Source organism: Dendrobates tinctorius, unplaced genomic scaffold (genome assembly GCF_039654945.1).
Source record: "Dendrobates tinctorius isolate UK_male_01 unplaced genomic scaffold, ASM3965494v1 ptg000022l, whole genome shotgun sequence".
NCBI classification, from domain to species: Eukaryota; Metazoa; Chordata; class Amphibia; order Anura; family Dendrobatidae; genus Dendrobates; species Dendrobates tinctorius.
The window spans coordinates 93,274,533-93,339,717 of record NW_027361690.1 but is presented as its reverse complement, the minus strand read 5'-3'; the positions used below and the strand labels follow the sequence as shown (position 1 = coordinate 93,339,717).

Below are 65,185 nucleotides of genomic sequence, written 5' to 3'. Positions count from 1 at the left end.
CTGCCTTATATCCAGTCAGCAATTCCAGTCACCCAGTCATCATCATCCTGCACAGGTGCTTGGTAATCAGCCTCACTTCCTTCCTTCACCAGAAGAGGGTGTTCATCAGACCTCAATGGTGAAGGGGAAAATGAACTCACAACAGACGCTATGCTGTTGATATGAATTTTATGTTGCTGTTCCTGGTTTATGATGCCTAATAAACCGCATAGATGGTTATTGTTTTATGGAGAAACCTGTGCCAGATGTGATTTATTGGCTGCCAAGCGAGTGTCCCCAACCTTGAATGACAGCACTACCTTACAATTGGTGGAGAATGCAGGCAATGTTGTAGCCTTGTTGCTAAGAGCAACGGAAAAGGACTGCAAAATTCGGTTGCTAAGGGCAACGGTTTCCAAAGCACATGATGCAGTGTTGGCAACGCTGAGCCAGGAGGGCTGACAGTTGTGAAATCCGTGTGATATACTGACAGCAGGTCAGTGGAAGAGACTTATAGGACACCTCTGCGGTAGAGGGGTCCGAGAACCTGCGCAGCCAGCAGGTGATTGTCGTGAAAGCCGTGTTGTACTGACCGGGGTCAGAGAAAGAGACTGTTGATTGCTAGGGTGCCTCTGCGGATAAGAGCTTGGGCAGTCTCAGGAGGAGATGGATGTCCTGAAGAGCACCCGCTGAGCCCCTGGACCTGGTGAGGCCGGTGTGTTGGGAGACCCTGGGAGGGGGGTCGGCTCCCTGCATAGCACCCGGTGCACCGTGTGTTGGAAAGTCTCAGGCGGAGACAGAACGTCCTGTATAGCACACAGACAGGACACGTGAGTTTTGTGTGGTGTGATTTTTTTTCTTTTCTCAACTCAGCCTGCGGTGGCTCCGTGGGAGTCAAGAAGGTGACAAGCGGCTTACTGTAACTCGGCGGGGTTACGAAGGGGACAAGTGGCTTCCTGTAACTCGGAAGGGATTTCGAAGGTGACACCAACAGCTGTGTGTGAACGGCAGCCGGTGGTGTCAGAGATCGGTGACAGCAGGAGCTGTGGTGGTGCCAGCAAGGACTTGTGTGGTATTGTAAGAGACATAAACTGTGCCGTATGAACTGTGGTCTGAGACCTGTAGAACGGACATGGGGAGATCCCGAAAGGGGGTGGTGACCCAAATCGGGGTGGTAGCCCAAAAGGGGGTGGAGTCCCATAAGGGGGCGATGACCCAAATCGGGGTGGTAGCCCAAAAAGGGGCCGAGTTTTCAAAAGGGGCAGCACTGGTTACCTCAGTGGACATGTCTGGAGTACCGCAGTGTGTGTGTGTATGTCTTTTCCAGAATGTGCGATATCCTTTCCGGGTAGTATCGATGGGCCACAGGTGTGTACCGTGATGTTGCGCTGAAAGAGAGTCTCTGGTCGGCTGGACTCAAAAAGTCAGGTGACTCTGTCAGGAACTTCGCTCTTTCTGGCTGACCGAGAAAATGGCCCAGGTTCGCTGTAAACATGGGGTCACGGTGAACGATGCGGTAAACAGAGTAATGTTTGACCCGTCCCACAGCGTTGAGTGCCAAGGTGGCGGTATACCACCAGACTTAGTGTATGCTGTTGTGAGTTCATTTTCCCCTCCACCGTCGATGTCTGATGAACTCCCTCTTCTGGTGAAGGAAGGTAGTGAGGCTGATTACCAAACACCAGATATGGTAGATGATGACTGGGTAACAGGAAATTCTGACTGGATATAAAGCAGCCGACGCCCTTCTGAGTCACTGGTGATTTCTCTGCTGGATTCTTGGAGACCAGTCTGATTCCTGCTTCCCAAAGATAAGTTTTTGCTCTGCTATTGAACTTATTAGTTTTGTTTACCTTGTTTTTTGGAGTTCAGCCAACCCCGGTCGGGGGTGTGCTGAGTTCCATTTTTGTCTCTGATCAGTTTGTCGCTTTGCTCTGTCTTCAGAATTTACCTGAGTGCTGATATAGTCTTTTTGAAGTCCTAGCGACTTCACGGCCTGTTTTTCCTATCAGACGGTTGGGACATTTTTTGGTAGGGTTTTTTACGGATTGCAGACAGCAGCTTTTCTATCCTGTCCTTTTTAGTTAGCTTGGGCCCCATCGTTTGCTCAACTTATCTTTCTATCTGTGTTAGTGTTTTCATCTTGCTTCACCGTCATTATATGTTGGGGGCTGCCTATTGCTTTTGTGTCTGCTCTGGGGCAGTTTAGATTTCCCCTTTCTTTCTTTAGGCCTATTTAGTTCTCCGGCTGTAATCGAGGGGTCTAGGGCATCGTAGGAACCCCCCAGGGCTACTGTTAGTTGTTGTGGATAGGATCAGGGGTCTGCAATCCGATAGCTACCAACCTCTCCGGTTTCCTGGACTTAGCTTGTATTTTTGTTTTTTCCTCCTTCGGTGACATTCATAACAGAATCACCAGCCATACCGCAGATTCTAGGGTACTCAATAGCAGGAAAGAATTGTAAAAAAAAAAGTGTCAGAATTTTTTTTTTTTTGTATATTTTTTCCTCTATTTCTCTGGGGCCGGCCGTAGGAGGAGTTTTTTCTCAACAGAGATTAAGCAATTGTCTGATCATGTGGAGCAGCTCACTGCTGAAGTGCGGGGAATTTCCGCCTATCTTGCTCATTCACATGCTGCTGAACCAAAGATCCCTACTCCTGATGTGTTTTTTGGGGATTGGTTTAAATTTTTGAATTTTAAGAATAATTGTAAATTATTTTTTGCCTTGAAGCCTAACTCATCGGGGAGCTCCGCGCAGCAGGTTAAAATTGTCATCTCTTTGCAGCACGGCGATCCCCAGGATTGGGCGTTTTCTTTGAAACCTGATGATCCTATTCTGACTGATGTGAATGCATTTTTTCAGGCCTTGGGGTTGTTGTATGATGAACCTAATGCTATTGATCAGGCTGAAAAGACCCTGTTGGCATTGAGCCAGGGTCGGGATTCTGCAGAGTTGTACTGTCAAAAATTCCGAAAGTGGGCGGTCCTTACTACCTGGAATGATGGTGCCTTGGCAGCTCTCTTTCGGAAGGGTTTCTCAGAAACCGTAAAAGATACTATGGTGGGATTTCCTGTTCCCTCTGGTCTTGACGATTCTATGTCATTAGCCATTCAGGTTGATCGGCGTTTGCGTGAACGCAAAACCGCACGAGAGGTGTTGTCACCTGTTGAACAAATGTCTGAACCTATGCAATGTGATAGAGTTTTGTCTAGGGCGCAACGTCAGGAGTTCAGAAGGCGTAATAAGCTGTGTTTCTTCTGTGGTGATGCCTCGCATATTATTTCTGTCTGCCCTAAACGAGAGAAATGTTTTGCACACACATTTGCTGTGGGTGGTGTTCAACCTAAGTTTCTTCTTGCAATTACTCTGATCTGCTCCCTGTCCACATTTTCCGCTAAGGCTTTTGTGGATTCGGGAGCAGCTCTGGACCTGATGGACTTGGATTTTGCTAAACGTTGTGGGTTTCCTATGACACCTCTGCGGACGCCTATCCCTTTGAGGGGTATTGATGCTACTCCTTTGGCGAAGAATAAACCTCAGTTTTGGACCCAAGTAGTAATGCGGGTCGCCCCAGACCATCAAGAAAATTGCAGATTTTTGGTGTTGCATAATTTGCATGATACCATCGTTCTGGGGTTTCCCTGGTTGCAAATCCATAATCCAGTTTTGGATTGGAAATCTGTGTCTGTGGTGAGTTGGGGTTGTCGGTGTGCCCTTAGTGATGCTCCTGTTTTCTCCACCTCTCCCCAGTCGCATGATGTTCCTGACTATTTGGCTGATTATTATGATGTATTTAGTGAGAATGAGTCTGCGTCTTTGCCTCCTCATAGGAGTTATGACTGTGCAATTGAGCTGAGCCCTGGGTGTAAATTTCCCAAGGGTCGACTTTTCAATTTATCTGTACCCGAACACGAGGCTATGCGATCATATATTAAGGAGTCGTTGGAGAAGGGTCATATTAGACCATTCTGTTCACCCTTAGGTGCTGGGTTTTTTTTCGTGGCTAAGAAAGATGGGTCATTAAGGCCTTGTATTGACTATCGTTCCCTCAACAAAATTACTGTTAAATATCAGTATCCGTTACCCCTGATTTTTGATCTATTCTCCAGAGTTAAAGGTGCTTGCTGGTTTACAAAGCTTGACCTCAGGGGGGCGTATAATCTTATTCGCATTAAGCATGGGGATGAATGGAAGACGGCGTTTAATACTCCGGAGGGACATTTTGAGTACCTGGTGATGCCTTTTGGGCTCACTAATGCCCCTTCTGTCTTCCAGTGCTTCATGAATGATATTTTCTGAGACTTGGTGGCTAAATTTTTGATCATCTATCTGGATGATATTTTAATCTTTTCCAAGGATTGGGACTCTCATGTGGAACATGTTCGGACTGTGTTCTGGATTTTGAGGGAGAATTCCCTGTATGTCAAGGGATCGAAATGCCTTTTTGGTGTACAGAGGATTTCATTTTTGGGATTTATTTTGTCTCCGTCAACTATTGAAATGGACTCGGCCAAGGTACAGGCCATTTATGATTGGGTTCAGCCCACTTTTTTTGAAGGCCCTCCAGAAATTTTTGGGTTTTGCTAATTTTTATCGTAAATTTATAGCTAATTTTTCTGGTATTGCCAAACCATTGACTGATTTGACTAAGAAGGGTGCTGATGTGCTGAATTGGTCTCCGGAGGCTGTTTCTTCCTTTCAGGAGCTGAAGCGAAGGTTCACTTCTGCTCCGGTTTTGCGGCAACCTGATGTCTCACTCCCGTTTCAGGTAGAGGTGGACGCTTCTGAGATTGGTGCAGGAGCTGTTTTGTCCCAAAAGGATCCTGTAACATCTAAAATGAATCCCTGTGCTTTCTTTTCCCGAAAGTTCTCCCCATCCGAACGTAACTATGATGTGGGGAATCGGGAACTGTTAGACATGAAATGGGCATTTGAGGAGTGGAGACATTGGTTGGAGGGAGCTAAACATCAAGTCGTGGTCCTTACTGACCACAAGAATTTGATTTACCTGGAGTCGGCCAAACGCTTGAATCCTAGACAGGCTAGGTGGGCCTTGTTTTTCACACGTTTTGATTTTGTGGTCTCTTTTCTTCCGGGCACTAAGAATGTCAAGGCATACGCCCTCTCTAGGAGTTTCTTTGCTGATTCTCCTGTTGTGACCAAGCCTGCTACCATCTTAGGTGAGGGGGTAGTTCTTTCTGCCATCTCGCCCGATTTGAGACGTGCTCTGGAAGAGTTTCAGGAGGACAAACCTGAGCGTTGTCCCATTGGAAAATTGTATGTTCCTGACTAGTGGAGGAAGAGAGTGATGTCTGAAGTTCATTGCTCTGCATTGGCTGGTCATCCAGGTATTTTTGGTACTAGAGATTTGGTGAGTCGGTCTTTTTGGTGGCCCGCCTTGTCTCGTGATGTCAGGAATTTTGTGCAGTCCTGTGGGACTTGCTCTCGGTCTAAACCTTGTTCTCGCTCTAGTGGGATGTTGATGCCTTTGCCGGTGCCCAGGAGGCCATGGACCCATATTTCAATGGATTTTATCTCTGATACGCCTGTCTCTCAGAGAATGACTGTTATTTGGGTGATTTGTGATAGATTCTCTAAGATGGTTCATCTTGTACCACTCCCTAAGTTGCCATCTTCCTCAGAGTTGGTGCCCTTGTTTTTGCCACAGGTGGTTCGCTTGCACGGGATTCCTGAGAACATTGTATCTGACAGAGGAGTTCAGTTTGTGTCTAGATTTTGGAGAACTTTCTGTTCCAAGCTGGGAATTCAGTTGTCCTTCTCCTCTGCGTTTCACCCTCAGACCAATGGGCAGACGGAGAGAACAAGCCAGACTTTGGAGTCGTATTTGAGATGTTTTATTTCAGCTGATCTGGATGATTGGGTTTCATTTTTGCCCTTGGCTGAATTTGCTTTAAATAATAGAGCTAGTTCTGCCACTTTGATGTCACCTTTTTTTTGTAACTTTGGGTTTCATCCTCGATTCTCTTCAGGGCAGGTGGAGCCTTCTGTCTGCCCAGGTGTTGACACTGTGGTGGAGAGAATGCACCAGATCTGGGACCAAGTGGTGGATAAGTTGTCTCTCTCCCAGGAAAAGGCCCAGCGGTTTTCCAACCAGCATAGGACCATTGGTCCCCAGTTTAAGGTGGGTGATATGGTTTGGTTGTCATCAAAGAATATCGCTATGAAGGTGGCTTCTCCAAAGTTTAAACCTAGATTTATTGGACCTTACAAGATTTTGGAGATTCTTAATCCAGTCTCTTTTCGATTGGCTCTTCCTGTTACATTTAAGATCCATAACGTGTTTCATAAGTCTCTGTTGAAGAGGTTTGTTGAGCCAGTAGTTCCTGTGGTGGCACCTCCTGACCCGGTATTGGTTGAAGGTAATGTGGAATATGAGGTTGAGAAGATACTGGATTCTCGCCTGGCTAGACGGAGACTCCAGTATTTGGTTAAATGGAAGGGTTATGGCCTGGAGGATAATTCTTGGGTCCCTGCATCCGATATTCATGCCGAAAGATTGGTTCGTGCCTTTCATCGGGCCCATCCTGATCGCCCTGGTGGCATGGATGAGGGTTCGGTGACCCCTCCTCAAGGGGGAGGTACTGTTGTGAGTTCATTTTCCCCTCCACCGTCGATGTCTGATGAACTCCCTCTTCTGGTAAAGGAAGGTAGTGAGGCTGATTACCAAACACCTGATCTGGTAGATGATGACTGGGTGACAGGAAATTCTGACTGGATATAAGGCAGCCGACGCCCTTCTGAGTCGCTGATTTCTCTGCTGGATTCTTGGAGACCGGTCTGATTCCTGCTTCCCAAAGATAAGTTTTTGCTCTGCTATTGAACTTATTAGTTTTGTTTACCTTGTTTTTTGGAGTTCAGCCATCCCCGGTCGGGGGGAGTGCTGAGTTCCATTTTTGTCTCTGATCAGTTTGTCTCTTTGCTCTGTCTTCAGAATTTACCTGAGTGCTGATATAGTCTTTTTGAAGTCCTAGCGACTTCACGGCCTGTTTTTCCTATCAGACGGTTGGGACATTTTTTGGTAGGGTTTTTTACGGATTGCAGACAGCAGCTTTTCTATCCTGTCCTTTTTAGTTAGCTTGGGCCCCATCGTTTGCTCAACCTATCTTTCTATCTGTGTTAGTGTTTTCATCTTGCTTCACCGTCATTATATGTTGGGGGCTGCCTATTGCTTTGGGGTCTGCTCTGGGGCAGTTTAGATTTCCCCTTTCTTTCTTTAGGCCTATTTAGTTCTCCGGCTGTGATCGAGGGGTCTAGGGCATCGTAGGAACCCCCCACGGCTACTGTTAGTTGTTGTGGATAGGATCAGGGGTCTGCAATCCAATAGCTACCAACCTCTCCGGTTTTCTGGACTTAGCTTGTATTTTTGTTTTTTCCTCCTTCAGTGACTCATTCATAACAGTATGCCTTCGAGATACGCCGGGACTTGATGGTGTTTGATGATGTATGGCAGGGGGATGGAGACGTTTCTACGGTTGACCTAGCAGACATTGAGTCGGTGACGCCTACTAAAGTCGACAGGTCAGATGTAGAAGGAACCGGAAGAGGGGGTGCGTCGACCCAACTTACGGACCTGACGTCTCATGACATGACTGATAGTGAGCTGGTAGATGAGATGACGAGTAGACACATGGTCAGACGATGACTGGAGGGTTCACTCGACTAATAGGGCTGGCCCAGTGGTACCCGTTGAAGATATAATTATAGAAGTGGTGGTGCGACACGTGATGGCCAAAAAAGAACAAGACCATGAGATACAGTTGATAAAAGAGACAGTGGAAGAACATCTCGAACGAGAAAGGGTCCTGAGACAAATGGCTGAGCACAGGATGGAGGGGCTCGAGAAAGAAGTCTTGGAGCTCAGAGGTCACCTGTCAACGTGGCAGAACGTGAACAAGACCCTTAGGGAAGAGATAAAAATCTCATGAAGTTGGTGAGCTATGAACTGAAGAAGACAATCACCCGGTCGAGACAACTGTAGTGAGGGAAGTGTCCGTGGTAAAGCCAGAGCCTCCTGGCCAGGAAGAGAGCAAGGCCACGACCTTCAAGTCTGTGATTGACGTGCCCGAGGACATGCAAGAAGCCTGTGCTGAGGAAGGTGTGCATGAGGCTTTTAAAGAGGCGGTCAAGGCGTGTAATGTGCACTGGACACCTGAGACTCGGCAGTTGGTGATAGTATCAGCCAGGGAAGACACAGCAAAACGGGTAGCTGTCCTGAAAAACATGCATCTGCAATGTCTTCACGCCAAACAGTTGGTCAGGCTGAGTAATATGAAAGCTGCTCGATGCCTAGAGTTAGCAAGGGAGGCTATGGATCGGCTGGGTTCGCGGAAAGATGTAGTTCCGTACCCAAAGGTCTGATTGGGAGAATCATTGGAAGATTTGTGAAGGTAATGCAAGACCTTGTGAATATCTCCGGTGTGGTGAGGGTAAGGATCCCTCCTGATGATGAAGACCAGGTATCCAGCAGGGTGGATTTGATTTAAATCTAACTGATTTAAATCACGATTTAAATCACGATTTAAATCACTAGTCAGTAAGGCTTGATTTAAATCAGTGATTTAAATCAAAGTTTCTACCTAAACTAGTTCTTGCTACTTTAACATGCAAGTAGATGAAGATTTTTAGAATCACTTTTTATATTACTTTTTTCTCCCCAGTTTAATGGGTTAATCATTCATATTTGGACACCACTGTTCTGTTGTACTTAGGAAGAAGAAAAATAATCCTGACCTTAATAACAATTTAAATAGATTTATTCAACTGAAACAATAACAACATTACAGCATGTTATTTGCTTAAACAAACATCCATGTTTGTTAACTAATTTGGCTAAACAAAATATATATATATTTTAAGAAACTTAGACTGTCAGCCCAGCCGACACATGAAAAACTTAAATACTACTGTCCCTGCTGTCCTCTGTAGCTCACTTGTCATCATCTTCATCTTCTTCTTTGTTCCTATTCATAATCTGGAAAAGAAAAACAAGCTTTCCTGCTTTATTGGATCCCAACCGATTTCTCAATTTAGAATGAATGAGTCCAAAGGAAGAGAATATTCTTTCAACGCCTGCAGAAGAAGCTACTGCTGTTAAAAGTGAAATCATTACTTGAACAGTCTCTAAATCCAAGCGCTTAAGTGACTTCCACCAGTTTACTGGTGTGACCTTCCTTAAAATATCTTCAGCAAACATATATTTCTTGAATGGTTCCCCATTAGCTCTGAAGTTTATTATAGTTGGCATTAAAGATGGATGATTGCTGGATACCCATGTCATAGCTAACTCCTCTTCCTCAGCACTTAGGTTTTGACCCTGATATTGGATATTGACAATATTTGCCAAAAAATGAGCTGGTGTCAGTGCTTGTCCCATTCGTTTGTTTACTGCTTGTAATTTAATTCTGTCCATGTGTAGTTCTGTTTTTAAGTGTTCACTCAGTTCCTTCCAAATTTCAACAGCATCCGCAATAAAACAGCTATTTTTCTGTATTTTGTTTAAAGCTTGAGAGATGGGTTTCAGGAAGCTCAGCATATGTTCAACATTTCTCTTAAGCCCAATGTTGAGGATTTTGGCCGTGACAGTGCCATCTATTTTATCTCGATTTTCTTCACAAAGTGTCATCAGAATAGGCCAGATTTTTATATACTGCTCAAAACAGTCCACCACAGAGTTCCATCTAACATCTTGTGGGAGCGTTAGCTTGGTTCCACCCATCCTTTTCAGAGCTGCTGCAGCAAAATGATTATTACGGAAGTATTTAGCAATTTCAACATTAGCCTTTATTTCTGGAACACTTAAGTCTTTGGCTAAGAGGTGCAGCAAATGAGCACTGCAACCATATGTTATTAGCAGCTTTGTATTCCCTCCCTGCTCTTCTAAATCTCTTCTCATCTTGGATACGTTTGCAGCATTGTCAGTGACCAAACTGCGTACTAGACATTTGAATTTTTGTTCACATGTCGTTATAGCTTTTACTGCCACTTCTTGTAAGTATTCTGCTGTGTGTGCATTTCCTGACGTATCAGTTGTTTGTGCAAGGAAGACTTTACCTTCTTCTGTTGTTATACAAGCACATACAATAGGATCATTGTGGACATTACTCCACCCATCAATACTTAGGTTAACAATTTTACCCTCCAGAGCTGTTGCACATTGCTCCATTTCTCTGTCATACACTTGATCCAGCAGTTTCCCTGCAACATCAGCTCTGCTGGGTGGACTGTATCCTGGTCTCAGTGACTGAACCATATTAATGAAATGTGGGTTCTCAGTCAGACGGAAAGAAGAGTTTGTTGCATAAATAAACTGGGCAATTTTTTCATCAATCAACTCTTTTTCTAATCTGCTAGTTCTTATCACAAACCTATCTATGGTGGTTCCAGGAGGTAAAGGTTTTTTCTTCCTTTTGGGTGATGGTGATATGTGGCTGTGGGTGTCTGATGATGATGCTGCTGCTGCTGCTGCTAATGAAGCACTATCCTGGATGGATAACTCTGAAACTGTAGAACAGGATGATGGTGATCTTGGAGGTGGATAGTTTCCAGAATCCATGAATTCCCCTAAACAAAAAAAGTCAATGCTGTTATTTTATTGTTTATACAATTTCTGCTTATTGTACACAACACATCACTGCCCCTGCCCCAAAAGGAATATTTGTTTTTCTTCATAACTGTACCAAATGACAGTAACATGCAGTAATAATAAGAAATATAATTTTTCTCACACATGACAGTTCAGTCTTTAGAAATAGGATTCAATAAAAATGTTTACCAACCTGAAGATCCTGCCTGTTCAGAAGTGTTTCTTTGGTCATCTTCATCACCGCACTTCTCATGATGTTGCCTCATTCGCACCACCAGGCCTTGCATCTCTTTGTTGCATCGTTTGCATTTTGCACGCATGCCTGCCTTACCGATAGGCGAAGGAGCTTCATTAAAATATTCCCAAACTGGGTCTCTTTTACGGCCTGCTGCCATTATAAGGAAAGAATGTAATAAACCTCAGATCGTACACAAAAACAGATCCAGACTTGTCTGTCTGTGGCTATGCTGCAGTATTGTGCTCAAAGTTTCACTTTCATTTTCTTGTCTGCTTGCCCTTCCTCCTCACACTTAGATTCACATTCTTCTTGTGTTGTGCAGATCTATTCCACTCCAAACAAACAGAAACATATTGTCTAACTTCTTGGACTTGGCACTGAAGGGGTTGATTCTGTATTCATAGGTTTGTAGAACAATAGGATTAAGGTCTTTTTCTCAACTCTGTTCATGTTGTAACATTTTTGCCGTGAAGAAGAGGCTGGGACTCTGCGGAGTCAAATTCAGTTTTGAGAACTGCGTAAGTAAAGCGAGCGTCTGTGATAATATAGGCGAGAAACTGCCCACTAATCCTACATATACAGCCTTTATTCTACTGAGTTAAACAACTCCGCTTTATCTCATGATGGAAGAACCTTTGGATGGTAAAATATTTTCCTCAAAAAGCAGTTTATTGAAAAAAATCCGATTGAAATCAAAAAAATCCGATTTTTTTTTATTTTTTTTAAAAAAACATTGATTTTTATCCACCCTGGTATCCAGTGAAGAGGGTAGGATTCCAATCATGGTGGTTGGCTCCATGGGAAGCCTGAGAAACTTTCGTATGCTCTTGGAGTATCGAGTGGGGTACCTGCAAGAGATTGAGCAGTTGAGGCTGGACCGTCGGCGGATCAATAAAGAGGTACAGAACACCAAGTGGCGGCCACCTTCAACCCAAGATGTAAGGACCCGAAAGGTTCCTCCAAGTAGTGACATGGTAGGTGGCCGAAGAATGTCAGCAAGTGGCAGTTCGACGGGCCGTACGAGGCTGTGAGGCCTTAGTTCCTGTGAGACGCTGAATGGGTCAGACTCAGGCCAGACAGTAGGCTCGATTAAGACTTATGACCGCACCGTGAGAGCCGGTCAGTGAGAGAAAGGAGTGTGGTGACTAAACAGTGTCTGATGATGCAGACTGTGACTGGAGGGCCAAAGATCAGGGCCGATATTCTGACCGCTGGGGGTGGGGGACGCCTAACGTAGGGATGAGGCCGTATGACAGATGGAGACTGTTCTCTCGAGCTGTGGGGCAAGGTGTAGTGAATGCCCGGTCTTGAGATCATGGTGTAATGTGTGTTCAACCCCACAAGTTTGAACAGAGGGGGGAGGTATGTGGTGTAGTGACTACTGTGTCCGCTAGGGGACGCTGTGTGGGTGTTCCAGGACGAACGGATAGCCTTGTCCAGAGTGGTAACAGGAGCAGGGTGCTAAAGGATCGTTATGTATCTCAAGGTGGGTGGCCTTGGGATGGAGGCTTGCTTATGTGCTGACCAGCAGAGCTGATCTTTCGACCAGTTACCTACAAACCCACCCAGGGGGTGTGTTTAAGAATGCCATTGTAAAGTGTATGAGTGGTTGAAGGACCTGTGATGAGGTCATAGCCATGTGACCCGGTGAGCGTGGCTACGGACCATATAAGGTGGCCAGGGTAGGTCACATGGAGTGAATGCCTGGACCTGGTTGGTCCGTTGTCGAAGGTCCCGCTGGGAGATGGGGCTTCCTGCCTAACAGCACGTGGAGTGGCTGTGGTTAATGGCTGCAAGTTTCTGATAGTTCCCTGGAGGGAAATGAACCTCTGCAGTGAGCTGAAGCAGCCATGAGGTAAACCCAGAGAGGGGATATAACTGTGAGGCTAAGAGAGCCTTTGTGCTGGACATGGCACAACCTGTGTGACCACAGGGATTACAGAGCGAAGCTCTGTCATGGACGCTATGCTGTTGATATGAACTTTATGTTGCTGTTCCTGGTTTACGATGCCTAATAAACCGCATGGATGGTTATTGTTTTATGGAGAAACCTGTGCCAGATGTGAGTTATTTGCTGCCAAGCGAGTGTCCCCAACCTTGTATGCCAGCGCTACCTTACAACGCTTTGTAAGACGCACCCCCATTTTCCCAACTTTGGGGGAAAAAAGTGCGCCTTACAAAGCGAAAAATACGGAACTCCACTAATGTCACACCGAGCTTTATCATTCTAGAAATGAAAATTCAACTCATATCTGTCAAACTATTTTATTACAAGTCAAATATTTAGAACTAAAATATATAAATATATGCATACATATGAATGATGAGTTTTAGAAATCAAAACAATTAATTAAGGCACATTAGAGATTAATGACAAAAAAAAAAAACATTTTGTACCAAAGTCCCCTGTGCCTTAGCTGCAAAAATTGTATTGCAGTACTTAGCACAAAATTCCTCTCTCATTGAACACTATAGGACACGAGCGTGGGTAAAGGGAAGGAGACCTAGGTGGGCCCTGTGCCATAGATAGCACATCCTAGGATGACCCCCCCCCCCCAAAAAAAAACAAAAAAAACCATAAAACAAAGCCCCCAAAAAAGACAAAGAAGCATAACAGTACAAAGAGTATGTAAAGCAAATACGGTAAAGGTGAGAAATAAATGTTGGACAAAGGAAATGAAAAGGTGGTAGACCCCCACAGGACCAACCCTAGCAAGCCGTGGGAAGAGGGGAGGGGAATTTCAGAGATCTTAGACTCATCTATTGGACATCAGAGGTGCGCTGGGTCACACCTATTTTGGCAGAACACCGATGGTGGAGGTACCAGCACTTGACTTGGTGGAGAGATGACAAATGATGAATTGGTATCCAAAGAGGTCACTACTGTGGAGGGAACGGTGAAAAAAGATGGAGGAAATCCACAACACCTAGAATAAAACAAAAGATATTTTTTAAAGAAAATTCCTGCTTTAGTTGTACAAAAAGACATGGCCGCACCTCCCAATATTCATACCTTGATCTAATGCTCATCAGCAAAAATGTACAAACTGAACATTAGGTTATTACTTTACATTCTGATCAGACTATATGAAGCCCACTACCACGTCACTGTGACCAAAACAGTGGGTCCCTAGCCTTAAAGGTGCGGCGCCGTGGGCAAACCTTGGTTACAGCGGCAGCGCACCCGGCAGGGAGAGCGGCAGCGCGCTTCCTTCCCTAGGCAGACCCCGAGCACGCAGTCCCATGCAAGCAACATCACCCTCTTCTCCACAGGCAGACTCCCCTCCAGCATGAACATGCAGCCCCATGCAAGCAACATCACCCCCTTCCCCACAGGCAGACCCCCCCTCTAGCATGCACATGCAGCCCCATGCAAGCAACATCACCCCCTTCTCCCCAGGCAGACCACCCTCTCCAGCATGCACATGCAGCCCTATCACCCCCTTTTCCCCAGGCAGACTCTTCCTCCAGCATGCACATGCAGCCCCATGCAAACAACATCACCCCCTTCTCCCCAGGCAGATCCCCCCCTCCAGCATGCACATGCAGCCCCATCACCCCAGGCAGACTCCCCCTCCAGCATGCACATGCAGCCCCATGCAAGCAACATCACCCCCTTCTCCACAGGAAGACCCCCCTCCAGCATGCACATGCAGCCCCATGCAAGCAACATCACCCCCTTCTCCCCAGGCAGACCCCCCCTCCAACATGCACATGCAGCCCCATGCAAGCAACATCACCCCCTTCTCCCCAGGCAGACCCCCCCTCCAGCATGCACATGCAGCCCCATGCAACATCACCCACTTCTCCCCAGGCAGACCCCCCCTCCAGCATGCACATGCAGCCCCATGCAAGCAACATCACCCCCTTCTCCCCAGGCAGATCCCCCCCTCCAGCATGCACATGCAGCCCCATCACCCCAGGCAGACTCCCCCTCCAGCATGCACATGCAGCCCCATGCAAGCAACATCACCCCCTTCTCCACAGGAAGACCCCCCTCCAGCATGCACATGCAGGCCCATGCAAGCAACATCACCCCCTTCTCCCCAGGCAGACCCCCCTCCAGCATGCACATGCAGCCCCATGCAACATCACCCACTTCTCCCCAGGCAGACCCCCCCCTCCAGCATGCACATGCAGCCCCATGCAAGCAACATCACCCCCTTCTCCCCAGGCAGATCCCCCCCTCCAGCATGCACATGCAGCCCCATCACCCCAGGCAGACTCCCCCTCCAGCATGCACATGCAGCCCCATACAAGCAACATCACCCCCTTCTCCACAGGAAGACCCCCCTCCAACATGCACATGCAGCCCCATGCAAGCAACATCACCCCCTTCTCCCCAGGCAGACCCCCCCTCCAGCATGCACATGCAGCCCCATGCAAGCAACATCACCCCCTTCTCCCCAGGCAGATCCCCCCCTCCAGCATGCACATGCAGCCCCATCACCCCAGGCAGACTCCCCCTCCAGCATGCACATGCAGCCCCATGCAAGCAACATCACCCCCTTCTCCACAGGAAGACCCCCCTCCAGCATGCACATGCAGCCCCATGCAAGCAACATCACCCCCTTCTCCCCAGGCAGACCCCCCCTCCAACATGCACATGCAGCCCCATGCAAGCAACATCACCCCCTTCTCCCCAGGCAGACCCCCCCTCCAGCATGCACATGCAGCCCCATGCAACATCACCCACTTCTCCCCAGGCAGACCCCCCCCTCCAGCATGCACATGCAGCCCCATGCAAGCAACATCACCCCCTTCTCCCCAGGCAGACCCCCCCTCCAGCATGCACATGCAGCCCCATGCAACATCACCCCCTTCTCCCCAGGCAGACCCCCCCTCCAGCATGCACATGCAGCCCCATGCAACATCACCCCCTTCTCCCCAGGCAGACTCCCAGCTCGTGCATGAACATCCACTTACCTGATCTGTGACCACAAAATACTACAAATCCCGCCATGACATCCACAGCTTCCTTGTGCCTGCTCAGTGCTCTGCTCTATGGGGGAAGAGGCGCCGCCCCTTCTGGTCACATGGACATGACGTCACAGAGGTCCTTTAGCCGACTTGGATTTAGCTTCTACCCTGATCACACGGAGACCCGCGCAGCACCGGGATGCAGAGCGCAGTGCGCCGGCGACAGCAGCCGCCTCCGGGATCCCCGGCCAGGTACCGCTGTAGTGACTGCCCTGTGCCAGTGGTGGTGAGGGCTGGAGGCTGCGCACGGTCCTCCCGCACACTCCTGGCCGTGCCCTCGGTGTACAGCGCTGGTGGGCATGCAGAATGCTCGGCCTATACAGCCACTATTACCGTATGGCAGGTGACACCTATGGCACAGGCCGCCATCCTGCTGCCTCTAGGGAGAAGTTTTCTACATTTTAGGAATTTATTTTCTATGGAACAGAAGATTTGCACAACTTTTGCACATGCTTAGTGCCCATCTCTGCCGTCTCCCCCCCCCCCCCCATCTCTGCCATCTTGGGGTCTGCCGTCCCGGGCTCTGCCGTTCCCCCCCCCCCCCCCATCTCTGCCATCTTGGGGTCTGCCGTCCCCCCCCCCCATCTCTGCCATCTTGGGGTCTGCCGTCCCGGGCTCTGCCATTCCCCCCCCCATCTCTGCCGTCTCCCCCCCCATCTCTGCCATCTTGGGGTCTGCCGTCCCGGGCTCTGCCATTCCCCCCTCCATCTCTGCCATCCCGGACTCTGCCGTCCCCGTCATCCCCATCTCTGCCATCTCCATTTTTGTCACTCCCGCTCTGCTACCTCATATGTATTGGTGATGAAGAAGTCCACCCATCAGTGCCAGGCTGATCTGCCCAATGCCCCCTGCAAAGCTGTGTTCAATCACACCAGCTCCTACCAGATGAAAGCCATCAGAATGGGTGTAATAGAAGGTGGTGCCCTGCGTGTGCCACCTGGGTGCTAGGTAGTGCCGTCTGCGAGCCTTGTGTGCGTTCACTCGATTGTAGCTATGACTGAGTGTAGTGTGACGCTGCCAGTGCGGTGCTGTCCGGCCAGGGAGTCCCTGCAGTGACTTGTGGCAGATGTGTTGCTCAGTATGGCCAGCGGATGTCTTGTGTGATGAGGCCGCGGTGTTCTAGGTGATTTCTGTTTCCTTCTGCCCATAGGCTTGTGATAGTTACACCTAATACAATCAGTGACTCCTGCGACACATTTACTGCTGCTCCCCTTGACTTTTCCTGGCAGCAGCGCACATGAGAACCGCAGCCAATCGCTGGGCTGTTCTGTTTATGTAGACGGCACGAGCCGTTGAGTCCATTCTTTCACAGCAGTCACAGGTGCTGTGGTTGTGATGTCATCACTGCAGCTTGTAAATAATCATAGGAGCAGCAGCAGAAAGGCAGCACCGGAGCAAGGGAAGGGGCACTGATTTTTTTTTTTAGAGTTTGCAAGCTTATAGCCAGAAGAAATGTAAAAATGTGAAATCTCCTTTAAGGGTTGTCATACATTTTATGAAATTGGCTTATGCTGTAGTATTGTTTTTTCTTATTGGCAGTGTTTACATAGAAGTGAATGACTGTTCAAACCAAGCACAGGCGTTTAGTGCTTCATGGTGGGGACAAAGCATAGTCACCTTTCCAACGTGCTTGGGTTCCCTCAATCTCCATCTCCCCCTCTTTAATTGACAGCTCTGGCTCCAAAGAGCCAGAGAATGGAGGATATACAGTAGATGGAAACCAAGCAGATGGGAAGGTGTATTTAAATGATTGCTATGCCACGAGGAACCAAGCATCTGTGCTTGGTTTGAACAGTCATTTTGTACTGACAGAATGCCTTTAGGTAGAGCAAATTAGGAACATCGTACGATTATAACCGTGCAGCCGACTGCACCTTTTTTCTTAGTATGTAGTTAACATAAATACATGCTCTGGTGGTCCATCTGCTATGTATGTAAAAGCTGTAATAAGAGCATGACAGCAGAAAGATAAAGCAAGTCAATTGCAAACTTGCTTATTTTCATGCTAAGTAACTGTACCAACTTTGAGACTACCTCTTTAAGCAATAAAGGGGAAGTCAAGTAGTGAACAACCCTTTTAAAGCTTTGTCCTAGACATATAACAGTGTGTTAGTTTTAACTAAACTGCTAATAAAAGACCCTTTTCCCTCTTTTTACATCATACAAAATGTTTGGGTCATGATGCAGGTTATTCTGAATGACTGCATTCTGCATCCCTGACATTTGTTTTTTCTGTGCTGACAGTCGCTTTAAAAGAGATCTGTCTGTAGAAAATGACTGTTCAAACCAAGCACATGCGCTTGGTGTAACTGAACAGTTAAGTGCACCACCTAGCCTACTTGTTTTCCATCAATCCAGTCTTCTCTGGGATTTGTCAAAACAAGGCTGTCAATCAAGTTTCAGGATGGCAGGAGTAGATGGGGAAACAAGTGGGAAGGTGCGCTGAACCGCTGTGCCATGCCAGGGGGGGGCACAGATCGCCACTGGTTGGTTGGAGCAGTCATTTTGTACTGGAGGTGTGCGGAGTAGTGTTTACTTATTGAGTAGCTATATCCCATATTCATGTAATAAACCGTATTTTCGATGGTTTCTCAGGTTTGGTGCGGTTCACTCCAATGAGGATTCAAGAAATAACCGCTTTCACCTGGACCTGTGGTTCTATTTCACCTTGCAGAATTGGCTTCTGGACTTTGGACGTCCCATTGTTATGGTGAGTGCATTTCCTATGGCTAAAGGCCCCTTTACATTTAGCGATGCACCAGCGATCCCGACAACGATACGACCCGGTCAGGATCGCTGGTGCATCGCTAAATGATCGCTAGTGAGCTGCCAAACAGGCAGATCTCACAGCGATGTAGCGACGCAGCAGCAGTCGTTACTTACCTTTCAGACGTCACGTGGCGATCCTGATGTCCTCCCACCCGCGTCCACGTGTCGCTCATCGGCGCCAGCTGGAAGCGCCCGACGAGAAATGGAGCTGCACGATCTCACGCGATCAGCAACAGACAGCGGGGGGAGCCGGTCGGAGGTAAGTATCACACATAGCGATATCGCTATGTGTAAAGGCCCCTTAAGTCTCCTATGCTGAGTGTAGAGACAGATCTGTGGTGCTGAAAATACAGTGGGAATATCATACGGCCATGATATAACTGAAAGAGCTACAGTAGGCGAGCGCCCCTAGATGTTCCCAGCACAGTCATTCGCTGTTTGTCACTGCCGCGGCGTTATGATGATTAATGTTGGTCATGCTCCATCAATGCAGACAAGTTCGAATGTACGGAATTCATGCAAGCTAGAAACAGAATCCTGACGGAGACCATATCCGAAAATTTCGCTGTCTTGGCTGTTATCAGGAGAACTGTTTAGTCCTTGCACTGCTTCATATTGAAGAAACACTGAGCCTTCCGACCTCCTTCTCTGCTTTAGGCCTCCTTCACACAACTGTATAAAAAAAACGGGAAACATCTGTACCAATATCATCAGTGTGTCATCCGTGTGTCCATTTTTTACCATCAGTGTGTCATCTCTGTGTCCGTTTTTACTAGAGATGGACGAACCCAAACAGTTAAGTTCGGCATTTGTACTGAACACCTACTGGTTACCGCCGGTCAGAGCAGCGGTTGCCATGCGGTCATTAACAGCGTGAGCCCACAGCTGTGATTGGAAGTAAAAGTTTTACCTCCAGTCACTTGCATCTGCTGATGGGACTACTGCTTCCATCAACCTACTCCTGCTGCAGATAATAACGAGAACAGGCGGCGTCTGATGGGAGTATTCGTCAGTCGGCACCTGCTTTCTAAATAATTAAATTAAAAAAAAAAAAAAAGGTGGGTTCACCTGTATTTTTAATAACCAGCCAGACAAAACTGACAGCTGGGGACTGCAACCAAAATAAACCCACACTTTTTGTTTAAAAATGACAAACACAGTTATACTCTCCTGTTACCATTCCGCTGAAGCCCCTGTCTCCTGTAATAGATCAAAAATAAGAAAACAACCATATCCATCACCTGTCTGATGCCCTGTCCCATGCCGTAATCCATGTCTGGGGATAAACAGTTTTCAACCTATACGGTGCCAAGATGCGACCGTCCAGGCTTAGAACCATTGGTGAATGAGCTGCTGCGAGTGCAGCATCAGTGACTAGCTGTGACGCCATCTAGGTTACCGCCAGTCATTGAGGCTGCGTGGGTTGGAGTGATGGCTGGTGGGATGGATGGACGGAGGGATAGATGGCTGGATGAGGCAGGGAGGGATGGATGGAATGGATAAGGGATGGATGGAAGGATGGCTGTACCACTCCGATATCCATCTGTGCGACGTGCTCTTCAGCATTATTGGTGGCTGCATGCAACCTTTGATGCTGAGAAGCAAGGAAGAATGAACTGCAGCGAGTGGGCCCCTAAACTACGGTGATCGCCGCTAGCACAATGAGGAAAAAGTCTCATGGTGCAGCGGTGAGTTCACCACAGTTCACAGTTAGAAATTTCTCCCGGTGAACTCACCGCTGCATTGTTAGACTTTTTCTCATGGTGTGAGCGGTGATCTCACCGGGGTCACCTCAGTTCATTGGCCCAGCTGGGAACGCAGCCTCAGTGATCTGCGGTAACTCACTGCAGCTCATTCATCATTGGTTTCCAGCCTGGATGGTCGCATCTTGGCATCGTCCAGGTTGAAAACTGTTCATTCCCAGACATGGATTACAGTGTGGACAAGTTTGAAATATGGCTGTTTTTTTATTTTTGTTTTATTACAGGAGACAAGGGCTTCAATTGAATGGGCATTAGCTGAGTATAACTGTGTTTTAAGTAAAAGTGTGTTTTGTTTTATGTCAAATAAAAGACTTTATTCTGGCTGAGTCTTTATTTACCATATAACTATAGGATTAGTAATGGATAGATGTCTTAGAGTCTTATAGACACCTCTCCATTATTAAACCATGGGAACTGCGGCTGTCTGACTGGCGATAGTTATTTTACCACTGTTCAGAAGCAGTGTTCGCATGCACATGCCAGCGTGGAAAACACTGGATGTTCTGGCTCCCCCCCCATTCAAGTGAATGGGGTTCAGGTACTGTTCTGGTACCCAAACCCAATCGTTTTTTTTAAATTGTTTGGCCAAACCCACCGGACCCGAACATGCAGGGGTCCGCCCATCTCTAGTTTTTACCATCAGTAATGATCCATGTGTCCATTTTTTACCATCAGTTTGTCATCCGTGTGTACATTTTTACCACCAGTGTGTCATCAGTCTTTTTCCAATATGGATAAAGAAAAGAATAAACACGTGCAGCACATTTTTAACCGATCCATTGACTTGCATTGACACTTGTCTGTTTTTTTTTTTTTGTTTTTTTTCTCCAAGCCTCACAGATGACATGTAAACCACACTATACGTTATAATGGGTATGTGTGAAAAAAATGGATAACACACGTATTGGAAACACAGACGTGTGAAGGAGTCTGTGAGAGCAAAAGGGACAATGGTTTTCCATTTGAAGCATCATCTTTGCCATTTTTGTAATCACTGTACCTTTTGTATATTAAATCTAAACTTTTGTAAGTTTGTTCCTTGTTGCTCTAGCCTAAATGTACCCACAACTTCAAAGTGGGAATGTATAGCCAAGCTATATGCTAGAGTGCCACAAGTGTACCTACTCAGTAGTGTAAAGCTGGGTGTGCATGTGTACTAGCTGTTACCCAGGATTCACGTCTTGTCTTACAAAATGTCGAAAGGTAGCAGCGAGGAGTAAGGTGTGGATGTATGACCTAGCTTATCTCATTGTTAATCTGTTGCAATAGTTGAGTGGGCAAGTACAAGTGGGTTTTTTCTGTTTTTGCAGCTTAAGGATGGCAGTTTCACCTGCATGGAGAGCTCCTTTGACCGCATGTTTCCTTCACAGCAAAACCTTCCAAATGCAAGCACCACACCTCAAATCAACTCCAGGCCTTTTATCTGCTTAATTGAGAATGACATAACGAAGGGATTGCCCACACTTGTCCATGAAATAGCCTTGGAGTCAATTGTCCAATTACTTTTGGTCCCTTTAACCCCTTAATGTCTATAGATGTGCACAGTCCGTCATGGCAGGATGTGACTTCCCGCACCAGGACGGACGCTGCTCCTCCTGCCTTTGAACTGTCACTGCTTGTAAACAGCTTCAGTTCAGTGCCGACAGCTGAGAGGCACAGCAAGAGGGGCAGGGACCTAGTTAACCCCTTCAGTGAACACCATAAAAAAAACACTAAAAAGTAGCAAATTATACTTTTTCCAAGTGGTATCAGCATACCGCTTGGAAAAAGTGCAATAACACGCGATCAAAAAGACGAATATAAATAAACATGGTACCGCTGAAAACGTCATCTTGTCCAGGAAAAACGAGCCACCATACAGCGTTATCAGACGAAAAATAAAAATGTTATAGCTCGCAGAATAAAGCGATGCAAAAATAATTTTTTTCTATAAAAGTTTTTGTGTAAAAAAAAAAAAAAAAAAGCACCAAAGCATAAAAAAAATATAAATGAGGTATCGCTGTAATCGTAGTGACCCGAAGAATAAAGCTGCCATACTAATTTTACCACACGTGGAACGGAGGAAAAAAAAGAAACAAAAAACAATTCCTTAATTGCTTGTTTTTGTTCATTCTGTCTCCACAAAAATCAGAATAGAAAGCGATCAAAAAACATTACGTGCCCGAAAATAGTACCAATAAAAACGTCAGCTCTTCCCGCAAAAAACAAGATCTCACATGACTCTGTCGGCCGGAATATGAAAAAATTATAGCTCTCAAAATACGGAGATACAAAAATTTCTTACAAAAAATTCTTTAAAAAAAAGCATCTTTTAGTGTGTGACAGAAGCTAAACCCGAAAAAAGTATATAAATCGCTGTAATCGCACCGACGCGAGGAATAAAGTCGCCTAATTACTAATACCGCACGAGGAATGGCGTAAAAATAAAACCAATTCTTCACCTTTTGTGGACTTGTGCATTTTGCCTCCCAAGGATCACAGTAAGGCGATCACAGTGGTTTACCCCCACATATCGGGTATCCGCGTACTCAGGACAAATTGCACAACAACTTTTGGGGTCCAATTTCTCCTGTTACCCTTGTGAAAATAAAAATTTGGGGGCAAAAATCATTTTTGTGGAAAAAAATGATTTTTTTTATTTTCACGGCTCTATGTTATAAACTTCTGTGAAGCACTTGGGGGTTCAAAGTGCTCACCACACATCTAGATAAGCTCCTTGGGGGGGTCTAGTTTCCAAAATGGGGTCACTTGTGGGGGGGTTTCCACAGTTTAGGTACATTAGGGGCTCTGCAAATGCAACATGACGCCTGCAGACCATTCCATCAAAGTCTGCATTTCAAAACGGCACTCATTCCCTTCCGAGCTCTGCCATGTGCCCAAACAGTAGTTCCACCCCACATATGGGGTATCAGCGTACTCAGGACAAATTGCACAACAACTTTTGTGGTCCTGTTACCCTTGGGAAAATAAAAATTGGGGATGAAAAGATCATTTTTGTGGAAGAAATATGATTTTTTAACTTTACGGATCTACGTTAAAACCTTCTGTGAAGCCCTTGGGGGTTCAAAGTGCTCACCACACATTTAGATAAGTTCCTTGAGGGGTTTAGTTTCCAAAATGGGGTCACTTATGGGGGTTTTCCACTGTTTAGGTACATCAGGGCCTCGCCAAACGCGACATGGTGTCTTCTCTCGATTCAAGCCAATTTGACATTCAAAATCAAAATCTCAAATGATCCATTCTGACCACTGCCGTGCGCCTAAAGATTGGTCTTCCTCCACACATGGGGTATCGGTGTACTCAGGATAAATTGCACAACAAATATTGTGATTCATTTTCTCCTGAAACCCTTGACAAAATAAAAAAAAATTGTGTCCAAAGAAAAATTTTGGGGAAAAAAAGTTAAATGTTGTTTTTTTTTTTCCTTCCACATTGCTTCAATTCTTGTGAAGTACCTAAAGGGTTAATAAACTTCTTGAATGTGGTTTTGAACACCTTGAGGGGTGCAGGTTTTAGAATGGTGTCACTTTTGAGTATTTTCTGTTATATTGACCCCCAAACTCACTTCAAATGTGAGGTGGTCCCTAAATTTTGTTGGAAAAATGAGAAATTGCTGGTCAACTTCTAACCCTTATAACTTCCTAAGAAAAAAAAATTTGGTTCCAAAATTGTGCTGATGTAAAGTAGACATGTGGGAAATGTTATTTATTAACTATTTTTTGTGACATATCTCTCTGATTTAAGGGCATAAAAATTAAAAGTTTGAAAATTGCAAAATTTTAAAATTTTATGCCATATTTCCATTTTTTTCATAAATAAGCGCAAGTCATATCGAAGAAATTTTACCACTAACATGAAGTACAATATGTCAGGAAAAAACAATGTCAGAATCAGCGGGATCCGTTGAAGCGTTCCAGAGTTATAACCACATAAAGTGACAGTGGTCCGATTTCAAAATTAAGGCATGGTCTTTAACCTATAAAATGGCTTGGTCGTTAAGGGGTTAAAAACAGGGTGGCACATGTTAAGGAGCTGAAACTCCTAAACCCTTCATCCAATTTTAATGTGGATACCCTCAAATGAAAGCTGAAAGTCTGAACTTCAACTGCATCTGAATAGTTTTGTTTAAAATTCAAAGTGGTAATGTCTAGAACCAAAATCAGAAAAATGTTGTCTCTGTCCAAATATATATGGACCTAACTGTAAGTAAGAAAAGTGGAGTATCCATTTACAGTAACGTTGAAGTCACATGGGCAGTGAGTGGGCGGTGTTGGTGACATCAATCAACAAAGGTCACTCCAAGAGCAAAGCATATAATAGGCTGCAAGGTCACAAAGGGACTCAGGGTTAACCTCTAAGCAACTAAAGGCCTCTCACATTAGCTATTTTTTTTTGTATTCAGAAGTGCACCATTAGCAGGACACTGAACAACAATGATATGGAGGATGGTAGTATTGCAAGGAAAAAGTCACCCATCTTCAAAAATAATTTTTCTACCAGTCTGCAGTTTTCTAAAGGTAATCTGAAGAAGTCAGAAGGCTATTGGAAAAATGTTTTGTGAATGATTGATACCAAAATAGAGCTTTTTGGTTCAAATATGAAGCATTGTCTTTGGCGGAAGAAAAACACTGCAGTACTGGATAAAAACCTCATGCCATCTGAGAAACACCGTGGTGGTAGTTTCATAGTTTGGCCTGTTTTCCTGCATCTGGGCCATTACAGCTTGTCATCACTGATAGCAAAATAATTTCTAAATTGTACCAGTAAAATCTAAAGCAAAATGTCAGTACATCTGTCCATAAGCTGAATTTCAGGAAAACGTTGGTCATGCAGCAAGACAACAACCCGAAGCACACAATCTCTGACCTTAATCCTATAGAAATTTTGGTGGAAGGACCTGAATAAAGATGTTCATGGGCCAAAATCCACCAACGTTAAGAGTTCAAGCTGTTTTGTAGGGAGGAATGGGATAAAATTCCTCCAAGCTGATGTGCAGGATTTATCAGTTACGGAAAACCTTTAGATTCAGTTATTGCTGCAGAAGGAGGTCACACCAGATACTGATATTGGGTAATATTCCTCAATATAAACATTTCTACGTGGTCAAATATTTTGACTAATTTGCTTGATTTGGTTCTTTACTGTACTTTTAGGACTTGTGTGAAAATTAGATGCAATTTTAGGTCAAATTTATGCAGAAGTGTCGAGGTTACGCCATCACTATCTGCAGAAAGGCCTGTGAGGAACACACTTCCTGCCCCGTGACATGGTTTTATGGGGGAAACCACCAGGCAACAGGCTGCTGTGAGGGTACTAGGAAATACTTTCCCTTGTCACATTTGTAGAGAAACACCACTCACCCTGATTCTGTCCAACAGAACATTGAAACTTCTATGTATATATTCATTGCATATTTCTTTAATGCTCATCCATTAAAGGATAATTTTTAGAGTTTCCTTCCCCAATGGCATACATTAAGGGTCTATTTGTGCAGTAGATCGGGGACCAGTGATGAACTGGTGTAAGGTATGGGAGTAGATGGTGGAAGAACTAGGAAGCTCGAGCTGTGAAAGGTTTGCTGCTATGTCACATTATCCTGTACGGTAACATGAGGCTCTCGGGATGGGGTGACCTGGTGCATGTTACATCAATGGTGCTAATTAATTTAAAGCACACCTGCCATCAGCCATATGCTCCTTACAACATATTTTTTTCTAACATCCCTGAAGGAGAAGAAACAAGTGAATCAATATGGAGGGAAAGTGTCATCAGAACATGACCTATTGTTTAGATCGGGGTTTTGTTTAAAAAGTATTTATATTAAAATTTTTGATAATGTCTTTTTTTTTTTTTTCGCATCTCACCATCTAAAATAAAAAGTGAAAAAAGTCTTTTTTTTTCTTTTTTAAACAGACCGCAAGGTCTAATATTAGACTCCTACTTCTATTTCTTCACATGAACATTTGCATCAATAGACCGACTCATTCCTTATTTGTTTGTATAGAAATGTTATCTGATCATGCTCTAATCTGCACAAACGCCACTGAGAAGGAAGAGGCGAGGTGTGGTAGAACTGCAAGAGCTCTGATTTGTTTTTAACTTATATATTTACATACATACATGCATAATATATACATGGAATAATACAAATTTTGAAGCCTGATTTTTAAATTTATGTAATTTTTTTTGGTGACCCATCCCTTTTAAACATTCCTTCAAGCCTCAGATCAGTGCTGCAGTGTGCTTCCATCGCTGTATGGCAGCGAGCGAGCTACCGGTCTTTTTAAAAAAAAAAAATTTTTTATGCTCTTGCATTGTTAAAGAAGTGTTTTTTTTTTGTTTTTTTTTATTAAATGTGTATGTAATGTAGTGTGAGTGTACTCACCTACCGTCACCTTCTCTGGGACCCAGCGCTGTTCTGCTCCTCTTCTCAGTGACGTCACTGCTCTTCACACTCTCCAGCTCACTGAGAAGAGGAGCAGAACAGTGCTGGACACCGGAGATAGCGGCGGTAGGTGAGCATATACATTACATACACCTTTAATGAATAAAAACTTAATGGGAGTGCTTCTTTAATACTATAGGGCTGATTATGAGGAGGTAGAAGCCGGACATGTATCTCCACTCTGTACCTTCTATTTCCAAAGATTTGGGTCTCTTTGATCTCCACTGTTGACTATTGGAATCATTGTGGCCAGTGCTGACCTTCACTACACCATAGTATAGGACCTTTTGATATCTGTTCACCATGATCAGGTGTCCCTGGGCCAGACATCGACTGATCATGTATTTTTGGACTTTTTCTGCTAGATTGGACTTGTATTTAGGAATGTCCCGTTCAGGCGTTGTACAGTATCTGTAATTGTTTGGCTTACTGTCTGAAGATCACTTCTCCATCCTCTCTTGTTATTTCCCGGTATACTACTGATATATTTCTCATTATCCAGTGTAACGTTGTAGGTCATGTTTTGCTCTTTTCTTTACTTCTTGGTAATATATCGCTTTTCCTTTGTGCTTTCTGCATTTTCTGCTTGGTGTTCACAAATTATAGGAAATTATTGAAATTCCACGTATCGTATGGGGCTGACTGCACCGCCCCTCGCTGAGCTCCAGATGCAATCAGAGCTCAAGTGATTTATTAGTGAAGTCATGTTTTCTGTTCTCTCTGCAGATTATCCTTCCCTTGGATTGGTTCCCATTGAATAAACCCAGTGCAGGCGACTACTTCCATATGGCTTATAACATTATAACTCCGCTGCTACTGCTGAAGGTGAACTGGGATTAATACTCTGGGCTCGAGGGAACTGGGGACCATCATAGAGCGGCGCTTCATCCTGACTGCCACATAGAAATGCATGAAATGGGAATTTATCTATATTCTAAGTAAATAAAAGCAATTCTCAGATTCTAAGTCGATATTTGTGCATCGCTTTATTGTGACAAAGCAATGCAATTTTTTCAGCTCCCTAAATCCTTATAGAATTTGGCTTTTTGTGTACCATAATTTTATTTTTTTACAGCAGCTAATTATTAGTTATTTGATAATATGTGTGCAGTTTTAAAGGGGTTGTCTAGGACTTACTTTGCTAGCTTTTTCTTAGTATAGCTCATCGATATTTTATCAGTGGGGATGTGACCCGTACACCCGCTGATCAGCTGTTCCCAGTGTTTGGCAGTGGCCGGAACTGCTCAGTTGTGGAGCTGCACAGCGCGTCTCCGTCAATATTACTGTGGCCGCTGGCTTTGGGTACTGCACATCTGTCCCATATTGATTCAAATATGAGGAGGATGTGCAGTACCCGTCCGCGGCCACTAACATTGATGGAGCTGTGCTGTGCAGCTCCACAACTAATTATGTCCACCAGCACCTAGAACAGCAGATAGGTCGGGGTGTTGGGTGTCGCACCACCACTGATCAAATATTGATGAACTATCTTAAGGATATTCCATCATTGTAAAAGTCCTGGACAACCCATTTTAATGTTTATGGGCTTCACCTTCATTTCTGCAGTCACTAAACATGACTACAGATTGCCAAATCCTGACACTTTGCAATACACACACAGTCCAGAGTCTGTTCTGTTGCTTGTTCAAGTGATCGTCACATGACCGAAAGTATGCAATTTCCATAGTTGTAGTCACATGCCGAGTAGCACGTTTTCCTTCTCTCGTTCTGTTGAGAGAAGGTAGTTAGTATGTGACGGCCGTTCGAGCAAGCAACAGAACAGAATGCCGACAGTGTGCATATTGTAGCGTGTCAGGATTCAGCAAAACACAGCAATTTACAGAATGTGATTCCCTCTGATAGTGGCCCGTTCACCTCTCTGCATTGTGTGGAGAAAACGCTACTTTTTTCTGTACGTAAGCTGATAAATCCGCTGCTACTGCCAGTCACATGTGGATTTTACTCGTTTACTGAGACAGGAGCCAGTAGACCACAGCGTCTGATTTCTCCTACTCCTGCACTGATTAGATGCACTTCACCTTCATATTAAATGGTGCCAGTTTCTATTAGCAGTGTAGGGGTTAATCTGCTCAGTTGAGAGCTCCTGAAGGCTTTCCTGCAATTAAGGCTCTCAGCTGTGCACTATTAGCCACTCCCATCTCCTATGTAATCTGGGCCCTGGCTAGCACTGATTGTCAGAGGTAGCTTTGGAGAAGGCGTTTGGTGGGTTTATCTGTGACTGTTGCTAGGTTTTGAGTGTGTGATAATTTCCATTCTTCTCCTATTTTGCTTTAACCCCATCCCCCACTCCTCAATGCATTCCTCTGTTATATGTGTGAGTGTATGTGTATGATTGGTATTTTTTTCTTTTATCCCGGTTCGTATTACCTTGTTAGTCTGGTTGGTGTATTATGGTACACTAATACTCCCCTCTTTCCTGGGTTGAGGAAGGGTACAGACTGAGGGTGGATTCAGGAGCTAAGGCAAGGTACGTGGCCCCAGTGTCTTCACCATCAAAAGTAATTTGGGCACAGAGAAGGAGCCCCTGATCCTGAGACACACAACAACAGAGTCGTGATTGTGGGTCAGTAAAGAGCCTCCATGCCAAATAGATAGCAGTTGGGACTAAGTACCCGGAAGAGCTGCAGACGAAAGAAGTTGTGTGTGCCAAAGGATGCGAACATTTAAAGGGGTTGTCTGATGCCTAAAACTATGTCTGTATTTAACTATCTTTAAAAGCAATACTTGGTTTAAAACTCTTTACCGCTTCATTGCTAGCCTCCCTTCAAATTTGTTTTTTTTTTTTGTTTTTTTTTTCAGTTCCAATGACTTCTTTTCTTTATATTTTCTCCATGCACAGGGACATTTTAGATGGTCTGTCATCACTGACGATAGTTCAGTAGACTGTTGTGCTGTGCTGTCCCTGCCTCCTGCTTGTTTTATTGCCCCTGCTTGCTAGAAACAGAATCTGATGAGTGGAGGGGTTGGTCTGTCCTGACTGTCCAACTGCTCAGTGTGCTCTCTCGCTTTGCTGGTGGTGTGTCAGGGCGCTTCCGCTCCAAAGCCTTTCCGAACTCCGGCAAGGAGAGAGCACACACAGAGTATGTGTTGGTATAGACTGCCGGCGTCTTCTCAGTCTGGTTTCTCCTTTTGCTTGTATTTAGAGAAACTTTGGAGCAGAGCTCGTTGACAGGAAACCAATGCATACTCCCTGCATGTGCGACAGGTTATTCCAATACATAATCTGTGTGTTTTCACCCTCATCAGAAGTGAAAATGGAAATAAAGCTGATTACTCCAGCATCTTTTTGTTTTTACTCCTGCAGCACAGCTGGGTACCTAGTCCCGACTTCCAAGACGTCTGTCCATTAGGGAAGAGACTGTAGGCACTGTACACATTTAACACATCTAAATTTATATTTTTTTTCTAAAGTAGACAATTCCTAAAAGCCTTTCTTAACCCAAAATCACCATCAATAGGAGTCTATATAATTACTAGTATAGCACAGGTCAGGAGTTCTATGCCTGTTTTATATGACTTTTCTCTCATTCTGACTGACACTGAGAAGCCGAGTAAATGTCTGGGGTGCGCAGTTGTAGATACAATGACCTATATCTCATTTAACTTGTGTTTCTAATAAATCTAACACATCAACTTTTCTGTTATCTTTTGCAGTTGATAGAAAGATCTCCAAAGACCCTCCCTAACTCTGTGATCTACATAAGCATTATGACGTTTGTCATGGGAGCCAGTATTCACCTGGTGGGAGATTCTGTCAATCACCGGTTGATCTTCAGCGGATACCAGCTTCATCTGTCTGTGCGGGACAACCCAATAATGCAGACTCTACAGCCCCCCACCCTGGTGAGAAGACGGAGGGGTAAACCGGAAAGGGGTTCGGCGGCCCAAAAAGTTATCAGTCGGGATAAAGTGCATCTGTGTGCATTATCTAGTAGGGGAATAGGTACTTCTGTCTGTGCGTTATTCCATTGTCATCCACTGCTCCGCACCTCTAATATTCTGCCTTTACATTCCAGGTGGACTCTTTTGAGTTGTTGTACTACTATGACGAGTACTTGGGACACTCCATGTGGTAAGAAATTACACGATATTTGTTTCAGCAGCCACATATGAGCTCATTTCTTCATACGTACTAGGGCACAGCTTGGAAGTGGGCCTGGAATTCCATTTTTTTTTCTTTCTTGTCTTGTGATATTCATTGATAGTTTTTGCATCAAATTTTTCAAAATGGCACACGTGAGTCATGAATTTTGTACCCAGAATTCTTTTTTTTTTTTCTCAGCCTTTGTTTGCAACATTTTTTTTGCTCAAAAATTCACATAAGTCACCCCAGGGGTGGAGTATATTTGCACCAAAAAAACCTTATAAAAAAAAAAAAAAAGTTGTGATTGATGAATCAGCTGGAGCATTTGGAAACCCCAAACTCTACCTACAATGACAAATATAAAAAATAAAGGCAAACGCTTATGAAATAAACTTACAAAAAAAAAAATGCAAAAATGAATCGGGTTTATGTTTATTTTTCTCCTATCAAAAAAAATGTTGAGTCAATAAGTCCGTGAGTTTCTGTTATCTATTAACACTTTTGTGTTTTGTTTTGTTTTTTTTCTAATAAACTACAGGGTTTGTTCTGTATCTAGAAGAAAAAATCTTCCCATTCTTCATAAACCTTTCATTGAAGCGGACCCGTATTTACTGTGTGTGGGTGGTTTTTTTTCTTCCCACATGTAAATGCGTAGAGCAAGCCTTTTAGCTTCATATCTTAAAGGGATTCAGTCAGTAGGATCAATAGCAATATGTTAGTTCTAAGCCAATAGGAGAAAAAGCAAGTAACGAGTGCTAATAATAAAAAAAAGTTTAACACAATGGGTGGGGATCACCCCTCCATAGTAAAGATGAATTGTCAGTACAATGACATGATGCAACAAAGCCCCTGGCAGCCTTACTAAACATAAGGAAAATCAGAAATATCTAACACAACTGAGTAACAATCATAAAGAGAGGCTTACCAGGCTTGTTACAAGAGTGGTAAAGGTGACCCCTGTCATGATGTAAGACCCCATTGTGTTATCACCCTGTCTCCTTAATCACCGTGTCTCGGTTACTACTTTGTATATTTTTAACCTTTTGATATTCAATAAAATGTATATACTTTTTTATTAGCACTCGTTACTTGATTTTTCTCCTATTGGCTCATGTATTATAGAGTGAGTGCAGTCTATTAGAGGGTGCGTTTTTGCCATTTGGCACTTCATCCCCTAGTGTTACTACTTTGAAACTGGATTGGTGTCCATTAATATTTTATTTCTGTAGCCCCAACATATTCCACAACACTTTACAATTTTAGAGGGGACTTGTACAGACAATAGACATCACAGAATAAACATAACTCGTATATCAATAGGAGTGAGGGCCCTGATCACCGCTCACAATCTGAGGAAATAGGGGAAACATGGAAGGTAAATGGTAAAATGTGCTTACACTGCGTGCAGAATTATTAGGCAAGTTGTATTTGAGAGGGTTCTTTTTATTATTGAACAACAACTATGTTCTCAATCAACCCAAAATACTCAAATATCAAAGCTTAATATTTTTGGAAGTTGGAGTGGGTTTTTTTTTTAGATTTGGCTACCTTAGGAGGATATCTGTGCAGGTAACTATTACTGTGCAGAATTATTAGGCAACTTAATAAAAACCAAATATATACCCATCTCACGTGTCTATTTTCACCAGGTAAACCAATATAACACAAAATTTAGAAATAAACATTTCTGACATTCATCCGCTCAATGCCGACTTTTATTCCGCATTGATTTGCATTGGGGTCGGGTTTCGGACGAAACTCCGACTTGTTTTGCCCTAGTCGGACCAGTTTCATCTGAAACAAATTTTGTTTCATGAAACCTGATCCGACCAAAGTCGCTCAACTCTAGTTCTGAGTAATGTATTCCAAAGAATTGTCACAGCTCTCAAGAAGTCTTGGAGACGGGAATGGGAGGTTCGGATTATTGAAGATTTAGTTTTAAGTAATTAGCAGAGTGGAGAGCATGGGTAGGGTGGTAGACCTAGACAAGGGAGTAGATGTACTATGGTGCTGAATCGTGGAGAGCTTTGTGGGTGAGAGTGATCAGTTTATATTGTATTGGATGGGCTACCAGTGCAACGACTGGCACAGGGTGGAGGCATCTGTGTAGTGGTTGGAAAGGAATCTTGGCTGCTGCATTCAGGACGGATTGTAGAGGGGAGAGTTTGGTAAGAGCAAGACTGATTAGTAGAGAGTTGCAATGGCCCAGAAGAAAATGAATAAGAGCAACAGTAAGAGTTTTTATCGAATCAGGGAAGAAAAGGCTGAATTCTAGAGATGTTTATGAGGTGTAGGCGACATGAGCGGGTGAGTGATCGGATGTGGGGGTGAAGGAAAGATCTGAGTCAAATATGACACCAAGACAGCTGGCTTGTTGCTGGGGAGTAATGGTGAAACCACAATCGGAGATGGCAATGTCGAGCATAGGTAGGTTAGTGGAGGGAGGAAACAGATTGTGACAGATTCAGTTTAAGATAGAGGGAGGACATGATGTTAGAGACAGCGGAAAGGCAATCCCTGGTATTTTGTATTAAGGTGGGGGTGATGTCAGGAGACGATGTTTATAATTGGGTGTCATCAGCACAGAGATGGCACTGAAAATCGAATCTACTAATTGTTTGTCTAATAGGGGCAGTATATAAGGCCTGTTTCACACTTCAGTTTTTTGTGTCAGTTGAAATCCGCCAAAAAGGCGGAAAAGCGGATCCGTTCGTTACTGATGTGAACGGATGCAAGCGGATCCGTTTTTGGACGGATCCGCCGAATAAAGAATTTTAAAGGAACCGCTGCCCGAGAGAGAGAGACCTAAGGCCTGTTTCACACTTCAGTTTTTTGTGTCAGTCAAAATCTGCCAAAATGGTGGAAAGCGGATCCGTTGCTAAACTGATGTGAACGGATGCCACCGGACCGTTTTTTGGCGGATCCGATGAATGAAGAATTTTAAAGGAACCGTAGCCCGGGGAGAGGAGAGAGATTTTTTTCCGGCCGCCAGAAATGATTTCAGGGTTAAATTTCCTGCCGACTTCCTTCCTCCGTGCATGCGCACTCTAAAATGCGGATCCTGCAGCAAAAAAAAGTTGCATGGTCCGTCCGCGCATGTCAGCAGACGCAAAAAATTTGGCGGATCCGCAAAAAAAAAAGGATACAACGGATGGCCATCCGTCAAGATCCGCCGGTAATGCATCTCAATGGGGAAAAAAACGGCGGATTTTGACTGATGGTCAAAAACAGAAGTGTGAAACAGGCCTAAGGAGAAGAGGAGGAGGCCTAGGACTGATCTTTGAGGAACCTCAACAGTAAGGATGGAATCACACCAGCATATGGCATAAAATGTGAGAGCATGGGATGCAATGCTATAATAACATTCCGCTCCAGCTCTGTTGCAAGTGTGAGCCGAGTGTCAGTGCTCTGAGCCTCTCGCATTACGGGATCAGAGCACAGCTGTGGAGAAGACGCAAAGTAATTTCTCTATCTCCTCTGCTGCAGGCATTGGCTGGAAACACACTGCACTCGGGTGATATCAGAGAACAGTGCAATGTTTCACTCTCACCCATAGGCTCGTATGAGTGCATGTGAGCTGAGTCTCGGTGCCAATTTCAGCATGCTGCCATTGTTCTCGCATGCCATTTTGGCATGAGAAAATAATCACAGATGTGATCTGCCCAATAGAATAAATAACACCGGGCCGAGTGCTATGAAATGTTTTATCACATTGCACTCGGTCGTGCTATACGGTTGTGTAAGGCTGAGTTCACACGTTGCGTTTTTTTCACGGCGGTTTTAAACTCGCGATTTTGCCACGAAAACGCAAAAAATAAGCATCCCATGCAATCCTATGGGATTCCGCAATGCTGTGCTAATGCTGCTTTTTTTTCGCGGCAGAATCGCTTTGCGGTAAAAAACGCAGCATGCTCATTAATTTAGCGGAATCGCGGCGATTCCGCCCACATAGGAATTCATAGTTCTGCTAACTTTCCGCATGTGGCTGTGCCCAACATGCGAAAAGTAAGCAGAACATTTGCGGATGGTACCCACGGTCCAGAGGAGAGGAGACTGTCCTCCGGGCTTTGGGTACCATATCCTTGTAAAGAATAGAATTAAAATAATATTGTTATTCTCACCTTCCGGCGTCCCGCGCAGCCTTCCCTCCTCTCTCCACGCTCCCGGTATTCCTTTGTGAGACTGACGGCGATGACGTCGCGATCTCGCGGGAGCGCGACCTCTCGCGGTCATTCGCGATGACGTCACGGGAGCGCAACATCTCGCGGTCATTCGCGATGACGTTGCAGGAGCGCGACGTCTCGCGGTCATTCGCGCAAAGGATTACTGGGATCGGGAGCGTGGAGAGAAGCGGGAAGGCTGTGCGGGACGCCGGAAGGTGAGAATAAGAACAATATTTTTTTTTTTTATTTTTTTTACATTTTATCTTTTACTACTGATGCTGCATAGGCAGCATCAGTAGTAAAAAGTTGGTCACACTTGTCAAACACTATGTTTGATAAGTGTGACCAACCTGTCAATCAGTTCTCCAAGCGATGCTCCAGATCGCTTGGAAAACGCTAGCATTCTGCAAGCTAATTACGCTTGCAAATCGCTAGTTTTTCCGCTGGAAAATCGCGGGAATTTAAAATGCGATTTTCCCGCGGAATGGTATTACGGAATTCTCGCCGTAATTTCCGCGAGAGTTCCGCTACGTGTGAGCGTAGCCTAACTCCGGCCTAAGATAAGGAGTAGAGGAAGAAGAGCCAGCAAAATATACAGTGAAGGAGTGGTCTGAGAGATAGGAGAAGAACCAGGAGAGGGATGTGTGCTTGAGGCCGATAGAGCGGAGCATAGTGAGGAAGATCTGATGATCCACAGTGTCGAATGCTGCAGAGATCCAGGAGGATCAGCATGTAGCAGTGACCATTAGATTTAGCTAGCTAGGATCAACCCTCCTAAGCCATCTATATGGGCATGTAGGTCATAGGAAGATGAATAAAATGATACCTTGATATCTGCGATCCGATGTCTTATTCCAGAGAAATCCATGTTCTCTTACATGTAAATGAACTGTTCAGGGCAGTGGGCCGGACACTGATCTACCTGAGAATCTGTCTCCAGAGCTGATTATCCCTTCACGACATCAACAGTATATGTACGACGCATGTCGGAAGCGGATGTATGGAGTAGGCTCCCGTCCCATATCCAGCAAGTGATGGCTGTGTATTACAGGACCTGCGCTAACAATCACCGGTAGAGTGGTGCTCCACCTGCAATTGTTAACCTGTTAAATGCTGCTGTTAATCTGACAGTGGTATTTAACATGCGTCTGCATTCCCTCCGCCCAGCTGTGCGCCTGTGACGTGATCGTGCGTTGTCATGACAGCCGGGGGTCAGCTGATGAACCCATGTCTGTCATTAAAGACCTCCTTTGAAACCGAGGCTGTGGCCAGCATTCATAGGAGACCGTGATTTCTGCTCTATGCAGCAGCGATGCTTTAGCATTCCTGTATATACCGCAAGCAATCGGACGATAACCTCTTCAAGCCCCCAAAGAGGGCTAACAATAACAGTGAAGAGTTTAAAAAAAAAAAGTTTTAAAAAGTAAAACAATCCAAATCACTTCCTTTTTCCCCCATTGAAAATAGATATTAAAAAAATACACATGTGGTATCACCACGTTCAGAAAAGTCCAGTCTATCAAAATATTAACCCCTTAACGACCGCCGATATGCCTTTTAACGGCGGCAGTTAAGGGTACTTAAACCACCACGCTGCTTTTTAACGGCGCTGAGGAATAAGGGTATAGCACACCCCACAGACGGAATTTCTCCGGCGTCAGCTGAGACCCCAGAGAACATGATTTGGGGCGGTTTTTATCGACCCCCGATCTTGCGATCGCTGTTTAACAATATAACAGCGAAAAAAAGATCTGATTTTCCGTTTAATTTCTCTCTCCTCTGATGTGATTGCACATCAGAGGAGAGATACATGGGGGTCCCCCTCTCCCCCCCCCGGTATCTCTGTTGTCCCTGCAACCCCCCGGGTCGCCGGCATCTTCTTCCGGGAGAAAATGGCGGGAGCAGTGCGCCTGCCGAGATCTGCTGGCCGGCACACGGCAACAATAGGAAGTTTTTCCTATTGGTTCATTTTGTTCACTGTGATGGACCCAATCACAGTGATCAAAATAATAAAAAAAAATAGTAACTCAACCCCCCTTTATCACTCCCTAAGTTAGGGAAAAATAATGAAATAAACAAAATGTATTTGTTTCCATTTTCCCATTTGGGATATTTCCATCAACGCTATGGATGCTCGGCAGCCATGTAGGTGTCACCCCGGGGGCTGAATCGACCCAGGTGATGCCATACAGGTGATTATGACAGATGGATCCAGTTAGGGTTATGGTTTGGGGTGTGTTGGGGATAGGGTTGTGGTTAGGGGTGTGTTGAGATTAGGGTTGGAGTTAGAATTGGGGGGTTTCCACTGTTTAAGTACATCAGGGAGTCTCCAAATGCGACATGGCGCCACCATTGGTTCCAGCCAATTTTGCGTTCAAAAAGTCAAATGGTGCTTTCTCCCTTCTGAGCCTACCATGCGCCCAAACAGTGGCTTTTCCCCACATATGGGGTATCGGCGTACTCCAGGAGAAATTGCACAACAAATTTTGTGGTCCATTTTCTCCTGATACCCTTGTGAAAATAAAAAAAAATTGGTTCCAAAGTAACTTTTTTGTGAAAAAAGTAAAATGTTCATTTTTTTCCTTCCACATTGCTTTATTTCCTGTGAAGCACCTGAAGGGTTAATAAACTTCTTGAATGTGGTTTTGAGTACCTTGAGGGGTGCAGTTTTTAGAATGGTGTCACTTTTGGGTATTTTCTGTAATATAGGCTCCTCAAAGTCACTTCAAATGTGAGGTGGTCCCGAAAAAAATGGTTATGCAAATTTTGTTGGAGAAATGAGAAATCGCTGTTAAACTTTTAACCCTTACAACGTCCTAACAAAAAAAAAATTGTTTCCTAAATGGTGCTGATGTAAAGTAGACATGTGGGAAATGTTATTTAACTATTTTGTGCGATATGACTCTCTGATTTAGGGTATGTGCACACACAGTTTTTTGTCTCTGCGGATTTTGTAGAGAAAACTGCAGGAAATCCTCAGGACAAAGTGCTGCGGTTTTTCTGCGGTTTATCTGCGTTTTTTCTGCGGTTTTACCCTGCGGTTTTACACCTCATAATGGATGAGGTGTAAAACTGCAGCGTTTCTGCACCAAACAATTGACATGCTGCGTTTTGAAAACAGCAGCAAAACCGCGCGGAAAAAAACGCAGCATGTGCACAGCTTTTTTTTATTTCCATAGGAAATAAAGGTACTGTACAACGCAGCAGAATCTGCTGCGTTTCTGCAGAGCCAAAAACGCCGCGGAAACGCAGCAGAAACCGCAAAGTGTGCACATACCCTAAAGGGTACAAAAATGAAAAGTTTGAAAATTGCAAAATTTTCAAAATTTTTGCCAAATTTCCATTTTTTTCATAAATAAACACAAGTTATGTCGACTAAGTTTTACCACTAATTGAAGTACAATATGTCCCGAAAAAACAGTCTCCAAATCAGCGGGATCCATTGAAGCGTTCCAGAGCTAAAAGCTCATAAAGTGACAGTGATCAGAATTGTAAACATTGGCTTGGTCATTAAGTACCACATTGACTGTTGGTAAAAACTGTAAACGAAGAAAATTGAAGATCACCAATATTACGGTTTTTTTTGGTCACCTGCAATTCCACAAAAAGGCTGTAACAAGCGATCAAAAAGTCACATCTATCCCAAAATGATAATAAAAACGTTATCTTGCCCCTCAATAAAATAAGCCCTCACACAGCTCCATTGGTCAAAAATGAAAATGTTAATGGTCTCGGAAAATGGTGCCATAACCACCAAAAATTTAGCTTTTTTTTTTTTTTTTCACCACTAAAATAATTTTCTCCTACGCCTCATTGGGGGACACAGAGACAGTGGGTGTTATGCTGCTGCCAATAGGAGGACACTAAGCAAATCAGAAAAAAGTTAACTCCTCCCCTGCAGTATACACCCCGCAGCTGGATGAGACCTCTCCAGTTCATGCTTAGTGTCTGTAGGAGGTACTTGGGCCTGGTTTCAGACCCCACCGTTTTTATTTTATTTTTGAATGTTTCTGTAAATTTTTATTTTTTAATTAATGGAGTGAAGGGGGCATTGGTTCCTTTCTACGGCCCGCTCTCCCCCGAACCAACAACAGGCAAGCACGTGGAGTAACCCTTCACGTACCTTTCCTGCAACGTTTTGGGGCTGATTCCTCTACTTTGGCGATGATGCCTAATGGAAGTTCCTGTCCAGGGCAGGCGCACGTAACGGAGAAGATTTGGGACAGTGCTTACGTAAGCCCTGAATCAGCCCCATAGCTCTCCATCCCCCTATCACAGGGAGGATCGACTGATCGTGGCCCCTTTAATAACGCCTCCAGCTCTGCTACATCACCAACCTGGAGGATAAGAGCCTGCATAGAGAGCCGGACAGCGCTGAGCACTGGAGTGGAGGTATGGGGTCGGGTCCTGTCCCCCGGGAGTAGCGCTGATGTAGCATCAGCGGCGGTGCACCAGTCCCCCCCATCGCGGCGCTACCACGGGTAGCGCGAAAAATTTAGTCCCCGGCTTTCAGGCCTGCTAGGCCGCAATTTAAATGGCGCCGCCCACTGGCGCTGTCCCGGCCTGCCCACAGACGCCTACGTCTGGTAGGCTCAAAATCCAGGCCCCAGCTTTTCCGGCCTACTAGGCCGCAATTTGAATAGCGCCGCCTGCGCTATTGGCTCCGCCCCCCTCACTTTGGCGCCTCTCAGCCTGCACGAGACGCGCAATCCTAATCTCGGGGGCCATATCCTTTTTACCTCAGCTGGAGACAAGCTGTGAGGCGAACAGCCAGATACTGGATGACACCGCAGGGCCACGCCATTCCTCCCGGGGGACACAGAATAGGACCGGGTAAGCTGCATCTGCCCCAGATTAAAGCTTAACCCCTTCCCGTCATGTTCCCTGCAGCTGCAGCAGACTCTGCCGTTAACCCTTGCAGGAGCTCAATCCAAGGAAGCGAAGCGGGTTGCAAAAAAGCACACTGCATTTTTTTACCGTGTGTACCTCTTGCAAAGCGGCCCTACCTAGTGCACAGACTAATCCGTTCTGCACTGACTGCGACCCGGCCTGCGTCCAGTCCTGTGCTCAATCGCCCCCTGCCGCCGCTGCTGACTGGTCTCCTGCGTTTAGTACCCCTGAGTGGGCCGCGTCCCTGTCACGGTCGGTGGAGTCTCTGACCCAGGCTATATTCTCTCTCCGGGAGGGCTCTTTAAGCCAGAAGGCGTCCTTACCTCCCGAGGAAGGCTCTGGCGTTGAAAGGGAACCGTCCGCTAGCAGGGGCTGTACTCGTTCCTCTAGCCCTGTTCGTGCTTCTGCATCTGCGACTCCTATTTCGCGCTCTCCCGGAGTTCTCAGTGAGCACGACTCTGAGTTTGATTCTGACACGTCTGCCCCTCAGAATCCCCCATCTGATCAAGAGTCACTTGATTCTCTTATAGAATCAGTTAACAAGATCCTGAAGTTGGATGAGGATAATGTTCCCGCTCCAACACATCCCATTTCTCTTAAGAAAACCAAGCGTGTGCGCAGGTTATTTACCAGCCATCCGGATTTTAAGGAAGTGGTTCAGCAACACAGATCGTCCACATAAACGGTTCTCAGGGCACAAGTCTACTCAGGCTAAATACCCCTTTGAGCCAGACCTAATGAAAGATTGGTTACAGTCCCCTCCAGTGGACCCGCCTGTATCGCGCCTGGCTTCAAAACCGTTTTTGTCCGTATCAGAGTGGTCCTCGATCAGAAACCCCTCCGATCGTCAGATTGAGTACCTTGCCCGTTCAGTGTTTGAAACTTCAGGAGCAGCGCTTTTTCCATCCTCCGCGGCAATTTGGGTCACAAAAGCGATGGCGGCTTGGGCAGAGGTCTTGATTACCTCCTTCCAGGACTCCAATCTTCCTCCGGAAGCAACCGCGGTCGCCAGGCAGATAATTCACGCAGCGGAGTTCGTAGTGGACGCCTCTTTTGACGCCGCCAATTGCGCTGCTCAAACTGCAGCTGATGCGATCTCCATTAGAAGAGCCCTATGGCTCCGCGACTGGCGAGCAGATGCTGCGTCTAAAAGATCCTTAACTTCTCTCCCGTTTCAAACGGGTCGTCTTTTTGGAGAGAAACTAGATCAACTCATTTCTGATGCTACCGGGGGGAAAAGTAAATTCCTCCCTCAACAAAAAGCTGCTCGGCCGTTTCGCAACCAACAACCGGCACGCTTTTGTTCGTTTTGCAACAACTCCGGTAGGTCCTCCTTGACCTTCTCTTCCTGATCAGGTCCATCTCTGCGTGGAGATAGAGGCTCCCAGGTCTCGTACAGACCTAACCGTCCTTGGAAACCCAGGCCTAGGGCTTCTGGTTCCAAAGGAGCCAGGTCTCATAGACCTACCCAATGACTTGTTGCGGTATCCGGCGGATGCCGACAAGGTAGGTGGCCGCCTACTTTCCTTCAGCCACACCTGGCTCGCGGTCGTCCACGACAAGTGGGTCAGGGAGCTGGTGTCCTCCGGATACAAGATAGAGTTCTCCGCTCCCCCTCCAACTCGTTTTTTCCTTTCCTCTCCGCCCAAGGGAAAGACAAGAGCCTTCCTTCGGGCTGTTCAGACTCTCTTAAGGGACGGCGTCATCATTCCATTCCCTCATCACAAGAGGGTCAGAGGATTTTATTCAAACCTTTTTGTGGTTCCAAAGAAGGACGGCTCCATGCGTCCCATTCTAGATCTCAAACTGTTAAATCAGTTTGTCACGGTTCGGCGATTCCAAATGGAATCCCTCCGGTCAGTGGTCACTTCCATGGAAAAAGGAGATTTCCTAGCATCCATCGACATCAAGGACGCTTACCTTCACATCCCGATCTGCCCATCTGTCCAGCAATTCCTGCACTTTGCAATTCACGACGAACACTTCCAGTTCGTGGCCTTGCCCTTTGGACTCTCCACTGCCCCCAGGGTTTTTACCAAGGTCATGGCGACTGTCATGGCCAATCTCCACTCGTGGGGAGTAGTAGTGTTACCGTATCTCAGCGACCTACTCGTCAAGGGTCCGTACCTTTCAGCCTGCGAAGAATCTGTGGAGATAACAGTAAATACACTTTCACGCCTGGGGTGGAAGATAAACTTCACAATATCTTCCCCGAGACCGGCTCAGCAAATCTCCTTTTTAGGAATGATCTTGGACACTTCCCGCAGGTTGGTCACTCTCCCTCCAGAAAAGACGCAAGCTTTACAACAAGCAGTGCGGACTCTTTCCCGTCCAGCTTCTCACTCCATTCGTTTCAGCATGAGAGTTCTTGGGAAAATGGTAGCTGCCGTGGAAGCAGTTCCGTTTGCGCAGTTCCATCTCCGTCCCTTACAACACGCGTTGCTGTCTGCTTGGGACAAGAACCCGTTCTCCCTGGACCGTCGGATCCTTTTGTCCCTGCGGGTCAGGCAAGCCCTCAAGTGGTGGACTCTGAAGTCCTCCCTGAATCAATCGAGGTCTTTTCTCCCAAGTAAGATGGTTGATGGTAACCACCGACGCAAGTCTTCTCGGCTGGGGTGCGGTCTTTCATCACCACACAGCTCAGGATCGTTGGTCAACCCAAGAATCACGTCTCCCCATCAACATCTTGGAAATGCGAGCGATCAGATTGACTCTACAAAGTTTCCACCATCTCCTCGCAGGTCGCCCCATCAGGATCCATTCAGACAACGCCACGGCTGTAGCGTATATCAACCGCCAAGTCAGTCACATCCTCCATTGGGCCGAGACCAACCATTCATCCATCTCAGCAATTCACATCCCCGAAGTAGAAAATTGGGCGGCAGATTTTCTCCGTCGCCAAAGCACTGCCTCAGGAGAGTGGTCTCTTTATCCAGAGGTCTTTCACCAGATCTGTCTTCGTTGCGGGACTCCGGATGTGGACCTCATGGCCTCAAGGCTAAACAAGGTGTCTCGGTTCATTGCCCAATCGCGCGACCCAAGCGCCATCGGAGCGGACACCCTAGTGTTGCCATGGCACCGGTTCCGGCTTCCGTACATCTTTCCCCCTCTTCCCTTGCTTCCGAGGGTCGTCAAGAAGATCAGAGCAGAGGGGGTACCTGTAATCCTAGTCGCGCCAGATTGGCCGCGCCGAGCATGGTATGCAGAACTAATTCAACTAGTCGCCGACATTCCCTTGCGACTTCCAGATCGCTCGGATCTGCTTTCTCAGGGCCCGATTTACCACAAGAACTCCGGGGCCCTGTGTTTGACGGCATGGCTGTTGAATCCTGGATTTTAGCACAGGCTGGTTTCTCTCCTGACGTCATCTCCACCATGATTAGTGCTAGGAAGCCCGTATCCAGACGTATCTATCACCGCACCTGGAAAATCTTGCTTTCATGGTGCAAGGATCATGGTCGTTCCCCTCTGGTATTCTCCATTCCGAGCATATTGGAGTTTCTCCAATTCGGACTAAAATCCGGCCTTGCGCTTAAGCTCACTCAAGGGCCAAATTTCTGCCCTGTCAGTGTTTTTCCAACAAAAAATTGCCACCAAGCCTCAGGTCAAGACGTTTATTCAAGGAGTCTCCCATGTGGCGCCTCCTTTATAGGAATCCATTAGAACCATGGGACCTTAACCTGGTTCTCGGGGCCTTACAAGAGGATCCTTTTGAACCATTGCAGGATGTGTCATTGACCATCCTCTCTTGGAAAGTGGTCTTTCTAGTAGCAATTACGTCTGTCAGACGAGTTTTGGAATTGGCAGCTCTGTCCTGCCGTTCTCCATTCTTGAATTTTCATCAGGACAAGGTGGTTCTCAGGACGTCCCCGTCCTTCCTGCCCAAGGTCGTTTCTTCTTTCCATCTCGATTGCCTTCCTTTTGTCCAGCGCCAGTCCATCGCATTGAGAAGGCCCTCCACACCCTAGATGTGGTTAGGGCACTGAGACGGTACATCTCTCGGACGGCTCCCTTCCGCAAGTCAGATGCCCTGTTCATACTTCCTGAGGGGCATAGGAAGGGCCTAGCCGCGTCCAAAGCAACGCTAGCCAGGTGGATTCGCTCTGTGATTCAGGAATCCTACCGTGTCAGGAATGCGCCTGTCCCAGCGGGGATTAAAGCGCACTCTACCCGGTCAGTGGGCGCCTCTTGGGCCATTCGGCACCAGGCCACGGCAGAACAGGTCTGCAAGGCTGCGACTTGGTCCAGTCTGCATACCTTTTCAAAACAATACCAAATTCATTCTCAGGCCTCTGCAGATGCAGCTCTCGGCAGATGCATTCTGCAATTGGCAGTACCTCAATCGTAACTCAGAGGTACATGGGGTATTAGAAGATGTATGCTCCCCACCCAGGGACTGCTTTAGGACGTCCCACTGTCTGTCCCCCAATGAGGCGTAGGAGAAATAGAGATTTTTGTGTACTCACCGTAAAATCCTTTTCTCCGAGCCATTCATTGGGGGACACAGCACCCGCCCTGTTTAGCCTACTGGCTCGTTTGTAGGTTTGTCAAAACCTAAGTTTTGACACAGTTCATTACTGTTGACTGTTTAAGCTCCTACTGCTTTTTTCACTGAACTGGAGATCTCATCCAGCTGCGGGGTGTATACTGCAGGGGAGGAGATAACTTTTTTTTTTTTTTTTCTGATTTGCTTAGTGTCCTCCTAGTGGCAGCAGCATAACACCCACTGTCTCTGTGTCCCCCAATGAATGGCTCGGAGAAAAGGATTTTACGGTGAGTACACAAAAATCCCTAGTTTAAAAACAAACTGGACATGTTGGGTATTGCCATAATCGTATTGGTGAGGAGCATCATATTGTAAGGTCATTTTTTACCACAAAATGAACACTGTAAAAACAGTTTCCAAAAAACAATGTCAGAACTACGTTTTTTATTTTCAAATTTTCATCGCACTTGGAATTTTTTCCTCCATTTTCTAGTACACTATGAGGTAAAATGAATGGTGGTGTCATTCAATAGTGCAACTCGTCCCGCAAAAAAACGAGCCCTAATATATCTATGTGGACAGAAAAAGAAGAGTTATGGTTCTGGGAAGAAAGGGAGGAAAAAACAGAAATTGACCGTCGCAGGGTGGGGTTTAAAATTAAAGGGAGCGTTAACAGTATGAGACCTGTAGATCATGTGAGCAGACTTTCAGCCATTACATGTCTCACACTGGTAACATCCCTTTTCATTTATAATCCGCTCTGGAGGCAGATTCTCGGGCAGATCTATGTCCAGCCCATAGATCTTAACAGCTCATTTACATATAAGAAAAATATGGATTTCTGTGGAATAAATAACCTTGATATCTGATATCATGTTATTCAGCTTTCTATGACCTGTATGCCTATATAGGTGGTTTAGGAGGGCTGATCCTACTAAGTGATTCCCTTTAATCCTAGGTTAAAGTGTGGTGACAGATCTGTTTTGTTTTTGTTTGGATATTTATGTGTTATACTTTTCTATTAATTTTATGAGGTCTGTGGTGGAGAACAGAGCATTGACTTCCTTTTAGGTTTTCAGCGGTGCTCAGTCTACACTTTATAAATCTGAATAAAATGCCATTAATTGTTGCGTTTTTTTCCCTCAGGTATATTCCATTTTTTCTCATCTTGTTCATCTACTTCTCCGGCTGCTTTACGACTGTGAAACGGGAAAGCGAGATACCTTTATCCGCCTGGTCATTGCTGCTCCCAAGCAGCTTGTATTACTGGCAAGTATCTTTTCTATTTTTGCGTCTAATAAATGGGTATAACTCGAATATCCTTGATTATTGATGCTTGGCTAAAAGATGAAAAATACACATAATAAAATTGGGACTCTGACCCAAATTTATATGAATTGTCGGTTCTGAGATGTTAAGACATCTACTACGGAGTAGAGAGGAGCAAACCCGGACAGAAATGTTCGACGTTCGTACCGTGTTCGGGGTAAGTCCGTGATGTGGCGGAGGAGGAGAGAGAGATATTCAGGTATCCATTATTTTTTGTGAGGTTCGGGTATTGGTGAAAGTTAGGGTACTGCCCTGGTGCCCGAACCAAATTTTCTAAAAAAAAAAAAAAAAAAGTTAGTGTGGGATACCAGAACCCAAACTTTCAATGGTCCGCCAATGCCTACTACTGAACCATGAAATAAATCTGAATATTTGTCTTAGTTTTCTGTGCTATTTCTTACAGGTATCTGGTGACTGAGGGGCAAATATTCATCATCTTCATATTCACCTTCTTTGCAATGCTTGCTCTCATCTTGCACCAGAAGCGTAAAGGCCTACGCCTGGACAGTAATGGCCTTTTCCTACTCCTCTCATTTTCCGTCACTTTGCTCCTCATAGCAGTCTGGATTGTATGGTTGTGGAATGACAAAATCCTTCGCAAGAAATATCCTGGGGTAATATATATTCCCGAGCCCTGGGCATTTTATACACTGCACATAAACAGCTTACACTGAGCATGGAGCATGCGAGAAGCCGACATCTGGTCTTCCTTTTGTAGTCACTTGTAGGAGTGAGACTTTTTATAGACTTCCAGTATTTTCCCTTTAAGACCCAAGTAGAGGGAAGGCGGAGGAGGAGGAACCCTGTTTTCTTCTTACCATAGTAGACTTTGCCATTTTTAATGCAGAGAAATGATACTTTAGTACATGGCAATTGCTTTATTCCACCACTGTGTTCTATCTTCCATTACCAGACTATTGCAGGAAGGACAAGGTAAGCTTGGCAGGGCAGCGTACTACTTCTATGGATCGCTGTCTGCCTGGAGCTCTGGGCCAAAGGATTTTGATCTAAGGACGTGTTCAGACAATCAATTGTACATATGCATCTTCTAGGATTTATCTGTCATACATGATGGCAGATGGTGCAATAAGTCATCTCAGAAATGTCTGCAATTACCTCCAGATGGTTATTTCAGAATAAAAGCTATATTTTCTATTTATTGTGAAGTATTATCTTTTCTTCAAACTTGGATTCTAATTGATTGACTTTCATAGATAGTCTTTTTAGACTTTGTTTATCCCAGTTTTGTTCTCAATGTTTTTCTTTTATTAAATTAACAGCAAAAGCCACAGTAAGAGGAATTAAAATTCCCCCCAAAATTCAAGAATTAACACAGCAAAAAAGGGCAGCAGTATTTACCTGCCAAGGTCTCAGAACTAATGCACTATCCGGAAGCAGCAAACCCGTATAGTAAAGGTGGGGCAAAACACAGGTGCAAAATACTGGTGAGACAACCACTCACAACCTAACAGCTCATGGAGGGGTGATTGCTTAGTATTGAAAGTATACACAAAAAACATATATAGGCCGTTGGTCACACATAGGTAGTGCAGCCTATTATTGACGCCCATACTATTAGATTAGGCGGGATGCCCAGCACTATGTAAGTGCACCCCATGAGGACAGACACCCTCATTTACAAGGCCAACACTGATCGGCTTGGCTGCACCTTAACTGTAAAAAAAAAATGCAAAAAATATAATATATGAGGTATTGGTCAATATTTTAGCTACAACATGCAAGCTCGCAGCCTGCATCAAATGTCCTCATACTTGAGAGTCCTAACACTAAATTAATAGCAAAAGCACAGTAAGGGAAATTAAAATTCATCATCATGAGGTAATAGAAGCAATTAAATTACACCAGCACTGCCCAACAGCTGCTATCACCACCCTCAAATAAATCGTCCTCATTGGGTGATGCTAGCGTCACTCACCCTGCTTCCATCTCTGCACCCTGATGATTTGCTTGAGAGTCTTATGCGCCAGGCTTCTATGCCCACCTCCTGATGACTTCTCATTTTGGGAAAAGAAGATACAAGATTGAAGATACGAAGATTGAAGATACAAGTAGTAGACCCAGATGAAGTGAGTCTGCAGTTCTCCATCACTCCTCATCCCCCCGGAATAGGATGTCATCAGGGGACAGCGGTGACAGAAGGTGTGGAAAGTGACCGCAGCGCCGCTCTCTGATATCCTGTTCCTAACATAGAAGCGAGAAGTGTCCGCAACCTCATCCTCCTGTGACATGCAGTTGGAGACATGCCTAAAACAAAATTTCACATTCGATCAAGCACATATAGGCAGAATGATTCTGAATTTTTTGTAATCAAATAACAAAAGTGGCTATGGCTGAGGCTACTTTCACACTTGCGCCTTTTTGCGCAGCGTATCGAGCACACAAATGCATGTCAAAAGCGCATGCAAACGCTTGTAAACGCTGCGTTTTTTTGTTGCATTATTGTGCGCATAACGACAAAAAATTGCAGCGTTTTTATGCGTTTGTAAGCGTTTTTCATGTGTTTGCATTTTTTATGCGCAATGGTGTCACTTCACAGGAGAAAAAATCCTTGAAAAATTCTTGCAACACACTCCACCAATGGGACAGCAGTGGGCGTGTCTTATGGAAATTATTTATATAGACCCTGTTTACACCTGAATTCTTCACATTTGCTTGCATTTGACTTGAGAAACATGGATCTGCGCTGGAAGAGTTTTTACTTTGACTTGGATCTGGACATGAGGATGGCTCAGGCTTATGCAGTTGCTTGCCATGAACAGAGGGAGAGAGAGGCAGCGAAGACGGCAGCGGCGGCGTTTGTGGATACATCCCATTATTGAACTCCGGGAGAGCCGTGGAGCGTACCACACCCTCTACAGCGAGCTCCAGGGAAACACTGAGAAATTTACAGATTTATACCCGGATGAACCAAGAAACCTTTAACTATTTGGTTGGTCGGGTACAAGAAGTCATCCGGAGACAGGACACGCAGCTCCGGCGTGCGATTACTCCTGAGGAACGGCTCCTGGTCACATTAAGGTACGTAGTTTTGCAAAACCAATGCCTGCAAAATTTTATTGGTTGTGACATGTACTCTTCCAAATCTGGCAGAATTACAGTTCTGCCATGTAGTTAACAAAAGGCTGCAGTAATTTTTTTATGGCATGTATTGAACAAAAGGCTGCAGATATATAATTTTTTATTTTTTTAACTTTTACGCGTGTACAAAAATCCAAATATTAATATTTGTTTTTTTCTTTGTGTTACAGATTCCTGGCTACTGGAGAGACCCTCCCTTCACTGCACTTCCAGTACCGGATTGGAATCTCCACGTTGTCTGGAATTGTAGCGGACACCTGCCGGGCTTTGTGGAATGTTCTTTGTCCAGAATTCATGCCCCTGCCAACCGCAGAAAAGTGGTTGGAAATCGCCGAAAGATTCTGGACTGTCTGCAATTTCCCTAACTGTTTGGGAGCGGTGGATGGGAAACACATCCGGATTATCAAGCCCAAAAGAACTGGATCAGAGTACTACAACTATAAAAAGTACTTTTCTACTGTACTCACGGCCATTGCGGATGCAGACTGTATGTTTATTGCAGTGGACATTGGGGCATTTGGCTGTGGGAATGACTCCCAGGCTTACAAGAACTCGGACATGGGCAGGAGGTTGTATGGCAACAACTTCAATTTCCCCATGCCACGTCCTCTTCCCAACACCGAAGGTCCGCCACAGCCATTTGTAATGGTTGGTGTTATGATTGAGTCACCGAGGAGGAAAAAACAAAAATGCAAGCTCAGCCCAGAAAATCAGAGAGGTTGGAAACTAGCTGATTGCAGACCCCTAATCCTATCACGCAACTAGCAGTAGCCGTGGAGTGTTCCTACGGTGATCCTAGACACCTCGTCACAGCCGGAGATCTAAATAAGCCTAAAGAGAGAAAAGGGAAAAACTGACTGCCCCAGAGCAGACCCCCAAAGCAATAGGCAGCCCCCAACGTATGACGGTGAAGCAAGATGAAAACACTAACACAGATAGAAAGATAGGATGAGCAAACGATGGGGCCCAAGCTAACTAAAAAGTACAGGACAGAAAAGCTGCTGTCTGCAATCTGAGAAAACCCTGCTAAAAATATTACCAACACAACTGATAAGCAAAAAGGACCCTGAAGTCACTAGACTTCAAACCCTATATCAGCACTCAGAATATTCTGAAAGCAGAGCAAAAGAGAACACTGATCAAGGAATAAGAATCCAGCACACCCCCAGCCGGGGATGGCTGAACTCCAAAACAAGGTTAACAAAACCAAAACTAATAAGTTCAATAGCAGAGCAAAAACTTATCTTTGCGAAGCAGGAATCAGACTGGTCTCCAAGAATCCAGCAGAGAAATCACCAGCCACTCAGAAGGGCGTTGGCTGCCATATATCCAGTCTGAAGTTCCTATTACCCAGTCACAATCCACCTGATCAGGTGTTTGGTTTCTTTCATCCAAATCAGCCTCACTACCTTCCTTTACCAGAAGAGGGAGATCCTCGGACACAAAAGGTGAATGAACAGATGAGCTCACAACAGTTTGGTGATGAAGCATTCCAGATGTGCCAAAACCTGCTCAAGCCCTACTCCAGCCGGGACTTGGACCACAACAAAAGAATTTTTAATTACAGGCTGACCAGGGCCAGGAGAACAGTAGAGTGTGCCTTTGGTATACTTGTATCTAGATGGCGCATTCTTGGCACAGCTATTAATCTGAAACTGGAAACAGTAGATGAGGTGGTGAAGGCCTGTGTTGTCCTCCATAATTTTGTAATTGCTCGAGAGCACCCAAACTTAGATCTTGATGATGTTGCTCCTAATCCATTGCCTGAATTTACACAGCACCCTCTCAGGTCATCCGTTGAAGTTGGCCAAATGAGGGACCAATTTGCGGCCTACTTCAACTCAGATGTAGGACGGGTGGAATGGCAAGAGCAAATGGTGTAAAAAAAAATTTATTGTTGGTATGTTAATAAAAAAAACTGTTTTGATACCTGTACTGAGTGCATTCTCTGTTTTTACACTCCCAATACCATTAGCAAGTAGCCAGGTGTATCAGTGAATTTATGATGCTGTGTTTTGTGCATCATGAATTCTTCACTAATACTCCTGAGTAGGTAACTATACATACACACACAAGTTGTATTACCTTTATAATCTCTACAGTCTGTGTTCAATATTAATCAGTTTCTTCAACACACGTAATAGAGTATGTGGTTAATTAAAAGGTATATCTATAGTTCCTTGCCTTTTCTATAATAGTTAAATGAGGATGGTACAAAAAATGCAAGGTAACAATAGATATGCCTTGCACTCAACACCATCCTCTATGCCAGGGTTTCCAAAATCTATTCCTAAATGTCCACCAACAGATCATGTTTTAAGGATGTAATTTTTTTTCCCTCAGGTGATACTGTTATCACCAGTGTAATGGAATTACTTAAAACATGATTTGTTTGTTGGCATTGAAGAATGGAGTTGGGGAACCCTGCTCAATTCAGTGTGTGCAATACACCAGATATCTCCATTACTGATGTTTCTTGTGTGAGTATAGGCCAAATTCTGACTTGTCTTTTCCACAGTAGTCTCTACATTCTTTTAATATAGCACAGACCGGATCCAGCAGGGTTCCCCAACTCTAGTCCTCAAGGTCCACCAACAGATCATGTTTTAATGAAATTCATAGCTACGTTGATAACTGCTTCACAAGAGCCAAAATGAAAAAGGATTCCATTATTATTTTATTATTTATTATTATTATTCCATTATTATTTAATTTAAGAATTAAAACCAGAATTGAACCAGAAGGGAACTGAAGGTAACTGTACAGTCACTGTAAATAATGTTTCTGTTTTGTTTTCACTTTCACCCCTATAATCCTTCACTTTCTGCTAATTCCCCTAATCCCTACTCCTAGTAAGGAACTGTTCATCTCTTCTTCAATCCTCCCCATCCACCTCACCTCCGCCTCAAAACTTCCTTACCATACAATCCTCTGTCTCCAAACACAGACAGCCCCCTCATTCCCTCTCATGCTCCCACCTGCTAACACTTTCTTTGCTCCTCACTGCTGGTGATATCTCTCCAAATCCTGGTCCTCCTCACCACATTCCCACAGTCATTTCTACCTCCCATCCACGCTCTATCACAACCTTCCGTAACCTCCAACCTTATACCCATTCACCCAGCCCCCGCTTCCCCAGTCCCACTAACAGGAGCTCTGTGGAACGCTCGCTCTGTCTGCAACAAGCTTTCCTACATCCATGATCTTTTTGTTACTACCAAACTTTCCTTCCTCGCCATCACCGAAACCTGGCTCACCACTTCTGACACAGCCTCTCCTGCTGCACTTTCGTATGGCGGCTTCCACCTTTCTCACACCCCCCCCGCCCCAGCAGCAAACATGGCGGAGGAGTTGGTTTTTTCCTGTCAGATACCTGCTCCTTCACCCCAATCCCACTGCCACCCTCTGTTACCCTCCCTTCCTTTAAGGTGCACTCTGTGCGCATCTACTCCCCCTCCAACCGGCTGTCATCTACCGCCCCCCAGGGCCAGCCACCACCTTCTTTGACCACTTCACCACCTGGTTACTTCATTTCCTTTCCGCGGACATCCCTACTATCATCATGGGAGACTTCAACATCCCCATTGACACTTCCCTCTCAGCTGCCACTAAACTCCTATCTCTCACTTCCTCCTTCGGCCTCACTCAATGTTCTTCTACAGCCACCCACAAAGATGGCCACACACTGGACCTCATCTTCACCAGCCTCTGCTCCCTATCTAACCTCTCTAACTCACCTCTTCCTCTCTCTGACCACAACCTTCTCACATTCTCTTCCCTCTTCACTCCATGCCTACAATCCCCACCCCACAAACTTTCACACCCTCACAGGAATCTTAAACACCTTGACCTACACTCATTCTCTGAATCCCTCCTCCCTCTTACAGATATAAGTTCCTTACACAATGCGGATGATGCTGCCGCTCTATATAACACCACAATAGCTGTAGCTTTGGAATCCGCTGCCCCACTTACACATACCAGAACTCGCAAAATCAACAGACAGCCCTGGCACACCAGCCTGACCAAAGAGCTGAGGCGAGCTTCCAGGGCTGCTGAGCGCAGATGGAAAAGATCCCACTCCAACGAGCACTTCATCGCATTCAGTCCCTCACTACTTTCAAGACCACACTCGCCACAGCTAAACAAACCTACTTCTCATATCCTCCCTGTCTCCCAACCCTAAACAGTTTTTCAGCACCTTCAATTCTCTCCTCCTCCCTCCCCACTCATCTCAGCTGAAGACTTTGCCTCATTTTTCAAGCAGAAGATTGATATCAGAGACAGTTTTGGTCAACAACCCCCAGAGCCCTTCCTCCCAACTTCCCAGCCCTCCACCTTCAAAACCAACTTCACCATTACAGAAGATCGACTCTCTACTCTCAAGATCACATCTCACCACCTGTGCACTCGACCCGATCCCATCCCACTTCATACCAAACCTCACCACAGTCTTCATCCCAACCCTAGCCCATCTCTTCAACCTATCACTAACAACTGGTGTTTTCCCCTCAAGCTTTAAACATGCCTCCATCACACCTATCCTCAAAAAGCCCTCTCTTGACCCATCTATCTAGCTATCGCCCTATATCACTTCTCCCCTACGCCTCCAAGCAACTGGAACAACACGTCTACCTTGAACTGTCCTCCCATCTCTCTTCTTGCTCCCTCTTCGACCGCTTACAATCTGGCTTCCGGTCACACCACTCCACTGAAACTGCCCTTACTAAGGTCACCAATGACCTCTTAACTGCCAAGTGCAAGCGACACTACTCTGTCCTCCTCCTGGACCTGTCGGCTGCCTTTGACACAGTGGACCATTCCCTATTATTACAGACCCTCTCATCCCTCGGCATCACAGACTTGGCCCTATCCTGGATCTCATCATACCTAACAGACCGGACATTCAGCGTCTCCCACTCACACACCACCTCCTCACCTCGCCCCCTATCTGTCGGAGTCCCACAAGGTTCAGTCCTTGGGCCCCTGCTGTTCTCTATTTACACCTTTGGCCTGGGACAGCTCATAGAATCTCATGGCTTTCAGTATCATCTCTACGCTGATGACACACAGATCTTCATCTCTGGACCAGATATCACCTCCCTACTAACCAGAATCCCTCAATGTCTGTCCACTATTTCATCCTTCTTCTCCGCTAGATTTCTGAAACTCAACATGGACAAAACAGAATTCATCATCTTTCCCCCATCTCACGTGACCCCCCCCCTACGAACCTATCAATTACAGTAAATGACTGCCCACTCTCCCCAGTCCCACAAGCTCGCTGCCTCGGAGTAATCCTTGATGCTGATCTCTCCTTCAAACCACATATCCAAGCCCTTTCCACTTCCTGCCGACTTCAACTCAAAAATATTTCACGAATCCGTTCATTCCTCACCCAAGAATCTGCAAAAACCCTAGTCCATGCCCTCATCATCTCTCGCCTTGACTACTGCAACCTCTTGCTCTGTGGCCTCCCCTCAAACACTCGCACCCCTCCAATCTATTCTAAACTCTGCTGCCCGACTAATCCACCTGTCCCCCCGCTATTCCCCAGCTTCTCCCCTCTGTTAATCCCTTCAGTTGCCCAGAGACTCCATTTCAAAACCCTAACCATGACATACAAAGCCATCCACAACCTGTCTCCTCCATACATCTGTGACCTCGTCTCCCGGTACTTTCCCGCACGCAACCTCCGATCCTCACAAGATCTCCTTCTCTACTCCCCTCTTATCTCCTCTTCCCACAATCGCATACAAGATTTCTCTCGCGCATCACCCCTACTCTGGAACTCTCTACCACAACATATCAGGCTCTCACCTACCATCGAAACCTTCAAAAAGAGCCTGAAAGACCCACCTCTTCCGACAAGCCTATAACCTGCAGTAACCACCGATCGACCAAACCGCTGCACAACCAGCTCTACCCTCGCCTACTGTATTATCACCCATCCCTTGTAGATTGTGAGCCCTCGCGGGCAGGGTCCTCTCTCCTCCTGTACCAGTTATGACTTGTATTGTTTAAGATTATTGTACTTGTTTTTATTATGCATACCCCTCCTTACATGTAAAGCGCCATGGAATAAATGGCGCTATAACAATAAATAGTAATAATAATTCCATACAACATGATCTGTTGGTGTCCCTTGAGGACTGGAGTTGGGGAACCCTGCTGGATCCACTCTGTGCAATATTACAAGAATGTAGAGACTGCTGTGGAAAAGACAAGTCATGTAGATTGGTTTCGTTGACAACACATATCTCCAAGACTGACACAAGAAACATATCTCAGTAATGGAGATATCTGGTGGCAAAAACGCTAAGTGTACGGCGCAGTGTGTGTACTCGGCGATTGACACAGTAACCAATCCAAACATTTTGAAAGCACAATTGCACTTTTATTTTTTCACAAAAACTAAAATAAATAAAAGTTTTTATTAGCAATGACATTTGGGGGAAGATTGGGATACTTTGGGGGTGTGGAGAGACGAGGAACGACTGGAAGTGGAGGAAGGGGTTCTAGGAGAAGGGGCGACGAAAGTACTGGGGGAAGGCAGGTTGAGAGAAACCAGGAGGAGAGGGTGGATGGACGAACAAAGTTTTTGTTTTTTTCTTTGGCGCAGGAGTATCCTGCCTGGACCGACTTGCGCCGTGTGACCGCCGTACTTTGCTCGACCACTTGGTGATAATGGAGGATGGCGTTGCCCTGTAAAAAATGGAATGCGGGTCACCAATTTGCTGCTCTGTGGTGGCGGTGCTCCTAGAAGGGGACAAAGTTAGGTCGGTGCTCAAAGAAGTGGCGGTGATCCTTGGAGATGTTGTCGTGTCCGTGCTCCTAGAAGGAGGCTGCCTGTCTGGGATCTGAACAGAAGTTCTGGCAGGACTACGAGGAGGAGAATTGGTAGCGGTGCTCTTTGGATGAGGAGTGCTGGTGGTGCTCCTTTGCTGAGGAGTGCTGGCGGTGCTCTTTTGATGTTGCCTGGTGGTGTCGGTGGCCCAAGCAGGTTCTGTGGTGGTTTGGCTCCAAGCTGGTGGTGCTGTGGCGGTGGTGGTGCTCCATACAGGAGCAGCGCTTGACATAGTGGTGGTGGCGGAGGAGTGTCCAGCAGCACTCAGACTTGGGGTGGTGTAGTGGTGTCCGGCTTAGCTGGGAATGCAGGTGGCCTTGTTGTGGTATGCAGTAGAAGTCGGTAGGGAGGTGTAGCGAGTCAGCGGTGGAACTGTTGGAAATGACACCACTGACTGCTGCACATACCGTTTCTGCTGCATCGCCTGCAAGTAAGCAGTGTTGCAGACCTGTAACACACTCAGCTGTTGCTCAGGACTAAGGTGTTTCGCCATGCCCTGTTCAATTTTACTGAAAAAATGGTGCGCTGGTCTGTTGAGGTCGGCCTCCAGACGGTCAAGGCGCTGGTCAACAGAGTGGAAGCGGTGTTCCATGTGGTTAAAACCACATTCCATCAGGGAAAAACCGCTTTCCATTCTGGCGGCCAGCGCCTTGAGGCTGGCCTGAAAGGCCTCGCTCAAGTGCATGAACTCGGGCATGACAGGCCTGTCCAAGGCCCTCTGCCGGGTAGTGCCTGCATAACCAGTGACAGAGACCTGGGATAGGGGAACACCTGATAGACCAGCTTCCTGGTCACCAGCTGTCTGTGTTGCTGACCTGCAAGATGCTTCCTGGCTGTCGGATGGCTGGGACGGGTCTGAGGTCGATCGATGAAGAACCACTCCCGGGACAGGTTGCAGGGTGCTGCTCCAAGTGCTGTGGAAAGAAAGGGAAAACAAGTATCATGCATTAACAAGAAGCATCAGCTGTGGAATAGAAAAGCACATAGTAATAAAAAAAAAAACTTACGCTCTGCTGTCAAGGACCGGTCTCAGGAAAGCTAACTCGCAATGATAGCAGTACTTTCTTCTGCGCCTTGCCGCTGAACCACTGCAAACCTGTCCCTCAGCACGAACATTAGTGTTGAAGCGGTCCTTCATCGAGCCCCAACGTGTGCGGATTTTGTTCACTGTTGGGATAAAAAAACGTTAGACAATGCACTGAAGGCAACATAATTATCAGCACACACACCTGATAGAACTTTGCAAACAGTCAATGCTGCAGCACAAATAAATTTTAGACACAATGCAGTCACTGTTGATCCTGAGGACACGGTTATGTTTCCTGCTAGAATATATGTAGCAGCCAAAACAACAGTATCATCCGGAGCAAGATACTGTTTTCCACAAGGCATTGGTGTGTTTGATGCAAGAATATATCTTGCCACAAACACACCAGCACCATCAGGACCATAAATCAATGCAGCTTCCAGACAGCAGTTCAAAACAAAAAGCAAACACTGTTTTACACAAGGCATTGGTGTGTTTGATGCAAGAATATATCTTGCCACAAACACCAGCACCATCAGGACCATAAACCTATGCAGCTTCCTGACAGCAGTTCAAAACAAAAAGCAATCACTGTTTTCCACAAGGCATTGGTGTGTTTGATGCAAGAATATACTGTATCTTGCCACAAACACACCAGCACCATCAGGACAATAAATCAATGCAGTATCACAGAGCATCTTTATACTTACTGAACGCCCTTTTTGAACTTGGAGAGGCGCTGTCCCAGCCATCCATCATCGCTGCGGCCACCTCATTCCAGAGCTGCCAGGTCACCACAGTGTCTGTACTGCTGGTCACGGCTGTCCCACAACGGGATACGCTCCTCAACAAGGCGGATCAGGTGCTCATTGCCTATGTACACTACTTCTTCGTCATCCCGTTGTGGAACCTAGAAAAGAAAAACTAATAGAATGTTTGTAATTTTGGAGAATGAAAAATATAGAAAAAGAAACAGAGAAGAAGCAAGATAAAAGATGAAAATAAAGACAGAAAAAAAAGACAGACTATATACTAACATTGCGTCTCCACACCACGACTTGACTACGCTGCTCCCGCTCAGAATCCTCCCGCTCAGACTGCTCCCGCACTTCACCTTCACTGGCCGTGTCCGATGTCTGTAAAGAAAAAAAAAATTAAAACACATTTATAGAGGAAGCTAAACTTACCCAAAGGCAGCAACATCCTCACCTCATGATCAGCTTGGGCCAGTTCTTGCCGAGATGGCGAATAGACCGATCCAGAAGAAGACATGCTGAAATTTAAGCAAAAAATACATTAGTACATTATAAAATTGTACGGGACACACAGACATTATGTTGAAGAATACTCACATTTTGGCTTCTGAAGCTTGAATCCACAGTAGGAAAGCTCTTGTAGGTTCTTGTCTGGTCTCTGCAAGGCTGTCTGTAGAGTATTGGTCTGGCCCTGAAGACACCTTCTTTTATCGAAACTCCTCTCAAACAATTTTGCTTGTTTAGGAGGAGGTTTAGACAAGTGTCTAGACATTGTTTACTCAAATCGCGTGCACGCACCAAGCGCTGACGTGCAGCGACCCCATAGACTGTAATGCTATTTCTGGGCGCACACGTGCGCGCGCAATTTTTTTTTTTTTTAATGATGTAGGCGGAACAAAAAATGCAACATGTAGCGTACGGCGCGTCTGGGCGCACACCTGTAAAATGCGCAGCGCACACTAAACGCTGATGAGCACGTGCAATCGCAAGACCCTGCGACCACCATGTTAAAGATAGGGGAACATTGTGCGTGCGCACGATGCGCTGCGCGATAAAACGCTAGTGTGAAACCAGCCTTACACGCAGATATAATAAAGGGCATTATAGGTATGGGACCACCCCTTTAACTCCACATTTTTGGAAACCCCTTTAAAGTCTCTATTTAAACAACATCTAACAAACGTGTTCAGTGACAAATATTAGAGAAGATCCTGTTATATGAAATCGGCAAAACTTCTTGAAATTAAATCTTTGCTTCCTTTCCCTAGCCTGATCAGATCCCCATCTGGAATTAAATATACAGCTGTCATGTAGAACTGTGATAAACAGTTGGTAATGAAGCGTTAGGTTGGTGGAACAATACTTGCTGCTTTTGCTTTATAATACAGTGCTTGAAAATTTGTGAACCCTTCAGAATTTTACGATTTCCTCATAAAATTGACGTAAAAACCACATCAGATTTTCACCTATAAAAGTAGATAAAAAGAACCAAGTCCAAAAATTAGTTGCAAATACTAGATTTTCATTTTTTATTGAGGAAAGTAATCTAATATCATATTCCTGTGAGTGGTAAAAGTATGTGAACCTCTGCTGTCAGTGTCTGCTGTGACCTCCTTGTGCATTCCTGTAAGATGTACTGACATTTCCACTTTTATATTTGCTGATAAAATTCATAATTCATTGTTACATCAATAATAGCAAGCCGTCCTGACCCAGATGTAGCAAAATAGGCCAAAAACATATTACCACCATCTTTTTTCACAGATAGTATTACGTTTCTATGCCATAATACAGTATTGTTCTTTCTCCAAACATAAAAAGTTCTGTTTGGATCTCAATTGTCCACAAAACATTTCTTCAATAGCTTTCTGGCTTTCCTCCTTGCAATCCTGCCATGCACACTTTTTGTTCAGTGTTTTCCTGATGGTGGACTCATGAGAATGAACATTATCTATTGTGAGAGAGGCCTTTAGCTGCTTAGAGGTTACCTTGGGTTCTTTTGTAATCTCATGGAATATTATACGCCTTAATCTTTGTTGGTTATCCACTCCTTAGGAGGGTAATAAGGATATTGAATATTCTCAATTTTTACAAACATCTAAGGCCGGTTTCACATTTGCGGTTGTGTCTGCAGCATTTCATCCGCATACGTCACGCGTACCTATCTGTAACATGGTGTACACATGGACATGGTTGCGTCGTTTCGCGATGTGCAGTGGGGCGCGGCGAACACGTTGCATTTTTTTGTGGCGTCAAATATCCGAAGTGCGTAAAAAAACACATTACTATTTATGGGAACGCAAGCGTACGCAACGACATGCGTATGCTTTGCGTACGCCAGAATTTCCATAAGATACGCCTATTGGGTGCGGCTTGTATAAAAAAAAAATCACCTGGAAATAGCATTGGCCTATCAAACGCATTAGCGTTTAATAAAGTTTAAAAAAAAATAAAAAAAGTGTTAAAATAAATTTAAAAAAATCGCCAAATAAATTAGAAAAAAAAAAATATTCCCCCAAATAAAAAATAAAGAAACCAATAAAAGTACACATATTAGGTATCGCCGCGTCCGTAACGACCCGTCCTATAAAACTGTCCCATTAGTTAACCCCTTTAGCGATCCCCTTAAAAAATAAAAAACGAAGCAAAAAATAATTATTTATTATCATACCGCCAAACAAAAAGTGTAATAACGCGCGATCAAAAAGACGCATATAAATATCTATGGTACCGCTGAAAACGTCATCTTGTCCCGCAAAAAACGAGCTGCCACACAGCGTCATTAGCGGAAAAATAAAAAAGTTATAGCTCGCAGAATAAAGCGATGCAAAAATAATAATTTTTTATATAAAATAGTTTTCATTGCATAAAACCGACAAAACATAAAAAGAAAGACCTAAATAAGGTATAGCTGTAACCGTACTGACCCGAAGAACAAAACCGCTTTATCAATTTTACCGCACGCGGAACGGTGTAAACGCACCCCCCCCAAAAGAAATTCATGAAACGCTGGTTTTTGTTCATTCTGCGTCCCAAAAATCGGAATAAAAAGCGATCAAAAAATGTCACGTGCCCGAAAATGGTACCAATAAAAACGTCAACTCGTCCCGCAAAAAATAAGACCTCACATGACTCGGTGGGTCAAAATACAAAATACGGAAAAATTATAGCTCTCAATATGTGGTGAAGCAAAAACTATTTTTACAATAAAAAGCGTCTTTTAGCATGCGACAGCTGCCAAACATAAAAACCGCCATAAATAGTAAATCAAACCCCCCCGTTATCACCCCCTTAGTTAGGGAAAAATAATAAAATAAAAAAAATGTATTTATTTCCATTTTTCCATTAGGGTTAGGGCTGAGATTAGGGCTAGGGGTGTGTTGGGGTTCGGGTTGGAGTTAGAATTGGGGGTTTCCACTGTTTGGGCACATCAGGGGCTCTCCAAATGCAACATGGCGTCTGATCTCAATTTCAGCCAATTCTGAGTTGAAAAAGTCAAATGGTGCTCCTTCCCTTCCAAGCTCTGCCATGCGCCCAAACAGTGTTTTACCCCCACATGTAGGGTATCAGCCTACTCAGGACAAATTGCAAAACAATTTTTGGGGTCCAATTTCTCCTGCTACCCTTAGGAAAATAAAAAATTGGGGGCAAAAATATCATTTTTGTGGAAAAAAATGATTTTTTTATTTTCACGTCGGAGCGTTATAAACTTCTGTGAAGCACTTGGGGGTTCAAAGTGCTCACCACACATCTAGATAAGTTCCGTGGGGGGTCTAGTGTCCAAAATGGGGTCATTTGTGGGGGTTTCCACTGCTTAGGTACATTAGGGGCTCTCCAAAGGCACATGACACCCGCAGACCATTCCATCAAAGTCTGCATTCCAAAACGTCACTGCTTCCCTTCCGAGCCCCGACGTGTGTCCATACAGTAGTTTTCTCCCACATATGGGGTGTCAGCGTACTCATGACAAATTGGACAACAACTTTTGGGGTCCAATTTCTCCTGTTACCCTTGGGAAAATGAAAAAATTGGGGACTAATTGATCATGTTTGTGGAAAAAATACGATATTTTTTATTTTCATGCCCGGGCATTATAAACTTCTGTGAAGCCCTTGGGGGTTCAAAGTGCTCACCACACATCTAGATAAGTTCCTTAGGGGGTCTCGTTTCCAAAATGGGGTCATTTGTGGGGGTTTCCACTGCTTAGGTACATTAGGGGCTCTCCAAAGGCAGCATGACACCCGCAGACCATTCCATCAAAGTCTGCATTCCAAAACGTCACTACTTCCCTTCCGAGCCCCGACGTGTGTCCATACAGTAGTTTTCTCCCACTTATGGGGTGTCAGCGTACTCAGGACAAATTGGACAACAACTTTTGAGGTTCAATTTCTCCTGTTACCCTTGGGAAAATAAAAAAACTGGGGACTAATTGATTATGTTTGTGGAAAAAATACGATTTTTTTATGTTCATGCCCAGGCAATATAAACTTCTGTGAAGCCCTTGGGGGTTCAAAGTGCTCACCACACATCTAGATAAGTTCCTTGGGGGGTCTAGTTTACAAAATGGTGTCATTTGTTGGGGGTTTCCACTGTTTTGGTACATCAGGGGTTTTCCAATCGCGACATGGTGTCCGATCTCAATTCCAGCCAAAAACGTCAAATGGCGCTGCTTCCCTTCCGAGCTCTGCCATGCGCCCAAATAGTGGTTTACCCCCACATTTGGGGTATCAGCGTACTCAGGACAAATTGCACAATAACTTTTAGGGTCCTGTTACCCTTGGAAAAATAAGAATTGAGGGTGAAAAGATCATTTTTGTGGAAAAAATATGATTTTTTAATTGTACGGCTGTATGTTATAAACTTCTGTGAAGCCCTTGGGGGTTCAAAGTTCTCACCACACATCTAGATAAGTTCCTTTGGGGGTCTAGTTTCCAAAATGGTGTCATTTGTGGGGGGTTTATACTGTTTTGGTACATCAGGGGTTTTCCAATCGCGACATGATGTCCGATCTCAATTCCAGCCAAAAACGTCAAATGGCGCTGCTTCCCTTCCGAGCTCTGCCATGCGCCCAAATAGTGGTTTACCCCCACATGTGGGGTATCAGCGTACTCAGGACAAATTGCACAATAACTTTTAGGGTCCTGTTACCCTTGGGAAAATAAAAATTGGGGTGAAAAGATCATTTTTGTGGAAAAAATATGATTTTTTAATTGTACCGCTGTACGTTATAAACTTCTGTAAAGCCCTTGTGGGTTCAAAGTTCTCACCACATATCTAGATAAGTTCCTTGGGGGGTCTAGTTTCCAAAATGGGGTCACTTGTAGGGGGTTTCCACTGTTTAGGTACATCAGGGACTCTCCAAACGTGACATGGCGTCCGATCTGAATTCCAGCCAATTTTGCATTGAAAAAGTCAAACGGCGCTCCTTCCATTCTGAGCTCTGCCATGCGCCGAAACAGTCGTTCCCCCCCCACATATCAGGTATCAGCGTACTCAGGACAAATTGCACAATAACTTTTGCAGTCCAATTTCTCCTGTTACCCTTGGTAAAATAAAAAAAATTGGACCTGAAGTATTTTTTTTGTGAAAAAAAAAGTTAGATGTTCATTTTTTTTTTTAAATATTCAAAAAAATTCCTGTGACGCACCTAAAGGGTTAATAAACTTCTTGAATGTGGTTTTGAGCACCTTAAGGGGTGCAGTTTTTAGAATGGTGTCACTTTTGGGTATTTTCTATCATATAGACCCCTCAAAGTGGCTTCAAATGTGATGTGGTCCTAAAAATAAAATGGTGTTGTAAAAATGAGAAATCGCTGGTCAACTTTTAACCCTTATAACTTCCTAACAAAAAAAAATTTTGGTTCCAAAATTGTGCTGATGTAAAGTAAACATGTGGGAAATGTTAGTTATCAAGTTTTTTGTGTGCCGTATCTCTGTGATTTAAGGGCATAAAAATTTCAAAGTTGGAAAATTGCGAAATTTTCAAAATTTTCACCAAATTTCCGTTTTTCTCACAAATAAATGCAAGTTATTTGAATGAAATTTTACCACTAACATGAAGTACAATATGTCACGAGAAAACAATGTCAGAATCACCGGGATCCATGGAAGCGTTCCAGAGTTATGATCTCATAAAGGTACAGTGGTCAGAATTGTAAAAATTGGCCCGGTCATGAACGTGCAAACCACCCTTGGGGGTGAAGGGGTTAAATTGGTGTTTAAAATTTGAAAAATCCGTTCTGAACAGAAGTGTTATGTAAAGATCCAATAAATTTGTAAAACATAGTGTAATAAAAATGGCTAATCATTTCGTGTTGTGTTTTTATTATTATTATTATTATTATTATTATTATTATTATTATTATTATTATTATTTCTTTTAGTATTTTATCAGAACACCATAAAAAATATATATTTTATATCTATTCTAGCAAAAAAAAGTCTTTGTTAATTTGGTAGGTTCATAACACAGTGAATAATGAAAATAAGATAATAATAATAAATTTTATTTTTATAGCGCCGACATATTCCGCAGCACTTTACATTTCAGAGGGGATTTGTACAGACAATAGACATTACAGCATAACAATAATCACATACAGTAGATTATAACAAATACCAAGAGGAAAGAGGGCCCTGCTCGCAAGCTTACAGTCTATGAGGAAAGAGGGACACACGAAAGGTGGGTGGTAACAGTTGCCCTGATTGTATGGACCAGTCATAATGTTAAGTGTGTAACAGTACAGACACAGAGGGCTAATGGAGGCATAAAGCATGTGGGAACATGATGCGGGGAACCTGGTTATGGTAAAACTTTTGGCTCTGCCACACAGGGATAGATTAGGTTAATGTGTTGGGGTGGTAGGCCAGTCTGAATAAATGCATTTTCAGGACACGCTTAAAATTGTGGGGATTGGGGACTAATCGTATTGACCTGGGAAGTGCATTCCAAAGAATTGGCGCGGCACGTGTAAAGTCTTGGAGACGGGAGTGGGAGGTTCTGACTATTGAGGATGCTAATCTCAGGTCATCAGCAGAACGGAGGGCGCGGGTAGGGTGGTATACTGAAACAAGGGAGGAGATGTAGGGCGGTGCTGAGCCATGGAGGGCTTTGTGAGTGAGGGTAATAAGTTTATACTGAATTCTGGAGTGGATGGGTAGCCAGTGTAATGACTGGCACAAGGTAGAGGCATCGGTGTAACGATTGGTGAGGAATATGATCCTGGCTGCAGCATTCAAGACAGATTGGAGGGGGGAGAGTTTGGTAAGAGGGAGACCGATTAGAAGAGAGTTACAATAGTCGAGACGAGAATGAATAAGAGAAACAGTAAGAGTTTTTGCAGAGTCAAAGGTAAGAAAAGGTCGAATTCTAGAAATGTTTTTGAGGTGCAGATGACAAGAGCGAGCCAGTGATCGAATGTGGGGGGCAAAGGAAAGCTCGGAATCAAGTATGACCCCAAGACAGCGGGCCTGTTGCTGGGGAGTAATAGTGGAACCACACACAGAAATGGCAATGTCGGGTATAGGTACATTAGTAGAGGGAGGAAACACCAGGAGTTCAGTCTTTGACAGGTTCAGTTTCAGATATAGTGAGGACATGATATTAGACACAGCGTTTAGACAATCGCCGGTGTTTTCTAGAAAGGCTGGCGTGATGTCAGGAGAAGAAGCGTATAATTGGGTGTCTTCAGCATAGAGATGGTACT

At 45.0% G+C, this 65,185-nt stretch overlaps 1 protein-coding gene and 1 long non-coding RNA gene across 2 annotated transcripts; one reads left to right on the top strand and one right to left on the bottom strand.

Annotated features, from left to right (window-relative positions):
• Positions 1-13,073: 13,073 nt before the first annotated feature.
• LOC141084305 (uncharacterized) lies at positions 13,074-15,873 on the bottom strand. The gene is made up of 2 exons (XR_012230974.1): positions 15,749-15,873; positions 13,074-13,749 (listed from the first exon to the last, which is right to left on the bottom strand). It is a non-coding gene; the product is annotated as an uncharacterized lncRNA (long non-coding RNA).
• Positions 15,859-46,911, top strand: CLN6 (CLN6 transmembrane ER protein). The gene is made up of 7 exons (XM_073568945.1): positions 15,859-15,994; positions 18,398-18,512; positions 27,506-27,604; positions 30,455-30,643; positions 30,817-30,872; positions 45,570-45,692; positions 46,156-46,911. The coding sequence occupies exons 1-7, from the start codon at positions 15,942-15,944 to the stop codon at positions 46,424-46,426; spliced, it is 906 nt and encodes a 301-aa protein (XP_073425046.1). The 5' UTR covers positions 15,859-15,941; the 3' UTR covers positions 46,427-46,911.
• Positions 46,912-65,185: the final 18,274 nt, after the last annotated feature.

What these genes read in the sequence shown, in the direction of transcription:
- CLN6 (XM_073568945.1), top strand. Translation starts at nt 15,942, where the DNA reads ATGCAGAGCGCAGTGCGCCGGCGACAGCAGCCGCCTCCGGGATCCCCG. An exon ending in CTCCGCTGCTACTGCTGAAG is followed by an intron (nt 27,605 to 30,454) that starts GTGAACTGGGAT and finishes TATCTTTTGCAG; the next exon opens with TTGATAGAAAGATCTCCAAA. An exon ending in CTCTACAGCCCCCCACCCTG is followed by an intron (nt 30,644 to 30,816) that starts GTGAGAAGACGG and finishes TTTACATTCCAG; the next exon opens with GTGGACTCTTTTGAGTTGTT.